Genomic DNA, 60948 nt, shown 5'->3' on the forward strand with positions numbered 1-60948 from the left:
AGCAAATACCATACCCAAAGTAAAAACAGGGTATTTCATGTCCACCTTCGAATTGAATGCTGTGAACTTGTACTTAAGTTGTTCTTGTTGTTCAATGGAGAGGTTGAGATCTTCATCTTCAAGTAAATAGTCAGGCTCAACATCTTCCACCTCTGGCTCAGCCTCTTCATCAACATCATAGTCAATGTTGTCTTCATAGAGATCATCATCTCCATCATGTATGTCATAATCACTATCACTGATATCTGATTCTTCCAACAAGACACCATCAGTCAGCAAGTTTGGCTGAGCAGCATCATTCAGCAAGTTAGGGTGGGCAACATCATTCTCCAAGTTTGAGTCTGCAGCAGCATCAATAAGCAAATTCTCCAAGTTTGAGTCTGCAGCAGCATCAGTAACCAAATTCTCTGGTTGTGTGCTAAGTTCTGCAACCTCTGAAATTGGATTATCAACATTCAAACAAATGATGTTGCCTGAATTGCTTGCATCAACAAAACAGTTGGCCACTCTAACATGACTTTCAAATGATGGCTCCTTCAATATCAAATCTTGCCTGAAATTACTGATGAAGTCTGAATGGTCAACCATTATTGCAAGCACTTTATGATTACCACTAGCTCTGATCTATTGCTGCAGATCATCATCACTTGTAATTCTCACCATGCCATCTGATATTTTCTTGTCAGGTAAGCACCAATAGATGATGTGCTAATTCTTAGGATATCCCAACCAGTTTAGATGCTCTTCTAATACTGCATAAGTAAATGTGCCAGGATCTAAATAGTCCAACACCTCCACAAAAGAGTTGTAATACTCCAGTTCACTGACTACTCCTAAGAAAATGCCACCATGCTCAATTTCCAATGTGAAAAAACGAGTGTCAACACTTTTTCCCATTAATGATCACACACTGCATCCAAACATTTCAAAATTCAGTTAAAACTACAACTACAGTTAAAAACAGCAGCATCATATGTACTACTAATCAGCTAAACCATTTGTACTACTAAGCACCTGCAGCATTTGTACTACTAAGCAGCTGCAGCAACTGAAAACAACAACAACATATGTACTACTAAGCAGATGCAGCAACTATTCTTCTCACCAGATCTAACAAAAAAACTAAGAAAATTTACCTTGCACACACACAGAACAACATGTCCATGCCTAAATACCATAACCTAAATCCATAGCTTAATCATGGTAAAATGTACATCAAGCCTAACTTTACTACCATGGTCCTTGGACATCAAGCCTAAATCCATCCATGCATCTAACAGAGCAGAGAGGAAGAGAAAGCAGATTCGAGATGAGTTGAGCAGAGAGGATGAGCAAAGCAGGGATCAGCAAGGCAGAGAGGAGGAGATCACGAGGGAGAAGAGGGAAAGAAGAACGAGAAGAACCACCGTAATTGGGGGGGGGGTACACAGAGTGCGACCGGACGAGGTGGGCCGAGGCAGGCGGTTCCCGGTCGCCGAAGAACTCCGACGACGCCATCCAGAAGAGAAGCTGCTGCCGCGAACGAGGAGCAGAGAGGAACCTGCGCACGAGTGTTGTCGTCGGTGGGGAAAAGGAGAGCCAACAAGGGTTAGTTATTAGGGTTATTAAATTCAGGTGCTTCTCAGGTGCAAGAAGTATATTAATTACTGTCAAATGCAAGGGGCTGACTGCAAAACGACCGGAGCTGACCCACCCTATCCAGTTGGCGAGCTCCTATTGGCTGTGGACTAAATTTGCACAAGAGTTGCAAGTTTTGGGACTGGATAGGTTCACTTTGCAACTTTGAGGATTAAATCATCACATCCAATGCAAGTTCAAGGATCTGTGATGCTATTACCTCTTGTTACAACAATCAAGTTAGAGGGCTATAGTTATGTGAGGGTTTTTAGTTCTTGTCTCAATCTGTCCCCATCCCTACAAGTTAGTATACTAATTATGATACTCCTGCGGCCACTAGAAGTTTCTTAGGGGGTGTTTCTTTCCAGGGACTTTTTGGTGTAGGGACTAAAAAAAGTCTCTTTTAGTCCCATGCGAAAGAAACAAGAGGGACTTTTAGGGACTAAAAGGGGGTATTTTGGGACTAAAGGAAGAAGTCCCTATGGGAGGGACTTTTTGAACTTTTTTGGCACTTTTTCCAACAGTGCCCCTACTTTTAGCATGTCATTTTATAGCTTCTAGTATATTACTAGGGGTAAAATGGTCTTTTTGCATGTCATTTAATGACCTCTAGTCCATATTTAGTCCTTGAAAAGAAACGGGTAGGGACTAAAGATTTTTACAGTTGGGACTAAAAAAAATCCTAAAACTTTTTAAAGAAACAGGGCCTTACTATAGAGCATTAACTTATTAAAAATCCATCTACAGTAAGAAATCATATTCTGTCACGCATCGAAAAGAAAAACAAACAAACAAAAATTACGTAGTGCATACGGCCACTCGACGTTCCGCCGACGCGTGGGCCCGAGGTCCACACGTCAGTGAGGCGGCCGTCACCAACACGTTGGCGAGTCCTCTCGCGCGCCACCTCTTCTGCCTAATCCCCCGTGATTTCTTCCTCCCCCAGACTCCTCCTCACTCCCCGGCCTCCACTCGCCGGCAACTCCCCCGACGGCGGCGAGCGACGAGCCGCCGGCCCCTCCGCGGCCCAGATCCCGACCTCCTCTCGCCGGTAAGGAACCTCAGCTCCTCCCGCGGCAGAGAGAGCAATCCAAAAATCGAAATCGGAAACATCCCCGTCTCCGAGCTCGTCTCCGTGTCTGACGCGTCCGTCGGGCTCCACCAGGCCCTCCGTCTCGGCGATCTGTTCGCGCCCCCTCCGCCATCGATGGCGGTGGCCTCCGCCAGCGGCGGCGCGATGTTCCCGCCTCCGGCGGGCTCCCCGCCGCAGCACAAGCTCTGGGAGGACCCCTCCTTCTTCCGGTGGAGGAGGCGGGACGCCCACGTGCCGCTCCGCTCGCAGGACACGCTCGAAGGTGAGTGAACCGAATCTCCCCGCGCCGTGCCCACACGAGATCGATCAGTAAAACAATACTAATCCTCTTGCCGTTCTCTGAACTTCTTGCTCTCTGTTTTCATGACTGTCAAAAAACAGGGGCGCTGAGGTACTGGCGCGAGCGGAGGAGCGTGAGCCACCTGGACGCCGAGGCCGCCGTCTGGGACGACGGCGCGGTCCGCGGCGGGCTGGACAGCGCGGCGTTCTGGTCCGAGGGGCTCCCGTACGCGCGGTCGCTCAGCGGGCTCTGGAAGTTCCGGCTGGCGCAGTCGCCGGAGACCGTCCCGGACAAGTTCTTCGACGCTCAGTTCAATGACTCTGACTGGGACGCCTTGCCAGGCACGGTGCTGCTTGCCTGTTCTCATTGCTTTTAGTCTAGACTAGATGCTGTTATTTAGTTCTGTGTTATTTGTTTGTCTTGCTGGAATTTTGTTCTCTACTAATGGACACAGACTTGGTTGCAGTTCCGTCGAATTGGCAGATGCACGGGTTCGACCGTCCGATCTACACAAATGTCACCTACCCTTTCCCGATGAACCCGCCGTTTGTGCCTTCCGAGAACCCCACAGGCTGTTACAGGAAGGTTTTTCACATCCCAAAAGAATGGAAAGGTATGCCATATCTTACAGCTTACGTGGGAAGGTTGTTACACCTGCTCTACTTCTGTCAGTATCAAAATCTTGCATAGGCAACCAGATCTCCATTATGAATCCATTCTTTGCATTGCAACTAGCATAAACAGCTGTAATGATGCTAACGGCAATTCTGGATAAAGTGATTATACCTCCAAGAAAATGAGTTTTTTTACTGTGATCATGTTTACATGGTTCATGGAATTGAAAATTTGTTTGTGCATCAATTAACAATACAGAAAGAAAATTTGTTTAATCTTATGGGTAGTTGGTTCATTAAATTACCTCAAAAATCCTGACAGTGGCAAATCCTGCTGTCAATTTTTCTGTCATCTAGGATTTGCCTAATCTGACCCGTCCAGTTCTCCAAGAGTTTGGCTGGTTTATATTTGTTACCTATCTCCTTAATTACACAGACATAATTGTTTGCCCTTTACATTTGCCTGTGCTGTCTCCTGTTATGCTAACTATGACATGTTTGTTCTTTCTTCTCATGCATAATATTGTTGTCTCTGATTGACATGGATATTTTTTTTTCGAGAACACCTCGAGAGGGGCAGGGGGGTCCTGCATTTCATTAAGAAGAAGAGAGTTGGTCCAGTTTATAAGGAAAACCGGACCCAAAAACCTATGAACTATGATTGACATGGATATAGCACCTACTGTTATCATATAATATGTCCATTCCATTTTAAACAATTCTGAGCTGATTATGATAGGCCGGAGGATCTTGTTGCACTTTGAAGCTGTTGATTCAGCGTTTCTTGCTTGGGTAAATGGCGTACCAATTGGCTATAGGTATGACACAAATAACCTCACTGCTTGTATTTTTTGTATCTCCAGAACTGTACAGAGACTTATCAAGTTCATATATAACCCATAATACAAAATGAAGTAATTTCCTGTTGGTGACTTGTAATAGATCCTTGTAGTATTTACTTGAGTATCCGACACTTACATTTTGCTTGTGCTCCTTAGATAGCAAAGTGGAGTGTTTTTGGGAGTATCGATTATTTACACACAGGATCCAGAAATATGATATTTTTACTTTGTGTATCTTCTTTCACATTAGCCAGTATTTTTCCTTGCAAGAAGTCTAGATTCTTCTCATTCTTCTACTTGTACCTTTTCGTTGTGAAGTGTTATCAAATTGCTCATCTGTTTGAGATTATTGTTTGCTATGTGAAGTGTGAATAAGGAGTTCAGCAGTGATACCATGAAATTTGTTATAAGAGGCATCTTTTATTTTTTGTGATTCAAGTGAGCTGGCTACTAGCTTGACAGTAAAGTTTTCGCGTTTGTGTGAACCAATAATTGACTTTATATGACTTCTACAAAGGTAGCTTATATATGGACTATGGAGTGCTAATATTCTTGGTAATGTAATGTCCTAAGTATTTAGACTACTGGTGACTTGTAATAGATCCTTGCAGTAGAATTGTGCATAACTATCTAGCTAGTTAATCAGTTCCTTGTAGAGGGTTTGTTTGCTGGTCATCTACCGGATTTTGCTATTTTATTTTTCAGAAAGTAACTCCATGTTTTGTGTATTTATGCAGCCAAGACAGCAGGCTTCCTGCTGAATTTGAAATCACTGATTGCTGCCATCATTGTGATTCAGGCAAGGAAAATGTTCTTGCAGTTCAAGTCATGAGGTGGAGTGATGGTTCTTATCTTGAAGATCAAGACCATTGGTGGTTGTCCGGTATTCACAGAGATGTGTTACTATTATCAAAGCCACAGGTTACTTCTTGAGTTTTGCTCGCATCTTATTGAATGAATTCCAAGCTGTTGTTTTTAACACACCATGAATTTTACACTTGAATAAAATACCTCATTTCATGAATGAGTAATAGTTTGTTGCAGGGATCTATTTGCCTTTGCTGGCTATCAATGGTCATGTTGTTATAGCTATGTTCAGAAAAACAATAGAGTACGCTTTTTTTTTTTCATCTTTACACTCAGATGCGAAATGTCAGCTGAGAACTTTTTTCTTGTATATATTAGCAATGACCGGATTCTTGTATAATATATTGCCCATGTAAGCAACTATGCAGAAACATGCTAGTTAAGCCTTTGACATGTAATATTTTACATTTATCATTTAGTTTGCTTTTGTCTATGATAACCGATTAGGGTAAATTCTTGGTTACTAAGTTTGTAATTTTTTCCTTGCAGATCTTTATCACAGATTACTTTTTCAAATCAACCTTGGATGAGAACTTCCGGGTAGCTGATATTGAGGTAATTATGCTATCCATCTTTGTCAGGTTGTAAACTTATGCTACAGGATGGAGCTCATGCTGCAAGAAAATAGTGGACAGTGGCATAAACCTTTGGGAATGTAGTGGCTATACGCAAGAACATTGCACCCATGCTACACCCCCTAAACCTTTTTGTGATGGGAATGCTAATTTGAGCTTCAAACATAGTAACATTCATCATAGTAGCAACTATAACTCACAGCCATTTGATTAATTATAGGTGGACTAAACCCAATAACTTTCTTAAAAGTTGACCTCATTTTTCTTTTGAAGAATGGTCTGCCCTTTTTCAGTGTCCTTAGTGTCTTATATAATCCAATATTTTCAAAACACACAAAAGACGACATACTTATCAAATGCTTCTGCATGGCTCCCATGGTATATATTTGTATGTCTCGCCCTTTGAAGTTTTAACCCTACAGTGGGCAAACCATTTTCTACCGTCCAGATGGTATAGCTGCTAACTATGCATTGCTCAAGGGAACATTTATTCTGATGCTGTTCCGCAATTATACTCATTTTTGGTTTTGTTCTATATGTCAGGTTGAGGTGGAAATTGATTCACACAAGGAAGATAGGGAGCATATCCCAACTTTGTCGATTGAAGCAACATTATTTGATAATTCTGAATCATCTGATGATTTGAATTCAGATATGTCAGATGCTAACGTGGTCAACTTGAAGACAAAGCCAAAACCTAAGGGCGGCCCTTGCCATGGTTTTCATGGTTATGTTCTTGGTGGAAAAGTGGAAAATCCAAAGCTTTGGTCTAGTGAAAAAGTAAGAAATCTAATCCTGGGGGCATTCTATAAAAATATTAGTATTTGCAATTTAACTGCTATATCTTATAACTATATTTCCTTTCCCAACAGCCGAACTTATACACTCTTGTTGTTCTCCTTAAAGATGCCAATGGGAAGCTTATTGATTGTGAATCATGCCAAGTAGGGATTCGTAATGTGGTCCTGGCACACAAGCAGATGCTTGTCAATGGATCTCCTGTTGTAATTAGAGGTGTCAACAGACATGAGCATCATCCACGTGTTGGGAAGACAAATTTAGAAGCATGCATGATCAAGGTTATTCATCCCCTCTGTAATCTGTCGTACTCGAAAGCATAGCATGCCATCTGTTTAGTTTGATGTTTCCAGTAAGTAGTTTCAGTTATTTACTGTTTGTCTTTTGATAGGATCTGGTTTTGATGAGACAAAACAACATCAATGCTGTTAGAAACTCTCATTACCCCCAACATCCAAGGTGGTATGAGTTATGCGACATCTTTGGTCTTTATGTAATTGATGAAGCCAATATCGAGACACATGGCTTTGATGAAACTAGCCATTTCAAACATCCTACACTAGAACCCATCTGGGCAAATTCTATGCTTGATCGTGTTGTTGGTATGGTGGAGAGGGACAAAAATCATGCGTGCATAATTATTTGGTCCTTGGGAAATGAAGCCTCATATGGACCAAATCACTCTGCTATGTCTGGTAAGCGGTAAAACGTTTTCTGCGATGGCAATTCAAGTCTTGTAGTTCTCTTTATGATTTTGTGAATCATAATCTTGTAGGGTGGGTTCGTGGAAGAGACCCAACAAGGCTCATCCATTATGAAGGAGGTGGCTCCAGAACATCATCCACAGATATTGTATGCCCCATGTACATGCGTGTCTGGGATATTCTCAAGATTGCCAATGACCCATCTGAAAACAGGCCCCTCATTCTTTGCGAGTATGGTAACTGTGGCACCACATGTGTACTTGATTCCTTTGTTTTTATATTCATATACCTGAAATATTGAATAAAACATTTCCCTTTGTTTTCAAGATATTCACATGCTATGGGGAACAGTAATGGAAATATTGACGCGTATTGGAAGGCGATAGACAACACGATGGGACTCCAAGGAGGTTTTATATGGGACTGGGTCGATCAGGTTATGTTCGATTTACTCTTATCTTATCCTTAACCTTCTTTTTTTATTGGGAGCATGCTATGCGAAATTTCTGTTTGCATGGTTGTACTTGTGTATATTCATGATTGTAGTGTACATGATGTACATATTGGACCACTGTTGACCCATTTTCATCGAAAACAAATATTGACTCTGATGGGGTTATAGTCCTAGGGTAGGGTCATAGGCCTGCCCAATGGGTCCTACCCAAGGACTACCCTTCATAAGGGATAAGGCCCTTAGTCAGTTCCGACTGAATTAAGGACTTCCCATCATCCAGTCGGTGACGATTCCTACATCATCCAGTCGGAGATGAGCATTCGGAGCGTATCAAACTTACCGACTGGATTCCACTCTGTACATCGTAACCCCCCTGGAGGGCAACGGTCATACGTTTCCATGTACCTTTATTAGCATTTAAGACATACGTTACCTGTAACGTATGCAGTTATTCGCCACTACTCCACCCCTGTGCACCGAACCGTTATGAAGGGTAGCGCACTCTATATAAGCCGCCCTTCCCCACTGGTGCAGGGGGTTAGCAATTCACTGTAATCCATATTCCACTCGACAACAAGCTCCCAAGAGAACTGAGACGTAGGGCTTTTACCTCCACCGTAGAGGGGCCTGAACTCATACAACCTCGCCGTAGCTAAGGCTCTGCCCATCCTTTCGTACCCTACACATCTACTGTCAGACTTATACCCACGACAGACTCATAGACCCATGTCAATCTAATATAGAATACACAAAATTTAAATGTCAACATAGATCATCGACTCTCTTTTTTATTGTTATAGTGTCTTAATTTTGTTTCCTCTACGTGCTTTTCAAAAATATTCAGGGTTTACTGAAGGAGAATGTTGATGGATCTAAATCTTGGGCATATGGTGGTGACTTTGGAGACACTCCAAATGACTTAAATTTTTGCATTAATGGCATTGTGTGGCCTGATCGGACGCTTCACCCTGCTGTTAATGGTAACTGGAAATACAAGTCGATTGGAGAGAAATTTATTGCTGTTTTACATGTACTTTAAATCCTGATAATCTGTTACTCATAAGGTCTTCTCGTCTCACTAGCCTCTAGATGTCAAACTTACTCGGTCAGTTAATTCTGCTTGCAGAGGTTAAATATCTTTACCAACCTATCAAAGTATCGCTGGTGGATAATATTCTTAAGGTAGCCTCTGATCTGATCGATATTTGTCAAGTTGTTTCATTACAGGGTTATAAAGGATTTAATAGATCCATTATTATCGTCATGCAGATTGAAAATGGACAATTTTCTGAGACAACAGAGGCTTTGGACTTCAGTTGGATTATTCATGGGGATGGTAGCGTTTTGGGCTCTGGTTCATTCAGTGTTCCAAACCTAGCACCACAAAGTAGCCATCTTATCAACATGGAATCATCGCCTTGGTTTACTCTATGGAGTGCCTGTGCAGCGAAAGAAACTTTTTTGTCAGTACACGTTACACTGAGGGACCAAACTCGATGGGCTAAAGCTGGTCATGTCTTGGCTTCAGCACAAGTTTGTTTGCCTCAGATAAAGGGCTTTGTTCCTCATGTATGTTTCCCCAGGCTGATCTTGTTCACTCCTGTTTCTTCTCATTTATCCTACTGCTCACCAGATGCTGCCATATTCAGGTGATAGCACTGTCCCAGAGCCCTCTGATCTCTCAACAGGTTGGTGATGGTGTAATCATTAGCAAGAACAATGAATGGCAAATCAGAATAAACAGTCAGTTGGGAACAATTGACAGTTGGAAGGTATGTTGTGGTCGATCAAGGAAGTTTCATTTACTTTACTTTTCTATTAGCACATGTGAGTCTACATCCTATCCTAGATCTATGCCAAACACAGAATATGGTTCAAACAGTGCGGCTACTATTCCATTCATCAAAATATGGAACTCATGATACTTATGTGAACAACAGATCAACAATGTCGAGCTTATGAGCAAGGGAATATTTCCTTGTTTTTGGCGCGCACCAACCGACAACGACAATGGAGGCTTCTACACCAAGTCCTATGCCACAACATGGAGAGAAGCCTTCCTCGACAATGTCTCCTTCTACAGCAGCCAGTTCTCGGTGAAGGAGCTGCCAGACCACACCGTCGAGGTTTCCACCACATATTATGGCCTTCCCGGGCACCTGCCAAAACCGGACGATGCCGCCCTTTCAGAGGCTTCCGACTCCGTGCTTTTCCGGGTTCACATGCGCTGCCGGATCTACGAATCAGGTGATGTGGTCCTTGACTACGAGGTAAACCCCAAGAGCGACCTCCCCCCTCTCCCGCGGGTGGGCGTCGTGTTCAACGCAGAGAAATCCCTGAACCATGTCACATGGTACGGGAGGGGCCCGTTCGAGTGCTACCCCGACCGCAAGGCCGCGGCGCACGTCGGCGTGTACGAGAGCGGCGTGGAGGACCTCCACGTGCCCTACATCGTCCCGGGCGAGTGCGGCGGCCGCGCGGACGTCCGGTGGGTGGCGCTTAAGAACGCCGACGGGTTCGGCCTTTTCGCCTCGACCCACGGCGAGTCCCCGCCGATGCAGGCGAGCGCCAGCTATTACGGCTCCGTGGAGCTCGACCGGGCGACCCATCAGCACAAGCTGACCAAGGGAGATGACATCGAGGTCCGTGTCCAACTGACCTCTCTGAAACTGACAGTGTTGAATCTCTGAAACTGTTGGAACTGAAAATGGTCCGGATTGTGTTGTTGTGTTTGCAGGTGCATCTTGATCATAGGCACATGGGGGTGGGCGGGGACGACAGCTGGACGCCGTGCGTGCATGAGGAGTACCTGCTGCCGCCGGCGAGCTACAGGTTCTCGCTGCGGCTGCGGCCCCTGCTGCCGTCGTCGTCGTGCCACGACATCTACATCTCCCAGCTACCCAATTGATCATCGTCTCATCCGTCGTCTGATGCGCCTCTCCCTTTGGAGGCACGTCTATGTGAGAGGGAAATCATTGGTGAGACTGAAACAATAATGTTCGAGTCGCTCTCGCTCGTGTAAACGTAAGGCTGTGTAACTGGACAGGTACCTGTCGTCTGTCTTATCAATAAACAAGCGAGCGTGTTGTGCTGCTCTTCAGTCAATGAAAACGATGTCTGCTTGTGGACCTGTTTTGATCGTTTGTTAATTTGTGTGGTACCATGGACGGACCTGTTTCGGCCACAGCGCATGGATTTCACAGGAGTGAAAACATAGCAGGAGAAAACGCACGAATAAAACCATCTACAGCTCGACATTGCAAATATGACACCATTAACGTCCGTGGACGCGTCCGGTCAGTGACCGGGCGTGTCCCCTATTTGTCCGTCCACGCAGCCATACTTTTTATTTCTTTCTTCATGTGTCCTGTCACTCACACTTGATTGATGAAGAAAAAAAAAAAATGAATAAAAGAAAGAAAAGATAGTTCAGGAAGGGGTCGTGTCTTATGTGGCAGATTGATCGAGTGCGTCCCCGAACCCTCATATCCTTCATATATTTGATATGAATACGAAAGTTCGTTGACAGCCCGAACATATAGGAATGATATGAGAGGTCTGGTTAAGTTATTTTTTTTCTTTCTTCATAAACTAATATAAAAACGTTTAGATCATTAAATTATTTTGATGAACTAAACGTGCAAAAAAAAAAGCTGAAGCACTTTGTAAAGAGCATTTAAAAAAAAGATTTGTTTGCTGATAATGTATTTGAGAGAGACCGATACCCGCCCGACCGACCGACCCCAGCTGAGCGCGCATGGCCGCCCGGAGCGCTCTCCTCGCCGCCGGCGCCGCAGCACTGGTCGCCGTCGCGGCCGTCTTCCTCCTGCCTGACCCCTCTTCCCGCCTCCCATGTACGCCTCCCCTCCTCCTCCCTCCTCTGTTTTCCCGCGGAGGGAAGCTCAGCTCGTCCCCTCCCTTGGCAGGGCCGCAGCAGCGGAGACGCTTCGCCGACATGATTCTGGCCAACGCAACCATCTACACCGCCGACCCCGCCCGCCCCTTCGCCGCCGCCATGGCCGTCCGCGCCGGCCGCGTGCTCCGCGTCGGCACCTACGACTCCCTCAAGGTTGCCCTCCCACCTCAACAGATTTTATCTCTAAAAAATATCTGCTCTGTTTTCTGTAACTGCAACTGCAACTGCAGGCACATGAGTATTTTTTACTGTCGCCTGCGTTTCTCCCCAAACTCAAAACTGATTGTATAGGCTGCCAAGTGCAGGAATTCAGGGGCCGGCACACCAAAGAGTTGAACCTCAGTGGCAATGTGGTGCTCCCGGGATTCATCGACTCTCATGTGCACCTAATCGACGGCGGCCTGCAGGTAGTGTTTTGCCTATCTGCCTCTCCTCAGCAATCCATGACATGGACACACACACACACACCGTGAAATTACTGTTCAGATATAGTTACACTTGTGTTGGATTTAACTTCACAGTGTGCTCCTTTCTGAACTTTGCTGCAGCTGGCGAGGGTGCCGCTTCGAGGGGTCAGGAGCAAAGACGAGTTCATCAGCAGGGTGAAGGGAGCCGTCAGAGGTTTCCATCAACTACACCGCTCCTTCTCCTAGTTTCTCCATGCTATTTCTAATCATCTTGTTGCTTATTACAACATGGGATGTTTGTGGTTTCTAGTACATACTCCCTCCATTCCTAAATATATAAGTCTTTTTAGAGGTTTCACTATGGACTACATACTCATGTATATAGACATACTTTAAAGTATAGATTCACTCATGTTGCGCCGTATGTAGTCTCTAGTGAAATCTCTAAAAAGGCATGATTTAGGAACGGAGGGAGTATATAGCACGATTTGCACAAAAGGGATCAGGGGTTTGCCAACACATGATTTTCTATTACATGTATCCGATTAGTTTCTGTCTGCTGAATTGTCTGGTGTTATCAATTACCAAACCTCTCTGCAATATTACCAGTATCTCTGAGACTTGTTTTCTGAACAGATAAACATCCTGGCGAGTGGGTACGCGGAGGAGGTTGGAACAACGATTTCTGGGGCGGCGATTTGCCCACTGCTGCTTGGTTAGACGATATATCTCCTGATAATCCAGTGTGTTTTCAGTTCAATCTAGCGAGTTCGACATCTTTTCAGAAGCCATTGCATAGAGACAACTACTGACAAATTTCAGTTGCAGGTATGGCTCTCACGCATGGATGGTCACATGGGATTAGCCAATTCACTAGCCATGAAGATTGCTGGGATTGACAAAAACACAAATGATCCAGTCGGCGGAACTATTGTAAGAACGACAGAAAGAGGTAAACTGAAGTAATTAACACACATGTTTATCTTTACGGACCTGAAATTACTTTGTAAGGTAACCTTGAACGATATAAATCTCTATATCTAACACAGAGTTCTAATTCAAACATAAATATGCCCATGATCGGAAGCAAACCTTAACTGTTATAATCATTAATGAAGGCAGTCCATGATGAATTATAGTGATCATGTGTATCTGTTCATAAATTTTGTACATATTTTTCACAATATTCACATGGATTCATGGTTCCCCCACATTATGCTCTTAGTGATATGTTATTTTTCAACTAAAATAATATGCACTGATCATTTGTAATTAGTCATTTACTTTCAAGAGCAACTATTTTCATAAATATTAAGGTAATCAATAGTTTATCTGATCCAAATTATTATTTGTAGAGCCCACTGGTCTACTAGTTGATGCTGCTATGAAGCTTGTATTTAATGTGATTCCAGAAGTATTTGTAAATGATAGAAGAGAGGCTCTCCTTAGAGCAAGTAGACACGCCCTAATGAGAGGGGTGACTACTATTGTTGATGTGGGAAGCTATTTCCCTGGGACCTCAGAAAACCAAACTTGGCAAGATTTTTCAGGTATCTTGTGGCACTTTTGCTTTACTGAAAAAGGGTTTCCCCCCGCTTTTGCTTTTAATATTGAAGAGAGCAAACATAGATATAAAATACCTTACAAATATCTACAGTTCAAAACAAAGCATATTTGTAGTTCATATATATGATTGCATTATACTCTGAAATTTATTTATAGGGGTATGTCCGTTGTTGATGTCTTTGTTTTGAGACAACAGATGGCAACTTCTCTGTTATACAATACGTTTTTGTTGTCATTATTGGGGTTTACACCACCAATTTTTTTTATTGATTCTGTTAGACATAAAGCTAATCTATCTATTCTATATGGAAAATAATCAAGCATTACTCTGCCAACTCAAGTAAAAGAGCCATATTACTCATGTCACGATCAAATCTTATGTAGAGCTGAACCATATTGCTCTAGTGAATTTCAATGTGATTCATTCGTACCTTTCTTGTGAAGGGCCGCGGATCTACTTTTGTGGTTTTTCATCTATAACCTTATTTTTGGACTGGAACCTTATTTGTTCTGAAGTATTCTGCTTACACCCCAATAGATGTCTATGAATGGGCTCATTCTATGGGAAAGATGATGATCAGAGTCTGCTTATTCTTCCCAATGCCTACATGGTCTCGTGCTGCTGTAAGTTACTTTTCATGAAATATACCAAGCGAATTTTATGTGAATACTTTTTATACTTATCTACATGTTATCTCTTGTAGGATCTTATTCATGAAAGAGGTCGATCTTTAAGCGGGTGGATTCATCTAGGTGGAGTGAAAGCTTTTCTTGATGGTTCTTTGGGTTCCTCAAGTGCGTTGTTCTATGAGGTAAGTAGTCTTGAGTATGGTTTGAATACCTATCAGACATGTTGCTAGTGTTAGCGCATTCATATAGATGGTGTAGAAATTTATATCCTTAGTAATGCTGTCTTTTTGTGGCAAAAGCTTTACAAATACTCTGTTTTATGCTCGTGTGTGGAATGTGATACATCATGGTACTAGTTTGCGGTTGGTTATGTATATAAAGGGAACCAATATGATCAGCTCAATTGGTCTCAGTTTCTGCAAGACACTATGTAAATTGAGAAGGATTGTTTCAGCAAGTACATTTAACAAGTCATTAAAAAAATCTGCCTTTGTGTGCTATGATATTTCATATCTACACCATATTCTTTGTATGGAAGAGATGCACATCATATTCTAATCTAGAGGGCTGATATTTTACTCATAAATCTTTGCATTTTGAATTTCTGGGTGTAAATTTGTGGTGGTCCATGAGCAAACCAGGTTTGGATTTTTGTTAGCGTTGTTTGAAAAAGGTATCTGGTTTTGGTACTTCCTGATTTGGTGGTGGAAACTGTAAAGGTGTACAATTATTATTCATTTCCTTTTTTTTGAGATCTTTTAAGCTATCCTGTAATGAACGTGAGCTGTTCATTATCCTAAATCTAATGGTATAGATTAACTTATACTGCTTAAATTAGTGAGCAATATACAAATCAAGGGGGGCAAAAGCGTGAGCAGTATTGGAGGCTACTTGTTGCAGAAGACAATAGCTTGCTAATATTCATGAACTTTTTTTTTTAATAAAATATGGGTGTTTGGGGGAGAAAAAGTCTAATCTAACTATGTAAGCTCTCCACAAAACTTTCCTTCATAAGTCTTTGGGGTTGGGGGGGGGGGGGGGGGGGGAGCACCGCTTCGAAGTTGATTTCTCCATAAATATTATGTCCTGGTTTATAAGTGTTTAATATATATGGACAGCCTTATGAGGATGCTCCTGGCGATTATGGTCTCCAATTGTTAGATATGGATATTCTGCTCAATGCAACATTGGAATCAGACAAATCAGGACTTCAGGTACACGTTTTCCATTTGCACATGGGTAATTACATTCACCATAAATTTGAGAAAGTAATGTTGTTCTTTTTAAGGTTGCCATACATGCAATTGGAGATAAAGCGATCGATATGCTGCTAGATATGTTCGACAAGGTTGTTAGCTTGAATGGAACGAAGGACCGTAGGTTCCGGGTATGTTTTTCTGCTAGCATGCTGAAGAAGAGATTTCGCCCTCAAATCCCTTTTGCAATAACTAATTAGCTGAATATAATTCAAACTTGCTGCATGTGAAATCAGATTGAGCATGCCCAGCATCTATCCCCAGGTGCAGCAAACCGCTTCGGAGAGCATGGTATCATCGCATCTGTGCAGGTCAACCATTCCCTTCCATTGCTTATATTTTGTACTGTAATGCTTGTAATGATGATCTCTGTTCGCTGCATAATATAAGAGTGTGGAGGCTCTGGTATTGCGCAGGTATTAAAATTGTGATAGCACTAACTCGAGGGCTTCATTCGGTTACTTCACTTCTAGTTATGTCACTTCTTGAACTAGATATTCTCATGTTGTTAAGGGGCTGTTGTCATTCCCATTCATGATTCATCCTATTACTTTTCAGATCATTTGTAACATTTCAGATACTAGCTTGTACAGTTCTCCCTGTCGTTACTTGAAATTATCTGAAAATGCTACATATTGGTACTATAGGTGTAGATCGCAACCTCCATCTTCTGAAAGACATGCTTGTTTTTGGCAGCCAGATCATTTGTTGGATGATGCCGACTCTGCTGGAAAGAAGATCGGGATAGAACGAGCTGAGCGGAGCTCCTACTTGTTTCGATCACTACTGGCTGGTGGCGCGCATCTGGCTTTTGGCTCTGATTGGCCCGTATGCATTTCCCTAAAAAAAAGTCTCCGGTTATTGAAATTCATTTCACAAGTATATATACAGTTTTCAAGGCGAAGTTATATAGCCAGCCAGTTAACTGCATGTGTGTCTGTTATTCCAGGTTTCAGATATTTACCCCTTACAAGCCATCAGAACCGCGATGTCCCGGCAGCTGCCTGGATGGGGGGCGCCCTGGATCGCCACGGAGCGCTTGTCCCTAGATGATTCCTTGAAAGCGTGAGTCTCTTAGTAGTCAACTAGTCATGTTCCCTTTGGTTATACTCTGTTTCTGAAATGCCATGGAATGCCTCACTGACTCTGGCATCCGCTCGTATATGGTGTTAAGATCTCTAGATCGCAGACTTTGCAAATGTAGTATGCCAACTGTTGCATGGCAATATTAAAAAATATTGCCGTGGGAACTCACTATGTTGCATTTTTTTATTTTCTCTCAATATGTTTTTGTTGTGCACTAATTGAGTTCTTTCTGCAGGCACACGATATCTGCGGCCTACGCCTGCTTCCTGGACCATGTCGTGGGCAGCCTCGCCGAAGGGAAGTACGCCGACTTCGTGGTCCTGCCGTCAACCTCATGGAGCGAGTTCGCTGACGATATCCCTGACCACGTCCTGGCGACCTACGTGAACGGCAAGCAGGCCTATCCGTAGCCCCGTTCGCTGTGACGGCGCTAGGGCCGGTCCGGATTCAGATAAAAGACACGTACGTAAATTAGCACCAACCATTGTTGGCTGTTGGTTAATTCTGGAACTACTTACAATCATAGTACCAATATTATTTATTGATATTGTTGTCATAGCACCAATATTTTTTTGTACATACATACATTACGAACCGAAAGCTTTATGGGTAGCAGAGCTGCAGACTGGTGGTGTGATGATGCACCCCAATTTTAAATTCCAGCGTTGAACCCTTTCAGCCCCGGCTGATTTTGTCTCATCGCGCGACCGGCCGGCCCACAGCTACCATTGCTTCCCTTTCGGCCTAGTAGTTTGAAATGGTTTGTGGTGGTTGGTCCATGGATGGATTCACCCGATCGGCCGGAGGAACGGTCGACGACTACGACCGACCAACTGCCTCGAGTGAAGCCAGTAACAACACTGAGAAACAGCATTTGGATCAGGCTTTTGGACTAGACTTTCGGACTTCGGGCCTATGTTTGGACTGGGCTTGGCCTTAAGAAAGTGTGTCTTTTTCGGCTTCGAGCTGGGCTCGGGCTAGTGGTTTGGGGTTTCTGCTTTCTGAGGCCCGGTCCAAATCCCGGCTCAGCCGAATCTGAAATATGACCGGCTTTAGTAAGGAGTTGGGCTGGAGAAGCTCGCCCAAAGTAACCTTAGCATCACCACCTAAGGGCATCTCCAACAGATCTCCATTCCCCAATAAACACAGATATTGAAAAAGTTGGAAAGACAAAAAAAAGGCTCCATTAGATCCTGGAATCTGAAAATTATTGGGGATTGTAACTTCAGTCTAACTTTTCATTCAGGAGAAAATAACCTTCCCATAAACTATTCACGATACATGGCGCGTGATGCAACCACCTGAATTTTCACTCTCGCCTACTTGCTGGGTGTTGAGTCACAGACCCGCCGCCCTGATCACTTCTCCACGCTGCAACGGTCGACCCGCAGCCGCCCTGATCACTTCTCCACGCCGCAACGGTCGACCCCCATCCGTCCCAATCACTTCTCCACGCCGCAATGGTCGACCCCCAACCGCCCTGTCTGCCTGTCATCGCAGTCCCAAAGTGGCGTTCGCCTCCTGGCCGCATGTCCCGATGCATGTGGGTCGAATGAACACCGTCCCGCTATCGGGCTTCTTGAGCTTACCAGACCTCCACCAACCCGCCACCTCTTCCTCTCATTCGCATCACGTATGGACATCCGCAAATTATTAGATAAATTTCCTCACCCATTTTTTATGTCCCAAATAATTGTCATCGAAATTATAGGTACTTATTTTGCAGATGAACCTTTTGTTGAGTTGTTTTTCAACGAATCATTGTTGGATGGGGATGAAGAACTTGATACAGTGATTGCTTTATATCCAGACACGGTGGCAAGCAAGAAGCCGAGCATGGATGTTCCTTGCCTGGGCATATTGTAGTTCATTGGAACAGGCAAGTCGGTCATGATATGCTTATGGAGGACTACTTTGGAGAGAATGCGGTGTTTGGGCATAAATCTTCCAAGCGAAGGTTCCAAATGTCGAAGGATTTGTTCTTGCTCATTTTGAAAGCATGGTTGCATGTGTGATCATATATAACAATGATCATAGAGGGTGAATAATGATCCGCAAGATTTTTGTATGAGAATGAGGGGAACAAAGTTTATATACCACTGGATTTTTGTATGAGAATGAGGGGAACAAAGTTTATATACCACCCAGTAGCGGAACCACCTCCTGGCTACACAGGGCAGCTGCCCGGGCACTTCCATGTACTCTCGTTTCAACAATAGACGTAAATGGAGAGCTAACCATCATTTTGTAGGGGCAACACACCAATAGGGAGGAGTGTAGTGTACCTTGCCTCGGCTCATTGACCGAGCTGGTTCCATCACCGATACCACATGTTGAGTCAACGAGGGATGAATAATGAGTACTACCTCCGTCCTAAAATTTCTTGTCTTAGATTTGTCTATTTATGAATGTATCTAGTCATATTTTAGTATTTAGATACATCCATTTCTAGATCAATCTAAGACATGAATTTTAGGACGAAGGGAGTATTTATTAAATGCATCAATGGATCGAAAACCGAGTGGCGTGATGATCTTGTTGAGTATTTGTGGACGGTCCTTGGTCAATAAACTTCTCTTCTAATTGTTTTACTTCGAATGATTTGGATCAATTTTTTTATGTTTACTTTGAATGGTTTGGACCATCTGTTATGTTAAAATTCGCATATGAATATTCAAATATACATTCATAAATTGTAGAAGTTCTTATGGGATCAGTTGGAGATGCTCTCAGTGTCACCGTCGACAGATTTATCCGTAGCAGTAGCTCATTACGGACATGGTTGCCACTTGATCGATGTGTTCTAGAAGCACCATTGTTTCCGATTTTGCGGTGCAGACAAGTAGTGGGCTGGTCAAAGGGTCCACAACGTCATGCAAAAACAAATACTGGAGTACTAGCATGCCGATTCTTTTTAAAACAAATGTATGACTTGTCCTCGCATAGAATGGGGAGAAACCAAAGTATAACCTGTAGGCGCCCAAATCAGAGAAGGACAAGGCTGCACGCCCATAGTTTAATTTACCTGCGTTGAAAGCTGGCTGGTGTTGCCTTGGAGTAGTTGAGCGACAACAGTCAGCAACAAGATTAGTTGAGGAGAGCATAGACCATGGTATACAGGGTGCCGGACCCTGGATCGGCTATGCGAAATAGTGTGGTCCGCAGTGGTGGTCAGCTTAATTACGATCTTTGAAAGGGATGAGCGACTATTAGTCGTGATTTACATCTATTTATCCTTAATTCACACATGCATGAAGGCGTTCAAACAACAAACACAATATCAATATATATCAGCGGCGGGATGTAGGGACTAAAATAAGTTGCGCAACATGACCGATGGTTATTTCCAGGCTGAGTCCGGCCACGTGTATATATATATATATGCATGCGGCCCAAATTTGATGTAGACAACCAAAAGTTTTCTAGAAGCATCATTTGCTCGATTTTACGGTCCACACATGTCGTGGGCTGGCCAAACGGTAAGCAGTCCAGCCACGTCATGCAAAAACAAATACTACTATAGACATGCTTCTTGTTTTCTTTCTAAAACAAATGTATAACTTGTCCTCCCATGAAATGGAGGAATATTAGTTAAGGCATCTTGAACGACGACCTTTTAACCGTCCGCATCCGTCTAGACCACACAATCTTAACGTGTTTTGCCATTCAACATAATTTTGCATAAGTCTGTTCGACATATCGGACACAAATTTGCCCGCAAACCGGAGACAAACTAGGAGGGGGGGGGGTGCGAGTGTCTGGACAGCTGTCACGTCCGCACCTGACTAACCTGGCCCATCAAAAACCCCTATCCTGGGCGCGCACGCTTTCCCTTCGAAAGCCAACTGCTCGCATTCATGCCGGTCCAGAGTCAACACGACCGTTCACAAGAGTCGGCACTGAATCTGCTCGTCGGCCGAGAGCGCAGCCCGCTGCACATGCCTTCTTTTCCCATTAAAAAGACATACATCTGCCCACTTACCTTCATTAAATTGGCGCGTTTGCCGAGGGACCTACTCGGGCACCCCAAGTGCTACACGCCCGTTCCTTTGTCGGTTGGCATCAAACACCTCTCTGTCTAGCTCCTTGCATTCGCTCACCATATTTACGTGTCCAGAAGCTGGAAAGAATCACACACCTGATCTCCGTACTCGCCATCTCCTTCTTGTACAACACCCACCATGCATGGACTCCGGCAAACATCATTGTAGCTGTCTGGGTTGCCCGACGAGCCAACCTGATACAGATTGGCTTGCCGTCAAACCCTTTGGATTTGGCACCACACCGTCCAGGCTGGACGACGCCATCTCGTCGTAAATCCGCCGCGAGCAATGGAGGCAAGCGTCAGGCATGTGGTTAAAGAAGCCATTTTGGCGTACAACGAGGAAAAGTAGATCATAGGATGTCATCACCTTTTCGATCCCATGAAGGCCACCACCGCGTCTCCGAGTTACACAAGAATTGTCTTGCCCGGTGAGCGGGGGCGGAGACTACATGGACGGTGTTCGCCGTCTAAAAACCAACCTGGTCCGTGCTTCACGGAGGTGGAGGGAGGCTATTCTTCCCCTTTTGCTGAAGCATAGCCCTTGAGGGCTCTCAGTAGTCCAATGAATGGGCTGTTGAACATAGGAAAGACACGTTGTGGGAGTGAAGATCCGTCGCGGCCGGTTCTAAATTAGTTTTACCTTAGCCCGCTATAATTTAGTTAAAATATGTCTGAAATATAAATGTTTTCGCCCAGTTTGAATGAAAACATCCTATTTACATGTAATTTATTCAGTTCATTTAAATTTGATTTGAAATGTGTACGAATAGCTTTGAACGGACATATGTGATCCCTTATTATATTATAGTACTATATATAAGCCGTAGCCCAAATTAGAGAAGGACAAGGCTGCACGCCCATAGATTTACCGGTGTTGAAAGCTGACTGGTGTTGTGCCTAGGAGTAGTTCAGCTAGAACAGTCAGCAACAAGATTAGTGTTTATAGTAGAAAACACAGACAAGGGTTAATTAGTTGACAAGAACAAGGACCATGGTTCTGCGAAACAGTGTGCGCGGCGTGCTCGTGAACACCGCAAACGGCGTAGTTAGAAACCGCGCGCTCCCGTCCGCCGGCCGGTCGACGACGGCGCGAGTACGGAGCCGGACTGTACGCAACCCGGCCCGAATTGATCTCGGCTTCTATCCCCTGATGTCATGCGTTGTACGTACCCGGTGATGCATGTTAGCTAAAACTGTCACCGTAGACCGCTTTTAGTAACTTTAATTTGTTTATGGAGTAGATAGCAGCTTTATCCGTCAGCTTACGGGCATATGCTTAGCTTTCCACTTCACGTCTCACGAAGCACTATCAACTAATCCTTTCCGGCCTGGCGCGCGCGGCGCACATCTTGTTGTTCTCTGTGCATATGCTGGTCAAACGGCCACCTTTCTACTATGTTTGTTTGTTGCGACGTCGCGTTCGCGTAAAAGCAACTTCCCGGCGAAACCGGAAAAGAAGTTGTACTAGTAGGAGTAGTATAACCTGGAGCCATACTTTGACCTGCGTACGTAGAAGACTGACTGACTGACTGATTGGCTGGAGTAGTGGTTCGGCAAGAACGGTCAGCAACAAGATTGGTATTTTGTTCCTTTCTTTGTTGTGTTTTTAACTTTTACGGCGGAGCAACAAGGTTGATTAGTTGACGAGGAGAACACGGAGCTGGGGTAAGAAGGATCCAAGCAAAAAAAACTCTGCTCGGGTCTATTCGTTTAAAGCTTGTGAGTGCCCGTTAACCGGCTGTAATACGTTATGGCCTACGAGATGATGGCCACGATTTTACAAAGTTTTTTTTTTTGTGTGTGACAAAAAGAGAGCATTCTCTTCGATTTCTTTATACCAGAAACCACTTGTCTTTTGAAGCTTACAGGGACATGCAAACCCATGTACTATTCAATGTTAAATTCATCAGTTTTGTATCTTGAGCTATGTTTTGAATTTTGATTTCACTATTTATGACAACGTACATTAACGTTATGTGAATGTGTTAACATGCATGCTAACTTATTTTTAGATTTTTTTTTAAACATTAGAAGATGTGCTAAGCGAGTCTGGTGCACCGGTAGCAAAAGAAGCTCCGGTGCACTAGATGCGTTCTTAGTACAAGATGCGAAGTAACGAAGAGGAAATAAGACGCAAAAGAGATGCATCCAGCTCCAGCCAGAAGGAGATCACAAAGGAAGATGATGACTACAGAAAGAGTTGCGTTGGTTTGTTGTCTTATATAGGCTAGGTTGGGTCGATTAGGTTGAATACAAGGGATGAGGTGCCACATAAGGTAACAATATGTGTTGTGATGTACTAAGGACTTAACGAGCTGCTGGTGAAGCTCGTTAAGTTTGACGAGCTAAAATCAGTGAATTGAATGACTCTATTCATTAAGAAGCAAGCTACGAGCTTGGCGTGCCAAACCATAGAGTATTCATTAAGCTTGCGAGCTACCAGTTTTGGTCTGCCCCTAACATCACATACCATTGTGAGAAAGCCTCGTGAAGGTAGCACATTGTCATCACTCCTAAACAACATCATCGACCTTCCTTTACCCATAGCAAACGACTCTAACTTGGTTGCAAACAACCACCGACCGAGCCGGTCGGAAGAAGTTGTGCGAAAACACATAAAGACCATGCCTATCACTGAGTCATCCATGATGAAGAGCTAGGAAGGAGAAGTACGCAAAGTCTCACCACGGAAAATCACCAAACATGCTACTTGGATCACGGCTGTGCACAAGCCCATAGTTTAACCTGCGGTGACGATGCGCAGGAAGAATAAGGTTGAAAGAAAACAGTCGGCAACGAGATTTGTTTGACTGATGCGAGCGCGCACGGGCCTGGATCCACTCTGGCGTAGCGTACGTGGCCGATCTCTGCCACATGCATCCACGCACGCACGCGCGCAGCAATATCATATGCCGTGTATAGATCAGAGATCACATGTCGGCGTCGGTGCAGTAGACTGAAGCAGTAGCTGGCAAAGCGATTTTGCCACATGGATCTGGGTTGATCCAGGTCCAACCCAGCCACACCAACACCAACACCAACGCCAACGTTCCGCACGCGCAACACCGCCCCAGTCCAGTCTGACCCCTCGAGCTGGCCACGAGGGAGAACAATTCGCAGTTCGCAGCCTCCCCTGCCCCCACCCCTCCTAAACCCAATAAAAGCCCGCCACGTCACCGCCTAGAACCACTCCCGTCTCATCTCATCGGCCGTCTGCTTTGACCGTTGACCCAGCCAGGGCCACTCGACCGGCCGTAAAAACCTCGAGGAATGAATGAATAAACAAGCACGTGTGCACGGAACGACCAGCTAGCCATGGCTAGCTCGGCGGCAGCTCCCGTTGAATGAATCGTCCAACTTCTTGGGTCAACCACCCCCCGTCCAAGTCCAGCCATGGCCATCACCCCAATCGACTACTTATACGCCTCGCCCTCAGTTTCACATGCCGCAATTCCCGTGCTCACTGCCCACCTAGCTCATCCATCTCCAGATCTCTGCGTGCCTCTAGAAGCTTCCAGAGGTTTCCAGAAGACATACGGAAGTTCTCTTCTCTGCGCCATGGGCAACGGACTCTCTCCGTGCGTCAGCGTGCCGGCCGGGGCGGATGCGCCGGCCGCGGCAAGGCTGGTGTACTGGGGTGGGCGGACGAGGGCGCTGCCGGTCACCGACGACGAGGAGGAGGGCGAGGGGAACGGCGGCGTCTCCTGCACGGCCGCGGACGTGACGGCGGAGCTGCTCCCGGGGGACCACGTGGTCTGCCCGGCCGACTCCTTCTTCGTCGGCCTCCCGGTCCCCGTCGCGTCGCCGGGGGAGCGGCTGCTGCCCGGCCGGACCTACTTCGTGCTCCCCCGGCGCCTCCTCTCCTCCCCCTCCCCCGGCGGCAACGGTAACGGCAAGGCGGCCGTGCTCACCGCGGCCACGCTCGCGTCGCTGTCGGCCGCGCCGGGGGGCAGGAAGACGGTGCAGCTCGCCGGCCCCGGCCAGTGCCCGTTCGAGTACGTCAAGGGCGGCGAGGACGGCGCCGCCGCGCTCATCCGGGTCCTGCCGCAGTTCATCGAGAAGGTCATCACCTGCGACGGCGCCAACGGCGACGGCGACGCTGCCGGCCGGCGCGGGTCGGGCAAGGCGGCTGCGTCCGCGACGGAGCTCTGCAGCACGCCGGAGCTGAAGCGGCACTACGCGCAGCTCGTCGGCGCCAAGGGCCGGACGTGGTCGCCGAGGCTGGAGACCATCTCCGAGCGCAGCAAGAGGAGGATCTTCCCGTCGCCGGCTAGACTGCTGCTGTCCTCGCAATAATATAGTAATGATAATTAGCAAATGTGCTTAGATCGTTTCGGATTAGAGATTAATTAGGTAGCGAACACAGCGTTCGATTTTTACTTGCATATAGGTGGAACGGAAATACAAATGTACAAACTTCTCGAAAACAAATAGAGATGTACAGAGAAAATTTGGAAGTGAGAGCACATATGTGATTGCTAGTGCTGATGCCTGTTAAATGTCTCTACACATTTTCTGCTCTTTATTTAAGATCATCTACAGTGATGCTCGTCAAATCCAACCCCTCAAACGACACGTCCGACAATGACCAATCAATCCTTAATTAATGCATCATACCTTAAATTAGAAACTATTGAGAGTACTTTGTATGCATAAGAGAGATAATTTCCGGTGTGTGTACTGATCCTCAAAGAAGTACATTATATAGAAGTACAGAGGATGGGAGAAAGAAGACACACACGCACGCACGCACTAGTGCTAACAGAATCGGTTAGGGATCCTAACTCGTAGGCAAGACTGAAGCCATGTCTTGCATGGATAAGGAGTACATGCAGGAGAGGATAGTAGTCTAACACCCCCCGCAGTCACAGCGGGAGGTTCACGGACGGTGAGACTGTTGCGAAACTTCAAAAATGCCGTGGAAGAGAGCTCCTTGGTGAGGACGTCGGCGAACTGCATGGATGTTGGGACGTGGAGAACACGAACTTCGCCAACTTGGACCTTGTCGCGAACAAAGTGGATGTCGATCTCATTGTGTTTGGTACGGCGATGCTGCACTGGGTTGGCACTGAGATAGACGGCGGACACATTGTCGCAATAGACCACGGATGCCTTGTCGAGCGGTCGGTGTAGCTCCTGGAGGAGTTGCCGAATCCAACATGTCTCAGCCATGACATGGGCAACGGCGCGGTATTCTGCCTCAGCACTAGACCTGGACACGGTTAGTTGTCGTTTGGACGACCACGAGATAAGGTTATCACCAAGGTAGACACAGAATCCGGTAGTGGAGCGACGGGTGTCGGGACAGCCGGCCCAATCGGCGTCAGAATAAGCGACAAGAGAGTGTGGCGATGAGGGGGAGATCAAGGTGCCGAAGTGGAGAGTGTGGTTGACATAACGAACGATGCGGCGAACAAGGTTGAGGTGGGTGGTGCGTGGAGCATGCATGAACAAACAAGCCTGCTGAACAGATGTCGGGACGTGTGAGGGTGAGATAGAGTAGGGCACCGGTGAGACTACGATATTCAGAGGGTTTGTCGAGGAGATCGCGGTCGTTGATGGAAAGCTTGGAGCCAGAATCGATGGGAGTCGAGATGGGGTTGCTCTCAGTCATGCCGGCGCGTTGGACAAGCTCGAGAGCGTACTGGCGTTGAGAGAGATGCATCCCGTCAGAGGTGCGGGAGACAGCGATGCCGAGAAAGTGGCTGAGGGGACCAAGATCAGTCATGGAGAATTCGGAGCTGAGAGTGGAGATAATCTGCTGTAGGAAGGCAGGGGAAGATGCTGTGAGAACGATATCGTCTACATAGAGTAGGAGATAGGCGGTAGCAGAGTCGGAGTGCAAGAAGAAGAGGGAGGAATCAGATTTGGAGGCAGAGAAGCCGATAGTGGAGAGGAATGAGGCGAACCGGGTGAACCAAGCACGAGGAGCTTGTTTTAACCCGTATAAGGATTTCTGAAGGAGACAAACGTGAGTGGGGTGAGAGGCGTCTTCGAAACCTTGAGGTTGCTGGCAGTAAACTGTCTCAGATAGATGGCCGTGGAGGAAGGCGTTTTTAACATCTAGTTGATGAACCGGCCAGTCGGAAGAAACGGCCAGCGAGAGGACGATGCGAATGGTGGCCCGGCAGTGGGGCACCGGCGGGGCGGCGCGACCTCAGCCCCGATCCAATCTGGATCGAGAGGGGAGGGGGAGGGAGCGGTTGGTGGGTGAGCGGGCGCGAGTGGGAGGCTCGGTGACGGACAAAACGGATTGCGGGTTGATTCCATGAAAACAAAAGGGTCTTTTTACAAAACTACAAAAAACGGTTCGTTCTGGTCACTTATATCCGGACTGCCGGTTGATTTGCGGAAAACGTAAGGGTTTTTATGTAAAATGACCAACGACATACGGCAGAAACGTTGCATGCTTTATTATTATTAGGAAGAGATATGATGGGGTTTTCTACTCACGTACTCTCTTTGTCCCACAATATATGACGGATGGATTAATTTATATGATGCGGTTCAGTAGTCCGCAACGTATGATTTTATTATACAAAAAAGGAAGGTCTGAACTTTGTTATAGATCTTTTGCTGCATATGGAACTACTAATTCATGTGTGAAAAGCGAAGTTCAACATGGGTGTTCTAACCTCGCCTAGTCACCAGGCCCACCTCATTTGCAATCCACTGGCCTTTGATTCCAATGAGCTGGGCCGCGCACCATCTCAGTTCGTTTCCCTCCAAAAATGCCGAAGGAGGAATACATCAGGATACCACAACTGGAATCCAAATTTTCTATAGAAATATGCTGGCATCTAAGACGAGCGATAGGAGTAGATCTTGGAGACATGCACCAACGCATGAGCACACCCACACCACAAGATGAGCACACAATGACGACACAAAATGTTATAGCACATCAACAATTGATTATCAGTAACATTCATCGTCGTCCGAAACAAGAAGAGTCACTGATGGGCCGTCTGGTCAATGGTCCTCACTGAAACCAAGTGATAGATTATTTCCGCACGCTCGGAGTCTGAATAGTTTATATATGTAAAAGCACGATGTATGACCATTATGCGACATGGTAGTACCATAATATATTTATTTATTTGTGTTAATTACATGGACATGGCGTACGTGCCTCTTATCAGAATGCACGCCACTGCTTCACGGCCGGCTCTAAATTTATTTTACCCGTTCTATCACACATACTTCCTTCGCCCCAAAAAAATAATTTAAAAGTGACTCAACTTTGTACTAAAGTTAGTGTAAAGTACTTTAGTACTCCCTCCGTTTTAAAATATAAGACCTTTTAGGGATTTCACTAGGAGACTAAATTCGGAGCAAAATGAGTGAATCTATACTATAAAATATGTCTATGTACATCCGTATGTAGTTTATAGTGCAATCTCTAAAAAGTCTTATATTTAGGAACGGAGAGAGTACAAAGTTAAGTCATTTATATCACACATAGTAATTATACTCATCTCGTAACTACGTACAAGCGGGTACATCAGGAGGAAAATGAAGGGCCTGATTGTATATGCAATAGTAGTTATATGAAACACACTGTTTCATAGTATCATGCATGCATTGGTACTATTTATCTTTTATTATTTGTATGGCATGCACTTTGATTCATGGTAGTAGTTAAATATGATCGCATCCACCATCATTATGGTGTCTTCTTCTACTAGTAATGTGGATGTAGTCCCGCCTTTTGCTTCACGGCGTTCTCCAGTTCGTCACAAAATGCTGAGCACTCCTTGTTCATTGTTCGTTGGGTTCTCTGTTTCGGAAAAGATGATAGAACTGTAAGTATTTTTGTGTAAAGTTTCCATTCCGACGAATGTAAGTTGGATCATATAAGACACAGTTGCCCACATCTAGTCAATATTAGAACTTTTTTGACACATCCATAGAACTACTGTGTTACTTCTTAGTATGTATGATAAACTTTGACACTTTTGCATGACACATTTGATCACCAACGTGTGTTGACACATTGCTGTGGGAACCCTCCAAACCCCGGAAGATGGAACTCGAAAAACCTAGCTAGAATGACGTGGGTTTCGTCGAATCCATGCATGCTACATATTGCTAGAGGGCACATGTAACCTCATTTATCCTCCAACTCCAATACTATAACCGAGATACATTTCGCAGAAGGAGAAACTTGTCTTGATCCGTTTCACACTTATAGTACATTATAGAGATGCCTTACATCAGAACCTTAATTACATGTTATCGGTCAAGGTAAGCAAAGTGTACCATTCACCGTTCATCCCACTACCTCCGTCACGGTTTAGAAGGCACATTTAAATTTACGTGCATTTCCATAATAGACATGGTTTAAGGCGCATTACATTTACTCCTAGCAGCTAATTAGTACTCCGTTGTACTACTTCTATATGCAAGCATAGTGTGAATGCTATTTTTTAGCCCATCTCACAACCAATCAATAACCACCTAGGTTTCAGAGAATTTCTAAGCATGCCCTCTAAGGCTGCTCATAGTGGGGAGTAACATATAGTAGTATCATGCATATGTTACTATTGTATGATACCATCTTCATAGTGCATTGTATCATAAACTAGTATCATAGGTGATCTCATTTATTGACATACATGACACATAGTAGCATAGCATTTAACATGTTATAGTATCTACCTATGTTACTCTAACCCTCTCTCTCTTTTTTAACTGTCCGCCACACATCATGTTTGCTATTCTCAAGTACATGATACTACCTAAGTTACTCCCAATATGGCCAGCCTAAACCGTGACGGAGGGAGTACTATGCTACCATTTTTTAATGAGGGTCGTATGGGGTGATGGGATCGAAGCAAAATTCATTCAAATGCACAATATATTAATTAACTTCCATTTGACAATGTTGATAAGTCGTTTACCTTGATAGAGTGAATAAACATTGATGAGATATATGGTGGATAGATAACCCAGAATAGGGCCTGAAAAAATGTCCACAAATTCGTATATACCCTTTAGCTAAATCCATCTCAATCAACTTCGCAGAAAAAAACTGATTTGTTGAGTTTAGTTCATCAAGTATCACTATATAATACTAGAACGTAAACGGTCGAGATCAAATCATAAGCATGGATGACACGACACCAACAGGAATTGAAGTCAGATCAATGCGTGTACCTGAAGATGAAGGCTATAGAAGGTCCTGTTCTGAAAAGTGGAAGAGGACGAGCTGATGAGGCATAGGCCTTGATTCTCCAGCACCTTGATGCATTTGGACATGGGTAGAGCGCCGGACATGGTGCTCATCAGGCTGACCTGGACCATGACTTCCCTGACGTCGAGGCAGGTGGCGGAGACGATAGGAGCCGTGTCATCTCCCGGCCTGCAACTGGCCCGCGTCAGCTGCTCCTTCTTCTTCTCCAGGCCGTCTACCTCCTTCTGCAGCTCCGGGATGTACTTGATCACTCGCGACACAATGGTCGGATTGCTCAGCTTCCTCTGCGACGTCAGCGAAAGAAAAATCGATCAGATGCTCAGCACAGAATCTCGCACATGACATGTGCGTAGCCCAGACCCCAGAGAAGATGAACGAGCTGGTTTAGTTAAGAGAATTTAATTACGATGTGATGATCATCGTCGGGGAGGAGGGAGCGGAGGTTGGAATAATGCTCGTTGAGCTGCTTGCGGCTGTCGCGCTCGTACGCGCTGTGGCTCATCTTTCGCTGGGATCCCGAGCCGCCGGAGGAGGGAGCGTTGTTGGTAGCCGGCGCCGCCGGGATGTCGTGGTCTAGGTCCGGCCACTGCAGGGACGGCGCGAGGTGGTGGTGGACACCGGAGAAGATATCCGCCTCCAGTGACGACATGCTGCTCGTGAACGGGTCGTTGAACATCTGGTGCTCCATTGCTCGATCGCAGCTAAGCTTCTTCTTGATCTCGTTCGTGTGAAGAGGTTGTAGAGATGATGGTGGGTGTTAACCTAGCCTGCTTGATCTACGGTAGTTGGATTTTATCCAGATTGATCAGCATGAACTATTTCTCATGTCTGGTTCGACCCATGCAGTCAGCTTGAGCAAGTTCCGGAGTGTCGACCTCCTTTATATAGGGCGAGAGACGCGGGTTGGCAGTGTAGTCCAGAGAACTGATTTGGCCTGGATGTCTAAAAGTCATACCCGAGAGAGGCAGAGAACATTATGAAAGTGAGGTAAAGGGGAGAAAGAAATTCTGTCTTGCACGAGATATCTCGTGTATGGCTCAGCCATCCATCTACTTCACGATCAGATCTACATGCTCGTATTCTTGTGAATCTTATTGTTTATTAGCCCATTATGTGACATCCTCGACGTTACCTTTACGCCAAGCAGTGACCGGGATTCCTGCAACCTCTCTCGTCCTTTCTCTTTCTCACTCCAAAGCAGTAGTACAACCATCCATGATTTTGGTATGATTTAAAATTTTGAATCTATTTTAACTTTTGAACCACAAATCCAATTTATGATATGTTTGCATCTCTATGTTCCTTGCAACCAGGACACTGAAACAATATCACTTCCCAATATATTTTGATAAGTTTTAAAATTTGAGTTCCAAAACATGACGGAACTATATGAAACATAGTGATGCATTCTAGTAAACAAAGAAAAAAAAAGGAAAACTGGATGAGAATGAGTTTTTACTAAACAATGTACTATTATGTTTGAAGCATGTTGAGGTGTAATGAAAGATTATGATATGTTGTCGATCGCTATGAAGCACAGTGAAACACTATGTTTGTTTTTGTGGAACATAATAAACCTTAATACTCCCTCTATTCTTAAATATAAGGTGTATTTTTTTTTGAAGTCAAACTTCTCTCACTTTGACCAAGTTTGTAGACAAAAATATCAAGGTCTAGAATACCAAATCATTATCACTAGATTCATGATGAAATATATTTTTATATTTAATATATTTAATATTGTAAATCATTATATATTTTGCTATAAAGTTGGTCAAACATGGAGAAGGTTAGACCTTTTAAAAAACTAATAAACCTTATTTAAGAACCGGGGAGTATTATATATGTTTTTCATAAACATTTGTGCTTATCAGGTTTTTCTAGGTTTTCCCATGTTCTAGAGTGTATCACTACTCCCTCCGTCCCAAAATTCTTGTCTTAGGTTTGTCTAGAAATGAATGTATCTAAATATTAAAACATGACTAGATACATTCATATTTAGACAAATCTAAGACAAGAATTTTGGGACGGAGGGAGTATATTTCATAGAGTTCCACCATATGTTTCAGAATTTGAATTTGAAAAGTTACAAATTATATTGAAGATTGATCTTCTTTCAAATCACTAGGTACATTGAACATAAATGTACAAGGAGACCGTAAATCCGAATTTTTTTCAATACATATCGGTCCTTTTAACTTCCCTGGAAAAAACAAATTATTTCCTTACTATGGGCTTGGAGAGTCTATGTAGCTAGTGGTGACTACATGCGCATTTTGGGAAATAAATCAACGCAAGATGATGCCCGAGGGCTCAACAAGCCCTAGGGGAGTACCTCTTGAGCTTGCCACGAATTCCTAAGGTGGTTGGGGGCCATCTTTCGCCGCAAGAAAGCTAATTTCCGAAGAAAACTCGCGTAAACAGTTCATCCCAATCAGACTCCGACTGTAAAAACAAAGGGAATGGCCAAAAAACAGGCGTGAACCAGAGAAGAAAACAGAGAGAGGTCCAATCTCGGAGGGGCTCTCTCCATTCCGGACGGCTTGGAAGCCAAGGATTAGATGTGCAAACCTCTCCCCATTAAGGAGGAGGCCATGTAGGAGCAAGCCGGAGGGGTGGTCTCTCCCCTTCTCTCCCGATGGCGCTGGAGTGTTGTCGGGGAAACCATTGACCCACCAACGTCGTCGTCTTCATCACCTTCCTCATACAGTTTAACATAATCCATTGAAGCCTCTTCCAAAATAATGCACTCATCACTAAATAAAGTCACTACCTCTCCAAATCCACTTTTATCATTATGAAAAGATTCAATGCCCTCCAAAATATAGTGCGATCATTAGTACCTAGAGTTGACACTCTTCCAAACCCACTCTCATCAATATAATCATCATAAGTAGGAGGCATGCTATCATCATAATAAATTTGCTCATCAAAACATGGGGGGTCTAAAAATATCATCTTTATCAAACATAGCATCCCCGAGCTTGTGTCTTTGCATATCATTAGCATCATGGATATTCAGAGAATTTATACTAACAATATTAGTATCATGCTCATCATTCAAGGAATTCACATTAAGCATTTTTATAAATACTTCTTCTAACAATTGAGGACAACTTTCTGAACCATCATTTTCACGAAAGACATTATGAAGGCAAAGCAATTGAGGCAACCTAAATCCTTTTTTTCTAATTTCTTATATAAAACCGAACTAGTGAAAAACAAGAAACTAAAAGATTTAATTGCAAGATCTAAACATATACCTTCAAGCACTCACCTCCCCGGTAACGGCACCAGAAAAGATCTTGATGTCTACTACGCAACTTTATTCTTGTAGACATTGTTGGGCCTCCAAGTGCAGAGTTTTGTAGGACAGGAGCAAATTTACCTCAAGTTGATGACTTAAGGTTTATCAATCCGTGGAAGGTGTAGGATGAAGATGGTCTCTCTCAAATAACCGTGCAATCAAATACAAGAAATCTCTTGTGTCCCCAACACACCCAATATAATGGCAAATTGTATAGGTGAACTAGTGCAACGAAGAGATGATGATACAAGTGTTGTATGGATAGTAGATATAGCGTTTTGTAATCTTAAAATATAAAAACAGAAAGGCAACAAGTAGTAAACAATGAGCAAAATGGTAATACCAATGCTTGAAAATAAGGCCTAGGGTTCATACTTTCATTAGTGCAATCTCTCAACAATGCTAACATAGTAGAATCATATGATCATCCCTCAACATGCTACAAAGAATCAGTCCAAAGTTCATAAGTAGCAGAGAAGATAAGATGAAATTGGCGTAGGTAGTAGAACCACATCAAAGTTATTCTTTGTGATCAATCCTTTGAGCTATTCCTATAAGTGTCACAAACAGCCCTAGAGTTCGTACTAGAGTAACACCTATGATACATATCAATCAACCCTAATGTCACCTAGATACTCCAATGTGACCACAAGTATCCGTGGGTAAATTATTTGACATGCATCAAACAATTTCGGAATCATCATATTTAAACCAACAATAACAATTTGAAGAAGTACCCCAAGATTTCTATCACGGAACGTAGTATGAAAACGTGGAATCAACCATTATGCATAGATCCCCAAGGTCACTGAAATCCGCAAGTTGATGCCATAACATATATCAAGTAAATCAATAAAATACCCCAATATCACTATGGTATCCGCATGCAAGACATACATCAAGTGTTCTCAAACCAAAATATTCAATCCAACATAGCGAGATCTCAATTTCAAGGATTCAATTCACCACAACGAGATAGCAAGGGAAGAATACCATATGATCCAACTATATTAACAAATCACGTGATACATCAAGACCGTGCCATCTAAAGAACACGAGAGAGAGAGAGAGAGAGGGAGGGAGGGAGGGAGGGAGAGGGAGAGAGAGAGGGAGAGGGAGAGGGAGGGGGAGGGGGAGGGGGAGGGAGAGGGAGAGGGAGAGAGAGATTGAACACATAGCCCCGAGGGTGAACTACTTCCTCCTCGTCATGGCCTCCGCCGGGATGATGAAGATGGCCAACAGAGATGATTTCCCCTCTTCGACAGGGTACTGGAAAGGCTCCAAATGAGTTTTTCCTTGATACAAAGACTTGCGGCAGCGGAGCAGAAGTTCACTGTTTATTTCTGAGGGTTTCTCTATATATGGGAATTGTTGGCGTTGGAATCACGCTAAATGGAGCCACGTGGGCCCCACAAGGCATCAGGGCGCGGCTAGGGAGTGGTTGCGCCCTGTTGCCTTGTAGCCCATAGGTGACTCCCCTCTGGTGGTTCTTTGCGTCAATATTACTCATATGTTTCAGAAAAAATTGTCAAAAAGTTTTGAAAGATTTCGAGAACTTTCATTTTCTACACAAAAAACAATGCCACGAAAGGTCGAGGTTTGTTCTAAATAAATCATATAGAATGCATCAAAACCATAAAAGGGTATAAACATAGGCAAACACTACATGAATACTTCATAAATTATCAGTACGTTGGAGATGTATCAGCCAGAGAGACCAACACAGCTCAACAATGGCAACACATAACGATTGTGGCTAAAAGTGTGTATACTAGGGGAATTCTGGCACTCGAGGTCAATTGTTTTTAAAGGTTAATTCTTTGGAGGTCAATTCAAATTAACTAAAACACGTTGTTACATTTAAGCATAGGAGAAGCTGCAAGAGCATGACTTAGTTAGAATTAATTTGCGATGTTATGAGATACAATGTAAACAAAGAAAGTCTGGATTGCGCCACAGCCCGCCCCGCCAGTGACCAAGTTTTTTAGTAGGCCAGCTCAGGGACCGGGGGGGGGGGGGAGGGTGCTCCTATGTGAAGCTCACTCCGTCAATACACATGTGCCGCACAGGGGGCTCCCCCAATCCAAAATTCCTATGAAAATTCTTGGGTAGCGATTGGTGTTGATGATACTAGGTGACTAATAGGCAACCGAGAACATAAAATCTATCAACAACAACAGATCTATACATTGTATGATATTTCAAACATTTTTTGAACAAATAACTTCAAATTTGTGAACAATTCTATAAACTTTTAAAGATTTATTTAAAAACAGAGCATTCTTTGGAAATCCTGACCATTCTTTGAAAACACGAAAACAATTTAATCCTTGTACAAATTTATAAAAGCAGGACCTTTTTTGAAATTGTCAACATATTTTGAAAACGCAAAAAATAATTGTAACTCTGAACGGAAATACCAAAATATTTTCCATCTTGGAACAATTTTTGTAAGCGATTTCTTTTAAACTCTCATTTTTTAAATGCAAACTTATGAAAACATTAACATCATTTATGAAATCACAAATACTTTTGGAAAACTATATAGGTTTTTAAATAGAACAAAATGGTTAAAAATGTGAATTTATGAAATTCCGAATATTTTCTGAATAATAAACAATTTTGGAGATGCTGAACATTTCCTGAATTTTGTGATTTTTTAAAAGAAGAAAGAAAATAAAAAAGAAACAGAAAATTATAAATGAGAGGAAAACCAGAAAAATCGTTAAGGAAAACTTTCAGAGAAACAGGTTCGAAAAGATTCTAGAACTTTTCTAAACCAGACTGAGAATTTCAGAACATTCCCAACATTGGAGTGAGAAAACGCTTTTCATGGCTCTAAATGGGCCGGTGAATGTAGTCACTCATGTATGATTCAGTGACAATTACACGTAATAAACTTAAAAAAAAAAGATTCGCTACCCCTGAGGCCTTGTTCGGTTGCAACAGATTTGAAGGGGATTGAAGTGAATTGGGAAGGATTAAATCATTTGTAAGTCAAATTCCACCTCAATCCCCTCCAATCCTCTCCAATCCTCTTATGGTGGGGATTAACCGAACAAGCCCTGAAAGGGAGGGGGGGCGGGCGCTAAAAAGATTGCTGAGTATGATACAATTATAGGATGAGTGATTCTAAAAAATTGGTTATAGGATGTGTTTTTTAGGTCATTTATATGATGATGAATATTTTGCAACCTCTTGTTTTGAGAGAAGGAACGTCTGAAGTTATGTTTTTTTTTGGGTACGTCTGAACTTATGTGAATCCAGAAATGACAAACTCTGCCAATAAAATAACAAAGTTGGTTCAGTTCATCGATAGGCCGGACACATTGTGTGCCAGCTTAGCAGTCGCTCCTCCCCACTCCACATGGTCCTTGGCTCCAACGAGCTGGGCTGCACGCACGCCAGCGCTACAACGCTGGTTTGCAGCGGGCCATCTTGAATTTTAAGCGGCAACTTTTTCCATCGGATCCCAATAAAACAATTTGTTTTTCTCCGAGGAATGCCAAATCTGAACACGAACCAGCCATGGGAACTACTCCCTCCGTTCCTAAATATAGATCTTTTTAGAAATTGTACTAGTGGACTAAATACGAAGCAAAACGAGTGAATCTACGTTCTAAAATATGTCTATGTACATCCGTATGTAGTCCTCTAATAAAATTTCTAAAACTACTTATATTTAAGAATGAAGGGAGTACATGCCATACACCGATATATGAACAGTAATCACACATGCTTCGACATTGAAACATCATTATATATTCATTTATACGTAAGAATTACATCGACAATGGCCTGTCTTTTACGCATGCCAGTGCTTCGCGGCCCTCTCTATATTTACTTTCTCCACTGTTTCATGCAGACTAGTTATTGTCATCGCATACCAGGGTACATGATGAAGAGGAAAATATAGGACCAGAAATGTATACACTATATTAGTTATATGGAACACACTGTATTATACTATCATGCATGCGTCAGTACTATTTATCTTAGATTGCATGCATTTTGATTCATGGTAGTTATGTATGATGACATGCACCATTATTATGTTATAATCCACTAATGATGCAGATGCAGTCCTGCCTTTTGCTTCACGGCGTTCTCCAGTTCGTTACAAAATGTTTGGCCCTCCTTGCTCATTGTTCGTTGGGTTCTCTGTTTCAATATAAAATATGATACAATTGTAAGTAATTTTGTATAAAATTTCCATCCCGTCAAGTTGGATCATATATAATACTCCCTGCGTTCGAAAATACTTGTCCTAGAAATGAATAAAATGAATGTATCTATAACTAAAATAAGTCTAAATACATAATTTTCTAGGACAAGTATTTCCGGACGGAGGGAGTATATATTAGCACATGCATGCATTTAGTCAAAATATAGGAAACAAATTGACACATTTGTAGCGTTACTACTTAGTTTGACAGATAAAAGGGGTAACATGTAGAAATATGCATGAAGATTCAGAAAAAATGCATCCGCATATCCATTGTCCACCTGTGCTATGGGTAGTCTCTGATGGTTGGGTCGATGCCTAGAGGGTAGGATAAGGTTCCACCCCTTCCATTGCGTCTGTCCTAACCTTGTTACACTTCCCGTGGTTAGTCGATTCGATTGGCCACACAATCACAATATCATTTCAAGAGTTTTGGTATTTCATCATGGCATATGTATCTTTGTTTTATCCCTTGGCATAAGGCTAGATACAAGAATCAAGATCCATCCCATTAGTTGTATTGGCACGAGTATGATGACTCCCCCTTTCGTTGGGGTTGAAAGAATAACAATTGAGGTCAATGTCAGTCTAACCACAATGGAACAACACCCTAGCACAGCAACGTTTAGTCTAGTACAAACTGACCCTAGCCTAAGCAGCTATGCAAGGAAGCAGAATTCTCATCCACCTGAGTGCATGTATCTCGCATGCCCAAAAGACCAAAGAGGATCACAATACAGCCAACTCGTCCTCTTTGACGAGGGTGTGAGGGACATGTGACGTCACTTAACTTCCACCTCATATAATTGTGAACCATTTAAGTAGGAGGAAAGACCCATTTTTAGACGGATGACACTTATGGTGTATTATTGAGATTCCTTGCATTAGCTACAACCTTGCATGTTCCCGTTAATGTAAACAAAGTGTACCATTCACGGTCCGTCATACTATGCTACCATCTTAAACTCAAGGGGTAGGGGGGTGTGATGGAGGTGTGTACCGTAGAAACCGTCATTCAAATTATAATAAAATAACTAACTTGGGATGGGAACATTTGGTTCCTGTGTGTATATACATCCTATATACTCCCTCCGTTCCTAAATATAAGTCTTTCTAGAGATTCAACTAATAGACTACATACGAATGTATATAGACATGTTTTAAAGTATAGATTCATTCATTTTGTCTCATATGTAGACATCTAGTAAAATATCTTAAAAGACTTATATTTAGGTACGGAGGGAGTAAAAAATAGCAATTTAACAAAAAGTCAAAAAATCAGAAAATATTTTTAAAATAAACTGCACCTTCTATTATACTTGCGAGAAAAATTTCACACAAATAAAATCACCTTTGACTTCTTTTCAGAAAAGACAAATTTTCATTCAAAATAGAGTGAATAGTGACCTATAATAACAAACCTTGGTTTTTTTTGTGAAAAATTTATATACTGGTGCAAAACAAAGTCAAGTTTAATCTAAAAATACTTTTGATCTATTTTGACTTTTTGTTTAATTATTAAAAAAAATCTTCATATAATGTGTACATACAACCGGGAACCAAAGTGTATTTCCCAACTAACTTGCTACAATGTTGATAGTTAAAGGGTGAACCGGCAATTCAACATAGTTTTAATTGTAAGGTAGATAACCCGGGCCTGACAAGATCCAATTGCGCATATAGCCAAAAATATCCTCAAATTCTTATACTCTTTAGATAAATCCCTATCATTTTTTTTTGCAGCTGAAATCCCTATCATGTTATCTGGACCCACCTCAATCAACATCGCAGAAAAAGAAGCGCTTTACTGAGTTTTAGCTCAAAAGTACCACCTCCGTCTCAAAATATAAAACGTTTTTAGGCTAAACATTTTAAGATCAAATCATAAGCATCAATGAGCACAACAATAACATCACCGAAAGACAGATGCGTACCTGAAGATGGAGGCTATAGAAGGTCCTGTTCTGGAACGCGGAAGTCGAGGAATTTATGAGGCGAAGGCCTTCGTTCTCCAGCACCTTGATGCACTTGGACATGGGCAGAGCTGCGGCCATGGTGCTCACCAGACTGACCTGGACCATGATTTCCCTGTCGTCGAGGCAGGTGGCGGAGACGACAGGAGCCGTGTTCTGCCTCATGGTCAGCAGGCCTTGCTCGCAGCTGGCTCGCCTGAGCTCCTCCTTCTTCTTCTCCAGACCGTCGACCTCCTTCTGTAGCTCCGGGATGTACTTGATCACCCGCGACACCGTGGTCGGAATGCTCATCTTCTTCTGCGACAGTAGCAAGAAAACATATCGATCAGACCTCAGAATATCTCACATGTACGTAGCTCAGAGGAAAGATGAACGATTTGTGTGTGTCTAGTTAAGCGATTTAATTACATTGTGATCGTCATCGGGGAGGAGGGAGCGGAGGGAGGAATATTGCTCGTTGAGCTGCTTGCGGCGGTCGCGCTCGTACGCGTTGTGGCTCATCTTGCGCTGTGATCCAGAGCCGCCGGAGGAGGTGGCGTTGTTGGCAGCCGGCGCCGCCGGTATGTTGTTGTCGAGGCCCGGCCACTGAGGGGATGGCGCGAAGTGGTGGTAGCCGCCGGCGCCAGAGAAGATGTCCGCCTCCAGTGACGACATGCTGCTTGCGAACGGGTCGTTGAACATCTGGTGCTGGTGCCCCATTGCTCGGAGCTAGCTAGCTTCTGGTTGATCTCGTACGTGTGCAAACGTTAGAGATGATGCTGGGTGAGAGAGGGAACCAACCTAGCGTGGTAGTAGGGGACAGCTTGAGCAAGTTCCGGAGTGGTGACCTCCATTTATATAGGGCGAGAGACGAGGGTTGGCAGTGTCTAGAACTCCAGATAACTGATTTAGCCTGGACATCTGAACCACGGAGAACATTTTCTATTTTATTTTTTACATGGAGCCACAGAGAACGTACCAAATTTTAACATGCTTCCTCTTGCCCCTTTTTTATATATTTTTTAGAAAAGAAGACTAAAACCTTCAATTGATGCATATGATCATCTTTATTTATTATTCAATATAGGTATAACAAAAACATACATCAAGTCATTTAAGGACATCACTCACACCTACAAAACTCAATAATGTGGAGTGCTTTTACTTCCCATATCTATAACCGGTGCCGTCACCGATCCATCTACATAACGTATCGGAACCCACAGGCGGTGGAGTAGACCTAGAGCGTACACCACAAGCACACGTTTTAGACGTCGCCATCATCATCGAACTGTTGACCCATCTTCAGAAGAGAGATCTGCATCATCCTTGCCAGTCCGTCCGTCTGTCGTCGCCACCACGGCACCACCACCCCGCGCTCGTCCATCCAGACGCGAAGATTCTGAAAGATCTATCGTGCGTAGCACCTGCCGACAAGGCATGACACAGTGTAGCATATGTCGGCCAGGCATGACTTGACATCTCCGTCGAAAGCTCCGTGCAAGACGAAGCCACTCCACCTCCTGCATATGTTTTCCAGCTCTGCTTCACAAATGATGCTCCCAAGAGAGAAAACGACACCGCAATACCACCATCGTCTGATCTGAAAGACCAGATCCTAGGGTTTCCACCGGAGCAGCACACGTGGGTCGATAATAGTTATACGTCGATGTCTTCATCAAGGTAACGGCACAAAATGTCGCCATCATCTGCCATCATGTCGGTTTTCACCGGCAACTATGTATTCCCGACTCGCAGCCGGGACTAAATGGCGAATCTCGAGATCTGACCATCCATCCTCAGGCCGACCACCTCTGACGGAGGAGATGGCCACCACTGCGAGCGGCACCGGCCAGATCAGGTGTGACCGAAGACGCTGCTGACCAGTCAACCATGGCCACATCCCTTGCGGATCCGCCCTCGTCACGAAGCCGCAGGAGCAGCATCAAACCATCGGGAAAGACGAAGACCGAAGGGCAATCTCGGGCCGTCGATCCCTCCAGACCGTGGGGATGTAGCCTAGATCCCCGCCGTCCCCATCACCGACGGTGCCCGGGCTTAGCCGGCGCATGTCTCTGGGGACGACGAGGTGGAGGAAAGGGGGGAGGGGGCGGCGGTCGGGGCGCGGGGTTGGCCTCCTGATCGCCCTGGAGGGAGCGATCCAAGGGAGCCCCCTCGATACCCTCATTTTACATGTGAGGTAAGAAGGTAAGAGTTAATTGGACCACTAATTAATGAGACCAACAGCTCACATATATTATATACTTTTACATCTCATGCGAAAAGAGGGGTCACAGGAAGCATGTTAAAACTGCTTAGAGGAGAACATTATGAGAGCGGTAAAGGGTTGTTACCTTGCCTTTTCTATTTGGGGGGGGGGGGGGGGGGGGGGGGTTGCGATTATTTTTTACCTTCTATTTTTGCAATTGTTTGTTATCTTATCCTTTAATTCAGTGGAAAAACTTGCGGGGGTGACTAGCACTATGTTAACTCTTATCAAATTTACGAATTTGTTCATATACATGTTAAAAAAATGACTTGCTATTTTTTCAACTAACACAACATAAATTATGTTTCTCTTTTTCAGAGTCCAGGAAAAAAAATCTTGCATGGATCTTAACGTCACGTCAAGGGTACTCATTGTCCACTGAGATTTAACTAATTCTCTTTCACTGAGGGAATAAGCAACTCGAAATTTTCATATCCATTACAATACTCTAATCATCTCAACGAAATAAGGTTCTATATATCATATTCATGGCATCAATAAATTATATGAAGGCCAAGAACAAATATTAAAGTTATCCAACCGTTACAAAATAATGGCACCTAGCTCTTGGGTAAACCAATGTCGTCTTCCTCATGCTCGCTGGAGGTGGGTCATGAACAAAGTTTGATGGAACATGTGGATCTCCAGAAAACCCTTGTACCCAAGAAAATATTGTTGACGCAATGGCCAAAAAGTTGTGTGTCAGAGCCAAAAGTTGCAAGTGAATCCAAGGAGGCAATGAATAGGGATGTAAAACTACCCATGATAATGGCACACATAATGAGGAGGCCTTACCTCATTAGCTTCCAAATGAGGCCAAAGTTGACCATGCTTCGCCGATCGTGGAACATGATAGAAGGCCAAAACATGAAGTATCTCCGTCCAACCCACCATATGATGTCATCGAAGACACACATGATCCGAAGAACAATGCAGGGCCTAGACCAGATCATGAGCAAAGCTTCACAATCTCCAGCTAGGGCGACCTAAACTACATGACCAACCCTCAACCGGGGGTCCCCCTACCTCGCCAGCGTCGGAAGGCACCCTAAGATGAGGGGAACTAATAGTGATTGTTGCACACATGCGATTGGGAAGCCCTACCTATTTCTTTGTCAATGATTTAATTGTCCATTTTAAGCACTTTGAAGACCAGTGACATCAATACAAGGTTCAGATCGATGTTCGAGAGAAGAAGGCGATATATCGGTCTAGACAACTACCCCAGATCATTCCTTGCAGAATCAATGGATGCATGGCCTCACTAGCTTCTAGAGGAAGCCAAAGTCATGAGATAGGGAGAACCAACGGTTGTGGTGCACGTACATGTGAAGCCCTAATTGTTCCTTTGGTGGGTGGAGTTGGACTTGGTTGCCATTAAAAAGCAACTACAAGTTTTATGATTTTAATTGTACATTTTGAGTACTTTGATGACTAGGCGGTGTAATTCTACAACAACACGGTTTACCTCACTCTTGTTTTGGGAAGGGCGATGACGGCGGCGCTTCGGCTTGCTCTAGTGCTTGTAGTTTTTGCTGGATGGTCTAGGACCTAGATGTATTTTTTTCTTACTTCACGTTCTTTGTATTGCCATGACTATTGATGAATAAACTAAAAGTTTTTTCCCAAAACACTAGAGTTTGTTACAGTAACTATTCTTTGTCCACACCTACGTTGTTGTATCGGTATTTTTTTGTGTAACTAAGACTCTAAGGGCATATAGAATGGTTAATAAGACAAACTTATCTTAGTCCCACCACATAATTTAGAGATGGCAATAAAAAATGATGTGCAATGGGTTATTTTTTAGTCTTATCTTTATTAACTCGAAATACCTAAATATGTGGTAGGTGGATTGTTGCTAAGAGATCATCTCTTAAATAGATGAAGACAATAATTTTCTGCTGTTTTCTCTCTCCATCCTATGTGGCAATCTTAATATAACACTATTGTACATGAGTGCGGACGTTTGGAGCTCGGCCTCCATGGAGGCCGAAATTTTTGAATAATTCAAAATTCAAACTTTTTGGTTTCAAAAAAATCTGAAAAGAAATATGAAAGTAAAGAAGAATGTTATGTGTATGTGTGTAAAAATTTAGGATGAAATACCTTGAAATACGATCTGCACAAAAAAGACAAATTCATGGCCTGAAACGATGAATAGTGTCATGTGTAAAAAAGCCTCAGATTTGTCTTTTTTGCACAGCCCTCATTTCAATGTTTTTTTTTGAAAATTTATACACATGTGTGTTACGCCTTCACTTATCCCTGTATTTTTTTTCAGAATTTTTAAAAATGTAAAAATATGAATTTTCATAAATTTGAATTTCAAATTTAAAGGCCTCCACGGAGCTCGGCCACCAAACGCAATTTCCGTATTGTACATGCCCTATGTTAGCCGTGCAAGGTTTTTCGGTATATTTTATTTCTCTCCATGCCCCATCCCTACATGAAGCTTAAAGGCAAAAAAAATAGTGGCAAAATGAATCTTAAAGGCAACAGATAGCTGATGTCTCACACTGACTTGGATTTTAGAAAATGTTGGACAACTTAAAATCTGCAAAAAAAGAAGAAGATAAATAAGATATATGTTTTTTTGCGAACGAAATATGATATGGCTACGCACATGTAATGGTGGAATTTACTATTACTACTCAAGGATACTCAATAATTAATTTAACGAATAATTTGATTGCTGGTTGTTGAGTTTCATTTTTAGTTAGGACTCCTTTTCTTGTGAAGAATATGTGCATACTTCACAGAGTTTGTACTCTCATATATTGTGAAAATGCATCAGTCTTACCTCTTTATCATCTTTTATACACTACGTTAATAATTACTCCCGCTGTAAAGAAGTATTAAAACGTTTAGATCACTTAATTTCTTTACAAAGGGAATACTAAATATCGTGTCAGTGTGAGTGCCAGCATGTTTTTCTATCTGGGAAGAAAAAGGTAACGGTCGTGTTATTTACATATATATTTTTCGATGTAACATTTTCTCTATCCGGGAAGAAAAAATTAACATTTTCTCTATTTGGGAGTATCTAGCATCTGGGCGGTAAAAAGTGTGTGTTGATGTCAAAATACGTAGCTATATCCTCCATAGCAGCACATTCCGGGATCGTCGCGTATTCCTAAATACCGTGACCAAAGTAAGCGAGTATGACAAGTACAGTGACCGGGAATGCATTTTATCACTATCTAAAGATTGGTGTCTGATTCGAATATATCTCGCCGGGACCTGACACAGGATCGGATGCGTGCCATCCTTGTTGGCAAAACTTTATCAGTGATATGTTCACTGAGCGGCCATGGTGTATAGCATCGGAGATACAGTACGTACGTAGCAGCAGATTAAGCTAGCTCGCCGAATGGTGAAGGATCTCGCCGTGTGCTTACCTGCGGCGAGACGCGCGTCGACTAACGTATCGCCATGGATGCACGCGCGGTTGCCGTGGCAGTGCGCGCGCCGCGCATGCCGGCTCGTGCCGCCGACCGGAGGGCACAGGCCAGGGACCGCTAACGCTAGCTGGAATCGATACCACCACTATACGGCATTGGTATTTAGGAAAGGAAGGCCCTAGTAGGACTGTACTCCCTCCGTTTCTAAATATAAGTTTTTAAAGAGGTTTCATTAATGAACTATATATAAATGTATATAGACATATTTTAGAGTGTAGATTAATTCATTTTGCTTCGTATGTAGACTCCTAGTAAAATATCTTAAAAGACTTATATTTAGGAACGGAGGAAGCAGAACATATTATATGGCCAACAATATTGTAGCTGGAACAAAACGAATGTGGACGCTGTCAGGTCTTTAAATTTTATTTGCGCGAGATACTGTCTGGGTTTTATTTATGTGTGTTATGTAAAATATGGGTGTGTCATTCCTATAACTAGGAAGAGTGGGTGTTCCCCGTTAGCTTTTTGTTGCTGGGTCTATTCGTTGAAAAATGATAACTCGGGATATCTATAACCGATTTGGATGACGATCCAATAGTATGCTAGTTGTTTAATCATCTCGTCATATTTTTGCCGGTTGTCACGCCTTACATTTTTATGTTTTCATTCATTTTTATTTAGCTCGGACAAAGCTTGTACTTGAGCATGGAAATTGTTAGATTTTTGCTTAATAATATGGTTGCATGCATCATGCTGGTGCATAGGCCGGGGATATCCTCTTTTTGTCAAAGAAAGAACACATTTAACCTTGGTGTATGCTATCGCTGATCTAGGAAAGCCTAATTGTAAAACCGCTAAAAATATATTGATTTAATTTATTTATAATATTTGTTAATTATAATAGAGATATTGATGCTTTATTTAAAAACGTCCAATTATTTTATTAATATTGAAGTTATTATTTAAAGTGTTCAACCGTTTTTATAAAATGTTCATTTTTGTTTTAAGACTAGTAAGTTGCCCGTGCGTTGCAACGGAATTTTTTTTTTAATGTTCAAGATGATAACGAAGACGAAGATCAAGCATAAAGAAAATTTGAAGTATGAAGATTTTGTTTTGGAAGAATGAAAATTTTGAATTTCGTTCATTCATCAGATATGTCACATAAATTAAAATGGAAACTTAATTGCTTCTGTTTTTTTTGTCAACGTCTTCTTTCACGCTGCATAACACAACTATTCTGTGAGCACATCTTTGTACACAATATTCATGGTAATTGCCCAACATAAAAATGTGATAGATCAACTAAGCGGCTTACTGTGTACACTCGGTGCATCTATCAATGGAAAGTGAAATAACTGACTTATGTGATTTTTCAATTTTAAAAATTTATCATTTACTAAAGATAATGATTAGAAAACAAAAAATCTGAAGAGAAAGCTTCTACGTACACTAATCGAATGAAAAACAAGAAGCTAAAAACTTTATCTTGTAAAGACATGATTCATCATGTTTTTAAATGAGCTGTAATATTCTTTTCCATTGCCCTTGCTAATTCAAGGACATAACCTACAACATCACATCTATGCAGTACACTCAATCAGACAACACGCAAAAATAACAAGCGTGAGAAACATTATTCTTGCAATTTTAGTTTGAGAAACGAATTCAGCCATGGCCGTTTCATCCAATACATATTCAGACATAAATATTCAAAATAACTACAATTTTTAGAGATAAAATGATAATATCGTAGCAAAATGTAGGCAAAAAAGGCATCTTAGGTTCATCCAGCACATGAGCTTCAACACCAAATTGTCATTGAGTGCTCCGATAAGACATGGCTGGCGTAGGGCATTGGCTCATGGCAGGGGCGGTGGAGGGTGGGAGATCATCTCCGACGAAGGATGAGCACTCCTGGACGGGGCTGGCAGAGGACAAAAAAGATATGCATTGACAACCACATTGCAAAGATAATACTTTCTCTCAGTTAAACAATCCTGCAACTAGCAACCAAATCACTTCAGTATGAACATAAACAAATGACCAGACAACACACTAATCAAGTGAAAGCAATGATCACCTCACATTTGGGGGTGTAACACTTTGGCGTCAGAATTGCATGCTTTTTCCCCAAAAACAAAAGGGAAGGTTAGTGAAAAAAGAATCAAATCTTAAAATACAAAAGCATTTCACAACATCCTGTCACAACAGTTAGGCCTAATAATAAGGTTCAGCGGGGAAAGAAAATACAATGACTCATGTCCAAAATTGTGAAGTATGAAGCATGTTGCTCTTATGCAGTAGCAGGTGCCGCTGACACCAAGAGTAGTGCGCAGCCGACGGCATACTTGGGGAGGCCAGTGTCAGAGGAGCCGGAGGAGACAGCGATTAGGAGGTGGAGGTGGTGGAAGTGAGAAGCACGGCTGCTGCAGCAAGAACGGTAGGGGCAGGAGAGGCGTTGGTGCATGAAAGGCATTGCCGACATACTTGTGGCGGCTGGTAACGCATGAGATGGGGGAGGAGTGAAGGGGATGACAACGAGGACGGGGAGGTGGTGGTGATGGGGCGCTGGAACTGCGGCGTCAGAGGAGGAGGCAGGAGAGGCGTTGGTAGATGGACAACGTCGGCGGCGTGCTTGCCGAGATCATCGTCAGAGGAGACGGGCAAGGGGACGAAGAGGAAGTAAAGGTGGAGGGGCGTTATGGTGATGGGCGGTGGGTCTAAGAGGCGCTGGGGAGGACAACACCGGCAGCAGCCACTCCGCCAGATCGATTCCAGCGTTGCCGGCCGATGGTTGTGAAGGCAATTTGCTTCTCTTTGTTTCGAGATGGTTCCAGGAGCTGGGAGAGAGAGAGGGCTGAAAAGGAAAGATGGGACTAAGAGGGGGTTATCTGCAAATGAGCACCGGGGGTCTTTTGCAAAAATACACATATTGCTTTGTGTGCGTTAGATGCAGATCTGACAACAACGGATGGCAGGCACGCCATTAACACCAACTCAGTTTTTTATAGGAGTAAAGAAAATATAAAATGTTCATGTAATTAAGAAAGTTTTCACCACGCAAGCGACCCTGAAGCAATATTTTCCCGACCCACTTTTAGGGTCTATCGCTTTTTCTTTTGTTTTTTCCATTAGTTCTTTTTTCTTTTGTTTGTTTTATCTTTTAGTTTCTTTTGTCTGCCTTTTATTTTTGTATAACTTAATTTATACTTTTTGTTCTCAATTCCCACATTTTCAACTTCCTGAAATATATTGCAAAGTTTACCAAAATTGCATAATTTTTTTTAAAATCATAAAAAATTTAAAAACTATCATGAACATATCATATTTCATGTTTTAAATTTTTTTGATTAAAATTACTGGAAAAATGAAAGATGGGTAATTATTCATCTTATAATTTATCATGTTCAAGTTTACAACTACAATATTTCTCTTCTAGTTTTTAGCCAATTTTCTCCAAACAAATTGTGATGTAGAATTTTGTTAAAGGTATAAACCATGGTTACAAATTCTGTACAAACCATCATGATGTTATGAAACATTCATCATTTCCAAATATGCTCTTAAATTATGAAAAAAAAGTGTATGTTATTTCTTCATAAAGTTTAAAAAAAATTCATGAGTATTCTAAAACTCTAATGTAAATTTAAAAATATTCAAGAATTGTTAAAAATGATTTAAAATTTCTAAATATTTAGTAATTTTCAGAAGTTGAGAAGGTGGAACAAAACTAGAAAATCAAAAACTTGCAAAAGTAAAAAAAAACAGACATGGAAATCTAAAGTAAACTTGAAAAATCATCAATGAAACCATCCAAAGTCATGTACTGCGTGTTTAATATTGCCACCCATATGGTCTTTACGTGTCTGATAGAAAATGATCAATACGTCATCCATCCTTTTACTAATAACAAATTTGCAGAACCCGATCGTGTTAATTTTTATACTCTTTCTGTACCAAATATTATAAAAAATAAGAAATACGTCATCCATATCGAAGCAACTTTTTAAGCTGGCCCATGAACCCCCGTGTGGCGCCCATTAAAATAAGAAATAGGAGGCCTTCGTGGTGGCCTCCTATTCAGGGCACGGTGCGCAGCGGGAGTCACGCACCCCTCTCCCCCGCCCATTTAGGCTGGCCCATGAACCCCCGTGTGGCGCCCCCTATTTTGTTTTTTTGTTTTTCTTCCCTTTTTTCGTTTTCATATTGAAACACTTCGGGATTGCGAAGAAGTTCCAAAAATTCAAAAACATGAAAATTTTGAATAAATGTGAGTAGCCAAAAAATATCCCCTAATACAAATAATGTTCAAGAATTTGTATATTATTTGTGATTTCAGAAATTGATAATTATTTCAACAAATATTAGTGAATTTGATATTGATGAACTATTTTTAATTTCATGAAGAGTTTTAAACGTAATGATGAACAAATTTTGAATACGATGAATATTTTTCAGTTAGATGAACAGTTTTTGAGAAAACTGGGGTGAACAAAATTTGAACTTGATGAACATTTTTCCAATTTGATGAACATGCTTTGAAATCTATGAAAAAATTTCAAATTTGATGAACATATTTTTAAAATGATGACCACATTTTGAATTTTTATGAAATAAATTTAAATCTTGATGAACAAACAATGAATTTGATGAATATTTTTATGAGCATGTTTCAATGGTGACGAATATTATTTGCTTTTCGATGACAATTTTTTATTGCATTAACATTTTATTGAAATTTAGAACAAAAAATTGTATTCTAGAAATTTTTGTTTCAGAAAATAGATGAACAAATTTTGAATTCGATGAAGAAAATAAAAACTCAATGGGGATTTTTTTGAAATCTATGGAAATAAACTGTTCACGGATATTAAAAATAAAAATAGAATAGAAAACAATAAAAAATGGAAAGGAAAAAATGAGAACAAAGGAAAATTAGCGGGCCGATACGACACTCGGGCTGCAATATACGCTACCTCGGTCGTCAGGAGTCCCCACCTTTGTTGTCCCGGCCGTAGGACACCCCTATGTCTCGCTTTAACCAAACCAGGGGGTGCCCCGGATGGGCTGGACCAGCCGCGTGGGAAGCCACAACCCCGTTTTAAAAAAAACAAAATTATGTTCCAGTTTTTTGCTATATTTTTATACTTTTCTTTATACTCTTTCTGTATCGAAATAATTATAGTTGGGAAGAACTAATCTAGTTTCTAATTACAATTATTTAGGTACAGAAAGAATACTTTAATATATTCCCCTCTCCCACACACACACACACACACTCTCTCTCTCTAACCACATAACATAACTAGTTTAGGTTCGCTAAGCTTTTAACAGTTTAAAAGTTATCAAAAAATATGAAATATGTAACGAAGCATTACTACGATATAATAAGATGATTCTTCGAAGTAATAAACAAATGCATTTCAGCTTAGTATGACATAAAAGATATATCATACTACTTGTAGTTTTTGTTCAGGATGCATACAATCATATTTTTGCAATTCGTTATGTTGGATCATGTTCTACTACATGTATATTGTTTCAGCATTGTTTTCAAAAAATTTGAAAAATTTTACACCGTCGAAAACCTTAACTAGTTCTGCGACAAGCTATTATAGAAAATACTACATCTATAATTGAAAAAGAATTTGAAAATTTTGAATAAATACTAAAAATATTGAACAAGAATTTGAAAATTGTGTATTAGTACTGTTGAACAAATAATTGAAAAATGTTGAATAAATATTAAAAAGATTGAACGAGTGTATGGAAAATATTGGACAAGTATTTGATACTATTGAATAAATATTTATAATATTGAACACATATTTAGAAAAAAGTTAATAACTAATAAAAATGTTTAACCAATAGTTAAGAAAATGTTGAACATGTATATATAAATTTTTGAACAAGTATTTGACAAATGTTGTATAAGTATGTAAAAAATATTGAATAAGCGCTCAGACAATGTTGAACGTGTACAAAAAATATTGATCACTTATTTTTTTTTAAATTGACACAAAGTTTAGAATAAAAACAAAATAAAGATAAGAGGGAAAAAACCAAAAATGAAAACAAAATAAACCAAAAACGAAAGTAAATGAGAAAATAAAAAAATATCCGAGAAAACAAAGTAAAAATGAAAAAAAAAGGGAAAAGCCAAGGAATAACTAATGGAAATCCTACTTGTTTTACCTCAAGTAGTTCGCACCCTGGTACTTTATTTTACCTAAGGGGCGCTCCTTCGGGACTCCCAACGATCATTTCCAAGCGCTGTTATTTGGCGCATTCTCACCCACTGTCACATGCCACGCTTTGAGAGTTTCTTCTGGATTTTTTTTATTTTTGTTTTTTGTATGCATTTTTTGCTTTTTAGGCGGGTTTTTCTAGATTTTTTGTTTTTTTGTTTTTCATCAATCTTGTTGGAGAATGTTGCACGAGAAACAAAAAAATTCCTACGAAAATTCAAGATCTATCTAAGCAGATGAACAACTACGAAAAGGGGAGCGCATCTATGTACCCTTGTAGATCGCTAAGCGAAAGCTTTGAGAAACGCGATTGATGTAGTTGAACTTCTTTACGATCCAAGGACGATCTGTACAACGATCCAATCATGATCCGTCCTGATCTACCGTCGAACGGACGGCACCTCCGCATTCAGCATGCGTACATCTCGATGGCGCCTTCATCATCTTTATCCAGTTAGCGTAGGTGAAGTAGTAGCTGAGTCCTACGACCAGTGGCGAAGCCACCTCCCGGCGACCCCGGGCGGCTGCCCGGGCTAGTCCAGAAAGTCACGCCTAAGCAATGAGATTATGTATGGGTCAAAAGCAATGTTTTCATGGACAAATGGTAGCTCATAGTGCGTCAAAGTTTAGTCTTGCCCAGGCGCCACTCACGGGCTGGCTCCGCCACTGTCTACGGCAGCACAACGACGTGGTGACGGTGGTGGTGGTGCGACATGGGCAAGGCTTTGCCAAGCCTACCGTAACCGCGATGGAGAAGTACTACGAGAGAGAGAGAGAGAGAGAGAGAGAGAGAGAGAGAGAGAGAGAGAGAGAGAGAGAGGAGAGAGAGAGAGAGAGAGAGAGAGAGAGAGAGAGAGAGAGAGAGAGAGAGAGAGAGAGAGAGAGAGAGAGAGAGAGAGAAGAGAGAGAGAGAGAGAGAGAGAGAGAGAGAGAGGAGGGTTGCGCCGTAGTTTGTGGTGCGGCTTCCCTCTCTATCCTCTCATACATATACGGGGAAGGGAGGAGGGGGTGCGCCCTAGGGTTCCCCATAGAGTGGAGTTGTGGCGAAGGGGTGGCTTGGCCCCCAAGTTGGGTGGTCGCCCCCCTTATGGGATTGCCCTCCAATAGCCCAGCCGCATGTGCCTAGGTGGGGAGGGGCGCACCCTACTCAGCCCATGTGGCCCCTCCAGGGCTAGTGGGCCCCTTCCGATGGACCCCATAACCCGTTCCGCACTCCAGGTACATTACAGGTGACGCCCGAAACTTTTTCGATGACTAAAATTGAACTTCATATATGTCAATATTAACCTTCAGACCATTCAGAAGCTCCTCGTCATGCCCAGGATCTCATCTGGGGCTTCCAACAACCTTCGGTACTAACATATGCAACTCAACAATACTATCGCATCATCGAATGTTAAGCGTGCAGTCCCAGCGGGTTCAAGAATGTCGTAGACATGACCGAAACACCTCTTCGGTCAATAACCGATAGCGGGACATGGATGCCATATTGGGTCCTACATATTCTACGAAGATCTTTATCGATCGAACCACGATGTCAAGGATTTAGTGAATCCCGTATGCAGTTCCTTTGTCCATCGGTATGTTACTTGACCGAGATTCGATCGTCAATATCTCCATACCTAGTTTAATCTCGTTACCGGCAAGTCTTTTTACTCGTTTCGTAATACAAGATTCCGTGACAAACTCCTTAGTCACATTGATTGCAAGCTTATTGTGATGTTGTATTACCGAGTGGGCCCAGAGATACCTCTCCATCATACGGAGTAACAAATCCCAGTCTCGATCCATGCCAACCCAACATACACCCTCGGATATACCTGTAGAGCATATTTATAATCTCCCAGTTACGTTGTGATGTTTTATACACACAAGGTATTCCTCCGATGTCAGTGAGTTGCATGATCTCATAGTCTTAGGAACAAATACTTTGGCATGCAGAAAACAATAGCAATAAACTTAGTGATATGATCAAATATCATGATTACAGTTTAGGTCTTGTCCATCACATCATTCTCCTAATGATGTGATCCCATTATCAAATGACAACTCATGTCTATTGCTAGGAAACCTTAACCATCTTTGATATCAACGAGCTAGTCTAGTAGAGGCTCACTAGAGACATGGTGTTGTCTATGTATCCACACATGTATAAGAGTTTTCAATCAATACAATTATAGCATGGATAATGAACGATTATCATGAACAAGGAAATATAATAATATCCACTTTATTATTGCCTCTAGGGCATATTTCCAACAAGTATTTCTTAACTTTTGGAGGGAAAATAATTACAAAAAAAGTTGTAAGAAAAACACATTTTTTTCTCTCAAAAAGCACGGTTTTCTTTCACGAGAGGCGTGGATTTGCTTTCGCGAGAGGCAGAGCCGCGACTCTAGGAAATAAAAAACGCATTTTATTTTTTTTCTTCCGCGGGAGGCATGGTTTTTCCGTCCTATTTTTTCGTGCGAAAAATGTTTCTCAAAACCTATCAACGTGGGATCTAGTTATGAAGATCTTGAAGCGAGGAAACCAAGACTGAAAACTGGTTCGAGATTTAGATGCACAATTTAAGAGATAAAACGTCTTGAACGTACAGATCTATAAAAAAAAGAAAAACACCCAGGCTGCAACAAATGGCACACATGCAGTGCGCCATTTGTCGCAATCTGAAGGGGTGCGAGTGATCTTTGAAAGGAGAACTCCTCAATTAGTTATTCCGCTTGTTGACTATCACCGAATCCCCTATGAGCTCCCTTTTTCTACCCTTATTATCATTTTAGCGTTTGCGAGTGGGCTGGCCCACATGCGTGCGCGTCATGATTTTCTTCAGCAAAAGTAAGCTATCGTCTCGTTTAAAGCAAGAAATAGCTCTCGTGTCTGCCGTAGCCCAGTTATGAGCTATGATTCTCGAAATAGGGGTTTTCCCCGTTTTATATTATAAAGAAACTACCACCGATCACAACGATACTGCTGGGGCAAACAATATATGAGGCCCAAAAGAGAAAGAAAATAAATAAATGCCAACAATGGCAACTCGACAAAGAATGGATGATCCGACACCGTTGCATCCTTCGTATTCTTCCCACCGCACTCCAGGCCTACGAACCGCCGCGTACCAAGCAGCACCTCCAAGAAGAAATGTGACATCGATGATGTTGTTGCCAAACAGGTTCTAGGGTTTCCCCCGGCACGCTCAGGAGAATGGGGGTGGATGACACCGACACCCTTCAAGAAGGAATTGTGGCACCCACAGGCGACACCATGTCGGAGCCTGATGAACTGGCAAGGATTTCTCTTGCAACCGGAACACCAATACCCGCTGAAACCGAAGCCAACCAGCCAATCTACCATCCACCAACATATCGCACCACGGTCTTGAGGTCATACATGCCGCCCCACTCAGATCGCCAACATGAGACCAAGAGGGCGAACAGAGGAGCGCTAGGAATCGAGAGCGGTAGCACCGGCGCCGTGTGGGAGGGAACCATTTCCATCGCCATCGTGTCGGAGGCCCGTGCCTCCAGCACCATCGTGGTGCCCATCTGGACGCGGTAGCCGAAGCATACCAGGCGACTAGGGCCCAGCCAGGCCCAACACGGGCCCGCAAAGTCCCGGCCACCATGCTGCAGTAGTCCGGCTCCAACACCGCCGCCACCCACCATCCCCGCGTCGCACCTCCGCCTCCCGGGAGCCACACCGTTGACCCGCCCCGCACTGTCCCACCCTCACCCAGATGGTCCCAAGGGTGCAGATCTGGGTCGATCTAGTGTCGCCAGATCATACGACGCCTCTACTAACAACAAAGTCGTTGCCTAGCGGACCACCCGCCATTGCGTCGGACCGTCACCACCTAGGTGCACCCCACGGTGTGCTCTGCCTCGCGTCAGAGCGACACCACGGGGGGGAGGGTCGGGGGCTATCGCCGCCAGCTCCACCCAGGCTAGGCTCGGCGTCGACCGTCAGCAACGGCGACGGGAAGGAAGGAAAGGGGGAGGATACTAGGTGGTACGTGCCGGGGTAGAGACCGATCACTCGCGAGGAGAACACGATCGCGAGAGGGAAGGATTCATTGTTATTGTAAAGGGGTAGCAAATGCAGCACATTCAGCCCGACCGGGAGAGAAGAAGGGTACGGTACAACTGAGGTGTGAATCGCAAGGGATAGACCAATTACTGCGGCGTTAATGTTTCGTCCCACAGTCAGCACGCGAGTCCGGACCACCCCGGTACATCTTTCAAAGAGCATTCCCATCTTCCTAGATTGCGACAAATAGCGTACTGCATGCGCGTCACTTCTTGCAACATGGGAGTTTTCCTTTTTTTTCGTAGATCCGTATTTTCAAAATGTTTTATCTCCTACCCCATGTGTCCAAATCTCAAATCATTTTCACCGTTGAGTTTCTCGCGTCGAGGTCTTCAAAACTAGACTCCATGTTGATAGGTTTTCACGAACTTTCTTTTTTCACGAAAAGAACTGAACGAAAAAACCATGCTTCTCGGGATAGGAAAAAACAGAAAACACATTTCTTTTTCGTGTTTCCTTTTTCCCTTTCTAAGAGGCATGTCGTGCATCTCTCGAAGGTAAAATCGTGCCTCTCGCAGAAGGAAAATCGTGCCTTTCGCAAAAAATAAATAGAAAACACGTTTTTTCCTTTTTCGAGAAGCACGGTCGTGCATCTTTCGAAGGCAAAATCGTGCCTCTCGGTTAAGCAAAATCATGCCTCTTATGAAAAAAAATGCATTTTTTTTTTTTCGAGGAGGCACGGCCGTGTCTCTCGCGGAAATAAAACGTGTGTCTCGCAAAAAAAAATAGAATACACTTTTTTCCATTTCCGGGAAGCACGGCCGTGCCTCTCGCGAAAGCAAAACCGTATGTCTCACGAAAAATAGTGTATATCTCATAAAAAACAAAATACATGTTTTTTTTCCAAAAGCTAAAAAAAACCGATGAAAAACTGCAGCACCAAAAAAATGGATAAAAATAAAACGCGTTCGAAAAATAAAATCCAAGACAAACGCTCAAAACGCGACACGTGACGGTGACTGAAAACGCGTCGCGTGAAAGTGGTCATTGGAAGACTTGTGAAATACTGGCGGTAGTTCTCCTCAACTAGTTGCTACCGAACATCCGTGTACTCCTCGCGAGTGGTGTACTACCGCCAGTACTGTCGTACTTGCGAAGTTGGTAATCCATCCGTTGCCTCCCCATAAAATAAGCACCATAATACTAATCTTCCCTAATAATAAAGTACGTCGCTGTTTGTTTTTTCAAAAACACCCCTTTCTTTTTTGTTATTCAACCCGCACTACAGTTTTAAGTCAACCAACCCCGCTGCTCCCTCCCCTCGCCCATCCCAATCTAGCGGATCTGGAGGCGGGCAGCACGGCGAGGGTCACCGGTGACGACAAGGGAGACAGGAGCAAGGCTTCCCCGGGAGGATCGTGAAGGATGATGTCGTGGACCCTGCAGCCGTCGGCGTGATTTTACCCGACCCGTGTGAACCGTAGCAGCCTCACAAACGCCGGAGGAAGGAGGCTCGATGGACTCGAGCACGGCGTCGTTGCGCTCGCGGGAGGATTAGGGAAGGGGCGGGCTATGGAGACTTTGGGACGGTTGGTGGAGGCGCTAGCCTTGTCGGAAGGCCGGACGAGGCGACCGATGGCGGCTCGCCATGGCTGCACTGTGCAGGAGCGGACGCAAACGCCAGCCGAGATGCAGCATGCGTCCTTCGACGCACCAGGGAAACGACAGAGGTCGAAATTGGAGGGACAGGAAAGTTCTAGACTAGCCGTCTGTCAGCAAACTCATCATCATAGTCTCTCAGATGTACAAAACCACTTCGCAGTCACAGCAGAAAGCATGATCACAGGTCCGGCCGATTCGAACTCTGAAGAACACCATTGAAAATGACTTCCCAGAGCGTCAATCAATTCAATTCACACCATGCCAAACAGATTTTACACCAGCTCTGTCACCTCTGCGCTAGCTGTACTGGTACTGCACTAAAAATAAGCAAAGAGAAGAGACGAAAAAAAGGACAGGCACGAGCTCGAAAATCCACTCCGATTCTCTGAACCCTGAACCTGAAACCAGCTGATAAGCCCCCGGACGGGCGGAGCAATCAGAATCAGTAGTAGTATCCGCCACGGGGTCGCAAGTCGTTGTTGCGGAGGGCGCAGCAGCCGAGGGAGTAGGCGAGGAGGAGGAGCAGGAGGGCAGCGATGTTGCCGCCGGCCACGGCCCGCCAGTTGCTCTTGGCGGTGGCCAGCACGCCCACCTTGCACGCGTTGCAACGGAAGCACATCAGGCCCGGGTCGTTGCTCCACGCCTGGCAGTCCGCGTCCGTCGTGTCCAGCCCGCTCGCCGGGGCCTCGTGGAACGTCGCGTTCACCGCCTGGTACCCGCAGTACGCCGGCGGCTTGCAGCACCCGGACTGCATGCAATGCAAAGGTTGTTCATTTGAGAGCAGACACTTTGTTAGCCGGTTCGATGACCTGCTTTGATTCATTCAAGGAGGAGCAGAGTGGCGCACTTGTTGTGCAAAATAATAGTAACAGGAATCATTAAGCAACGAAAAAAAAAAAAAAAGTTGTCCCAACATATAACACAAACCTTTATTAATACTTTATTTACCCCCATCAATATGTTACAGAATCATATACCATACCTAACAACATCAGTTTTGTGCAAAACAACCATTTGTTGCTTAAGACCTTGGATTAGTGAGTCGAAATATCTCTTACCCGCTCCGTTTTAAATGTGTATTTTTTTTAAAGCTAAGCTTCTCTAACTTTGGTCAAGTTCATATAGAAAGATATCAATATTTGGAATACGAAACCGGTATCATTAGATTCTTCATGAAATTGCATTGTAGATCTTGATATATTTTGCTATAAACTTGATCAAAATAGACACATCTGACTTTAGAAAACTACTCCCTCCGTTCCTAAATATAAGACCTTTTACAGATTGCACTATAAACTACATACGGATGTATATAGACATATTTTAGAGTGTACATTCACTCATTTTGCTTCGTATGTAGTCTTTTAGTGAAATCTCTAAAAGGTCTTATATTTTGGAACGGAGGAAGTAATACACCTTATATTTTAGTGGCGGAAGTATTTTAGATTTTAGGATGGATGGAATAAAAAACTAGCAAAAAACAAAACAAATGAACCCGGTGCAACGGACGAGCACTTTTACTAGTATGCTACTTATGCGGTTATGCCCCAATCCATCCGTGCGTCACGCAAGGGTATACAATATCATTCAGTACGATTCTGCTCATGTCAGCGCGTCAATTTTTAAAAATCCGCTCTCCCGCCGTAATCACTTTTCATATGATGCGACGTCTTGCTAATTAAATCATGCACTGACTAGTCTCCAGGGGCATGTATAATGCTTGATAGAATAGTTTTATTTTAAATTTTATATGTAATTTAAAGATAACAAAAAAAAGTCTACAATGGGTTATTTCTTAGCCTTATCTTGTATAATTAGTTATTACTAAAAGCATGATGAGACATATTGTGCTAAGAGATCACATCTTGTCTTCTCTTAAATAAATAAAAAGCAAAAGTCTTTTTTTTTAATTCTTTCTCCTTCACCTCATCATCTATCCTACGTGGCACTCGTAAGATAGCATCATTGTACATGATACGCATGGTGCATTGTAGTATTCTTTTTGCTGGAAGGGTGCATTCACTCTAATGCACCAACCGATGTCTGTAGACACATCCGGATACGTCCATGGACAACGGATGAGGCGGAGGCCATCCGTTTCTCTACATATATTCTGGTATTGAAAAAAGAACATAATGCAACACTAGAGATAAATATATCAGTGTAACAATAAATCAAATATAAAGATTATAAGCAAACAATAATGCGGGCACATGTTCTAGTTGACCATATAAAACAACCACAAATGTTCAGTCAAGTCAACATGAAGTTGTGTATGAGTTATTTGATTGCGAAATTAATGATGTATTTGGAGAAAATTCTCAAACATGGTTCAATTCTGCTCTGGAAACTGGATAGTGTCATTGTGAGACCGTGACATGCCAAAGAAAGAGTGTAAAATCCCGAGGCCGTGTGATGCAAGTGTTTCAAGAATGATGTGGGTTTTTCATGATGTTACTAGTATTGCCCTTATTGAACATTTGAGCAACTCTTTCACTTTCAGTGCATGCAAGACATCTGATCATAACTGGAAACCCTGAGTTGAGAACATGCTCCTACACATACTTTGTTTCTTCAATAATTCCCATCATCATCAACGCTTCATCCTCATCTTACAGGGACGAATCCATGAACTCCGCATACACTAGTGGGGACAGGGCCTATAGCCCCGGCCCGTAAGGGGCTTTAGTCCCGGTTCACCAACCGGGACTAAAGGGGCGGGACTAAAGGCCTAACCTTTTCGTCCCGACCCTCTTACACGCCGGGACTAAAGGTGCTCCACGTGGGCGCCTCGTAGCGCCCCAGGGGCAGGCCCTTTAGTCCCGGTTCGTTACACGGTCCGGGACTAAAGATTTTCAGATTTTGCTGGCTTTTGGGTTTTTTTTGAATGAAATTATTTTTGGGTTTTAGGGTTTTAGGGTTTAGGTGTTCAGGAGATTAATGGGATGCCTCGTTTTGTGTTCGGGAATTAGTTTTCATATAATTTAAAATAGAAATAATTATGCATATATATATATATATATATATATATATATATATATATATAAGATTAACTTATCTTACAAGAGATCATATATATACAATTATATGGAGATCTGAATTATCGGGACTAGAGCCCGTCTATTCGATTACATGGACGAACATCAGTAATGACCCTTAGCTACACTAAATCGTCATTTGTCTTCTATAGCTTCCGTCCTCAGAAATCCCGCAAGCTGCTCTGCAACAGCAATCGCGCGTTGCTCTGGTAGGACCTTCGTCCTCATGGCCGTGTGCTATATAAGAAGAGGAGATGAATATGAATATCAATCATGATAACAAAGAATGACGGGTAAAAATAGAGGTGTGAATGTTCATTGCTTACGTCGAATCTGTGCCCCTTGAACTCAGAGGTAAACGTGTGAATGGTCTCGCAAACATAGTATCCGCATAGATGCGTTCCCCGTGGCTGCTGGTCGCACTTTACGAGAATGGAATATATAATCAAAATAATAATCTAGGATCATAAATGTATTGAAAATTAATAGAAGTATATCATACTACTACTTACCTGAGCCGCTCTAAAGGTCAGTTTCTCAGGAAAGTTACCGGGAGTCACGCACTTGAACCGATTCCAAACCCTGCCGACAAGGATAATGATTTGCTAAGTTTTTCATTAATTGATATATCAGAAAATCATCGAAAGAGACCGATAGAGCGCAAGAATGATTAAAATTATCCTTGGAGCATGTCCTGCAGGCTTTGGAATTGTTCGAAGGGTCTCGATAATGGGTCGAAGGCATCAACTCTTCCCTTATCAATTTGAATGTCCAACAGAATCCAATGAAAGCTGCACGTGTATATATATATATATATATATATATATATATATATATATATGTGTGTGTGTGTGTGTGTGTGTGT

General features: G+C 43.0%; 5 protein-coding genes across 10 annotated transcripts; 3 read left to right on the forward strand and 2 right to left on the reverse strand.

Moving 5' to 3' along the window:
• The first annotated feature begins 2511 nt into the window (after nucleotides 1-2511).
• LOC123445541 (beta-galactosidase) lies at nucleotides 2512-10974 on the forward strand. The gene is made up of 17 exons (XM_045122533.1): nucleotides 2512-2972; nucleotides 3092-3331; nucleotides 3457-3603; nucleotides 4344-4422; nucleotides 5184-5367; nucleotides 5803-5868; nucleotides 6432-6668; nucleotides 6761-6967; nucleotides 7078-7381; nucleotides 7462-7621; nucleotides 7718-7826; nucleotides 8689-8824; nucleotides 8971-9026; nucleotides 9114-9413; nucleotides 9494-9616; nucleotides 9785-10486; nucleotides 10582-10974. Exons 1-17 carry the CDS (start codon nucleotides 2825-2827, stop codon nucleotides 10750-10752), a joined length of 3369 nt encoding a protein of 1122 aa, XP_044978468.1. The 5' UTR covers nucleotides 2512-2824; the 3' UTR covers nucleotides 10753-10974.
• Nucleotides 10975-11549: 575 nt separating this feature from the next.
• Nucleotides 11550-17362, forward strand: LOC123445542 (protein LONG AFTER FAR-RED 3). Of its 6 annotated transcripts, none has more exons than XM_045122535.1 (15): nucleotides 11550-11698; nucleotides 11771-11913; nucleotides 12066-12167; nucleotides 12309-12381; nucleotides 12804-12910; nucleotides 12996-13119; nucleotides 13523-13717; nucleotides 14272-14357; nucleotides 14438-14545; nucleotides 15482-15577; nucleotides 15652-15750; nucleotides 15856-15930; nucleotides 16316-16447; nucleotides 16569-16684; nucleotides 16941-17362. In XM_045122535.1, exons 1-15 carry the CDS (start codon nucleotides 11602-11604, stop codon nucleotides 17113-17115), a joined length of 1728 nt encoding a protein of 575 aa, XP_044978470.1. In that variant the 5' UTR covers nucleotides 11550-11601; the 3' UTR covers nucleotides 17116-17362. The 6 variants fall into 6 exon arrangements, 5 of the variants coding, with proteins under 5 accessions (XP_044978470.1, XP_044978469.1, XP_044978473.1 ...); XM_045122537.1 differs by having other exon boundaries at nucleotides 11615-11698; nucleotides 12052-12167; XM_045122534.1 differs by having other exon boundaries at nucleotides 11587-11913.
• A 6692-nt stretch (nucleotides 17363-24054) lies between these two features.
• Nucleotides 24055-25231, forward strand: LOC123440971. The gene has a single exon (XM_045117507.1). The coding sequence runs from the start codon at nucleotides 24144-24146 to the stop codon at nucleotides 25044-25046; it is 903 nt and encodes a 300-aa protein (XP_044973442.1). The 5' UTR covers nucleotides 24055-24143; the 3' UTR covers nucleotides 25047-25231.
• Nucleotides 25232-28252: 3021 nt separating this feature from the next.
• On the reverse strand, nucleotides 28253-30782 carry LOC123440972 (protein IRON-RELATED TRANSCRIPTION FACTOR 2-like). The gene is made up of 3 exons (XM_045117509.1): nucleotides 30353-30782; nucleotides 29910-30230; nucleotides 28253-28530 (listed from the first exon to the last, which is right to left on the reverse strand). Exons 1-3 carry the CDS (start codon nucleotides 30632-30634, stop codon nucleotides 28435-28437), a joined length of 699 nt encoding a protein of 232 aa, XP_044973444.1. The 5' UTR covers nucleotides 30635-30782; the 3' UTR covers nucleotides 28253-28434.
• A 6213-nt stretch (nucleotides 30783-36995) lies between these two features.
• Nucleotides 36996-40241, reverse strand: LOC123440973 (protein IRON-RELATED TRANSCRIPTION FACTOR 2-like). The gene is made up of 3 exons (XM_045117510.1): nucleotides 39860-40241; nucleotides 39413-39748; nucleotides 36996-37414 (listed from the first exon to the last, which is right to left on the reverse strand). Exons 1-3 carry the CDS (start codon nucleotides 40148-40150, stop codon nucleotides 37319-37321), a joined length of 723 nt encoding a protein of 240 aa, XP_044973445.1. The 5' UTR covers nucleotides 40151-40241; the 3' UTR covers nucleotides 36996-37318.
• Between the last annotated feature and the right edge of the window lie 20707 nt (nucleotides 40242-60948).

This window comes from Hordeum vulgare, chromosome 3H (genome assembly GCF_904849725.1).
Source record: "Hordeum vulgare subsp. vulgare chromosome 3H, MorexV3_pseudomolecules_assembly, whole genome shotgun sequence".
In the NCBI taxonomy this organism is placed as follows: domain Eukaryota; kingdom Viridiplantae; phylum Streptophyta; class Magnoliopsida; order Poales; family Poaceae; genus Hordeum; species Hordeum vulgare.

Bases quoted from the DNA above. Each gene is read 5' to 3' on its own strand.
- LOC123445541 (XM_045122533.1), top strand. From the start codon at position 2,825: ATGGCGGTGGCCTCCGCCAGCGGCGGCGCGATGTTCCCGCCTCCGGCG. The intron at 2,973-3,091 runs GTGAGTGAACCG...GTCAAAAAACAG, and splicing joins CTCGCAGGACACGCTCGAAG to GGGCGCTGAGGTACTGGCGC. The intron at 9,027-9,113 runs GTAGCCTCTGAT...ATCGTCATGCAG, and splicing joins TGGTGGATAATATTCTTAAG to ATTGAAAATGGACAATTTTC.
- LOC123445542 (XM_045122534.1), top strand. From the start codon at position 11,602: ATGGCCGCCCGGAGCGCTCTCCTCGCCGCCGGCGCCGCAGCACTGGTC. The intron at 13,120-13,522 runs GTAAACTGAAGT...TATTATTTGTAG, and splicing joins TGTAAGAACGACAGAAAGAG to AGCCCACTGGTCTACTAGTT. The intron at 13,718-14,271 runs GTATCTTGTGGC...ACACCCCAATAG, and splicing joins AACTTGGCAAGATTTTTCAG to ATGTCTATGAATGGGCTCAT.
- LOC123440971 (XM_045117507.1), top strand. From the start codon at position 24,144: ATGGCCATCACCCCAATCGACTACTTATACGCCTCGCCCTCAGTTTCA.
- LOC123440972 (XM_045117509.1), bottom strand. From the start codon at position 30,634: ATGGAGCACCAGATGTTCAACGACCCGTTCACGAGCAGCATGTCGTCA. The intron at 30,231-30,352 runs GTAATTAAATTC...CTGACGTCGCAG, and splicing joins CCGACGATGATCATCACATC to AGGAAGCTGAGCAATCCGAC. The intron at 28,531-29,909 runs GTACACGCATTG...TTTCCGAAACAG, and splicing joins TCTATAGCCTTCATCTTCAG to AGAACCCAACGAACAATGAA.
- LOC123440973 (XM_045117510.1), bottom strand. From the start codon at position 40,150: ATGGGGCACCAGCACCAGATGTTCAACGACCCGTTCGCAAGCAGCATG. The intron at 39,749-39,859 runs GTAATTAAATCG...CTACTGTCGCAG, and splicing joins TCCCCGATGACGATCACAAT to AAGAAGATGAGCATTCCGAC. The intron at 37,415-39,412 runs GTACGCATCTGT...ATATTGAAACAG, and splicing joins TCTATAGCCTCCATCTTCAG to AGAACCCAACGAACAATGAG.